Source organism: Jaculus jaculus, chromosome 3 (assembly GCF_020740685.1).
Source record: "Jaculus jaculus isolate mJacJac1 chromosome 3, mJacJac1.mat.Y.cur, whole genome shotgun sequence".
NCBI lineage: Eukaryota > Metazoa > Chordata > Mammalia > Rodentia > Dipodidae > Jaculus > Jaculus jaculus.
The window spans coordinates 61731620-61803708 of record NC_059104.1 but is presented as its reverse complement, the minus strand read 5'-3'; the positions used below and the strand labels follow the sequence as shown (position 1 = coordinate 61803708).

The window sequence follows — 72089 nt, the reverse complement described above, 5'->3', positions numbered from 1 at the left end:
CTCATGCTATTGGCTGATATGTATTGCCAAATTGTGGTGAAGAATATGGCACAAAAACGTAGTAAAAAGGAATTATTTTGTTCATGGCTGATGCCAATAACTACCAACCATCTCCATTTACAAAAATAGCAAGTAGATGGTGGAGTGTATTCTATTAATCAATGCAATATACATCTAGTCTCATAGTTCAAACAACATTGTTTACAAAAATCTATCTCTCGAACGCACAGGGAAAAACTGGTGTTTGGAAAGATATTTCATATTAGGCATGTTACAACAGGGTTTCTATGGGCTGGCAGGTCTTCTTATCAATGGCATTGTGCAATCCCTGTTTGTAAAAGAAAAACAATATTCTCTAACAATTAGTGTAACAATGCCAGCACGTGCATAAAGGAGTTGTTTAAACCAGTGAAGTGGGTTCCAAGTCCAAATGCATGTTGTATCCAGCCATGCTAGTCTTCCGAGTGTGTCCAAACAGGTGCAGTGTCCAATGTCTCAAACCTTAGAGACCTAGGCCAGAGTGTCAGTCTGTAAAGCATGTGAAACCTGAGACCCATGAGCTGCCTGTGTATCATAGTTTTGGAAATATTGTTTAACAATATTGTCCATATTGGTGAACGGCCTCTGGTTATGCTGTAGGTCTGTTAGCCTTTGTATGGAGGCTTCTGCCTCCCTATAATACTTGGCATCACTGAGTTGACTAGCTTCATACATCGTGGAATCAAAGATGTGAGATTGTGATCCTGTTATTGTGGAGATATGAGTCATGGACTTAGTCGAGAAGTTGGCAGTCACTTTATAAGTGTTAGAAGCCAAATGGCATCCTTCTGGTAACTGCCATAAGGATGATGAGTATTCCCAAGATGTAACATTGAAAAACTAAGTGGTGAAGTTAAATGGCATAGTTCCACAAATGGAGAACACAAAGTTACCTAGATGGTTCACGATATCAATAAAAGATGACCAGCAAGACTCCTGAAATCTGAAAATCAGTAAGCAAAGGTTTGGTGGCTACAAAGGTATTAGCTCCAAGATGCAAAGTGTTGTCTAAGGGATAGCACTGGGGTTCATTAGAAATGTTTTCCCAGATGTATGATCATTTAGGTTGGACAAACGTGTTGTCTAGCTTCCATGGTAATGGCACAGTCAGGTATGCAGGTACTGCTCTGTCCACAAACACCATTGAACATGTGTATACCATTTTCATGATAGAAAGTCTTGCAGCCATCCACAACAGATTTAAATGCCGGAGTTTCCACACCCATGCCAGGAGGGGCACTGGTGTTCTGACTGTTAGGAATTGATCCTGGATATTGGGGCTAAATGTCCTTAATGCCTCATACAGGGTCCATGCCAATTTTTCAAATAAAGAATACTTATTCTCTGAAAATGGAAACCTTTTGCAATAGAATGCTGCTGGTTGTCTAATTCCATGTGGGTCTTTTTTTTTTTTGTAAAAATGTTCCAGTTACCATAATTGTTCAGAAACAGTATACCTCTATCTCTCTATCTCTCTAGATCTAGATAGATAGATACAGAGATAAGAGATCAAGATATATATATATATATTCCTCTCAGGTTGTATAATATATAGTTGACAAAACTCGGTTATATATCCACATACTTGATCAAAAGTTTGTTGTTGCTGTTCTCCCCATTGGAAGTCAACAGCTTTTTCTGGTGACACCATATAGTAGCTTCAATATTAATTGTAAATATGGCATATAGAAGCACCAATATCCAAATAATACAATCAAATGCTGCATTTGTGTTTTATTTTCAGGTTTTTTTTGGTTTGTTTTTTTTTTGGATTTTTGAGGGAGGGTCTCACTCTAGCTCAGGCTGACCTAGAATTCATATCTCTGCCTCCCAAGTGCTAGGATTAAAGGCATGCACCAACACACTCAGCTAAAAGTGCAGGTGGTTTTAAATTATCAATTTTATTGATTAAATTAGCAATTTTATTGATAACACCAGAGGGAATCTTGGGACCCTCACTGGTCCAAATTATTCCTAAGAATTTAACACTAGTGTCTGGGAGGAGGGTGGACCTTTTCATTAGTAATTGTCCATCCATCCCCATTCAAAGTTTTTACTACTGCATCTAATACTTCCCACACATTCTCCTTGGTATGCCCACAGACAATTATGTCATCCACATAAGAAAATATCAGGGTATTAGGTGGATCTTTCATCTTATCTTGGCTCTAATGCAGACTGGCATGCACAATGATTGGGCTGTTGCAATATCCCTGTGGGACTCTAGTAAACTGGTACTGTTTATTTTGCCATGTGAATGTAGTATATTCTCTACTATTAGGATGCAGAAGAATGCAAAAGAACATGTCTGACAAATCCATCATTGCAAAACAGCATGCACTAAAATGTCTGATTTTGTTAAAAAAATAAATTCTTCCACTTCAAGTAAATTCCTGGGCATGGCTGGGAATTTTGTGTTTAAATTTCTATAGTCCACTGTGAACCACTAAGGGAAGATTATATTTAAGCATATCCATCCCTAATATGTTTGTTGGAGCTGTCTTAAAAGCTGCATTACAAGGCATATTGGTATCAAACACTTTAAAGTTTATTTTCTCTATAGAGCTCTCTGGCTAGTTTGGTGGACACCTTCTATTTCCACTTCCCTTCCAGCTTTCTGGGCTGGCAGGCTAGTTGTTATCATAATCTGGCTCCCTGTGTCCACTAGAAATTTGAAGTAGTGAAGATTATTCTTACCTCTCAGCATAGCTGGACATAGGGGCGGAGGTCCCCTGTGGCCCCTTGGATTTCCCATGACAGGTCACAGGAGTGTCCATGGTCCTTGTCTGCTGGGCCTGTCTAATAACCAGGGCCCTTCCTCCTGTCAGGGGTGGCAGACCCCAAATGGCCTGATGTTCTTGAAAAGAAAATCCCCTGGGGAACATTGCATCCACAGGGGCCCTGCCTGGTTTTATCTCTCCTGCACTTATAGAATCCTTGATTACATCAGGGACATTTATGCGGTTGGGGTGCTGTTCACACCATTAGATTGTGCTCTTGGACCATAAAGGTGGCTCTTGCCTGCGTAGGCTTAGCAGTTAAGGTCACCACCTTATTAGTTTCTAACTCTCTCGTTTATTTAAAGAACTGTAGCTGTGGCTATAGTCTGGCATATAGCCAGGGCTGTAGACAGGGTTATTCTCATACGCTGAGGTGCCCCTTTATCACTATTTTCTGCATTCCTGGCATGAATGGTACTGCTTGTGGGGTAATTATCCCCATATTATAAATTTTGTATAAAATCCCTAACTTGCAACATAGCTCCATGGCATCTTGCATAGTCCTCCTCTATCCCTCAGCCTCAAACGCTGTGACATCTAAATTGGTGAAGGCATGGGCCCATGCAAATGCTACCCAAGCAAACAAGGAATGCTGATCCCCAGCACGCTCCTCAAGGATCATGCTAAGACTTTCATAAATATGTGGGTTTCCCAATATGCTGGCCAAGCTGCACATTTCATTGCTGTCAGAATCAACGTGTTACCACCCTTTTCCCAAAGTCTAAGTGACTTCTTTTTCGGCTCTTTGAGCAAATTCTTGCCTGTATTTTTGTAATCCTGCTCTAGTTAAAGTTCTGGTTTCCACTATTTGTTCTCCTTCCATTCCTAGCCCTCTGGCAGCTCTGTAGGGAGTATTCACCACTTTCTGAGTTGAAATTGGTGGGCTAGCCGCTATGGTTTTGTCCCCTTCCCATTCTTCAATGGCATCCTTCAAGAATGGGTTATTTGGTACATCTCTCTATCACTGTCTGGCCAGCCTTTTTCCTTTCATTCTGTCTTTTTCAACATCATTGGTAATTTAACATAAATGGCGGGTATTTCCTTTTTCTCAGCTTGAGCTATGATTGGTTCTACAACTTCTGGCTTGTGGAGCAGAATTTCTGTCTTAGTCCCTTTCTCATACGTAGGTAATTTTTCTTGAACTATTTTTCTGTTTTTCTACATTCTGACTGTGGTTTAAACTCCTTCCTTTCTGTACGCCTTCATCTCCACCATTTCTTAAGGTGGTATATTTTGTGGAAAGGCTAAATAAGAATTTCACATACTTCTTCCTGAAATATCAGCTAGAGAAATTTGTATGGCATATTTCTGAGGTTAGAGTTTCCAATTTTCTTTCAACCAATCTGAATATTCTTTTTGCAAACCAGTTTCCCATGTGGCAGTTGCTTGTGCCTGAGTGCCATGATCCCACTCCAGCTAACCAGTTTTAGGACATTTTACAAGCCCATACCCCATAAGAGTTCAGCCATTCATACAGAGTGGCATCCTGCATCCACATCTTCATGGTATCTGTGCACTTTCCTGGGTGGCACCCATGCACTTTGCTTTCATCTGGTTGACTCGAACCCTTCTCTGCACAAGTTCCAGTGCCCAATATTAGGACTACAGAGCCACCATGTGGCTAACTGATGCCCATGTCATTGGAGGATGGTGATGGAGGGGAAACAAGGAACCCCTGCAGGAAACTGCCTATCCCTGGGGTATTGCTTCACCTTATACCAATTGCACTGCGCAAAGCATGTAATTTAGTTCCATCTTAACTCATCCTGCTGACTATACAACCTGTTGTGAGCTCTAAACTCATTAGTCAAGAGGTGGATTATGGTAATTCAGTTGTCACACTTTATTCACTCTTCACACATGTTAATCAAGGAAGGTCCCTTTTTTCCCTTATCCTCTGAACCAGCCTACTATCCTGGGTCTAATCCCCTGGGATATTCACATGTGGCCTCTGGGTGGTGTCTGGGGTCCAGGCCTTGCTCCACTCCACTCCACAGCTGAGGGGTCCCACTGGCTGCTTATTTTCACAGTAAGTATCAATACAGAGAGAGACATGCCCTCTCTGAGTTGAGTGACAGTTTTCTGAGCTTTTGCTGGGGTTTTTATACCCATTTTTTTCCTCAGTCATCCTGGATGCTGATAGCCAACTCACTTACATATCAGCTCACAGTGGATCTCTGGTCAGTCTCTGGGCTTGGCCCCTGGTTGCCATGGTGACCTTGTCACAGCTGAGTGAGTGCTGCATATCAGAGCAGCCAGTCTCTGGTCAGTTTCTGGTTGTGGCCTTTAGTTGCCATGGTGATATTGTCACTGCTGAGTGAGTGCCCCATTTTCACTTCTAACTGTTGATCCTAACACATTGTAAGTTGTATTCAGTCCAATTTCAAAGGCCCCATAAACTATCTCTTCACTGAGGGTCCTGTAAACTCAGCAAGTTACATCCTCCTGACACATAATGGCTCAGAATAAGCATTTTCATTGCTATAAGGCATAACAAGGGGAGACTGGACCAATGTAAATAAATAACCATTAGGCAAACATGAAACATCTGCAGTTCAAATTTGACATCCATAACCAGTGATGACTGTCTCTAGATTTTCTAATTCTACCCCTATAGCTGGGCTGAGTAGCCTGGGAAATCTTCCATCACAAGCCACAAGGGTTCCCTGATAGTCTCTAGACAGTCCTGAAATATCCAAAACATCTTCAGGTCTCCATTGCAAAACACAGTCCTTCTTCAAGTTTGTACATTGGCATTTGCATCTTTAAATCAGGAATATCCCACTTCCCATGCCTCATCTCAGCAGAGGCTTCTATTTAACATCTGACAATGGCATCATCAGCCTCCAATAGAGGGATATCATGCTGTGTCTCAGCAGCAGCTCCTAGAAGCATGTGCACTTTATGACCCACTTTCATGCATTTTTCATGCTTCCAAAATCAATACTAGTTGTGCAGGACACAGACATATTGATAATTTAAGGAGGAACTAAATCTTGACCTTGAAGAACAGGTTTCTTCCTTTTAAAAGAATTCACATTTGTATCATTCAGTCTTTCCTGGGTGGAATCACCTTAGGCATCCTTTCCCTAGATGAAATGTAAAGTAGTTGAGCCAACCTTAATGATGATAATCTCTTTAACAATAGTGGCTTTAGCAAACAGTCTCTGTGCTAGTAACCTTAAACTTCCTTAGATTATTCCACCTTTAACTCCTATACCACTCAGTTCTATATCTTCTGCTAGTCCATTACTTTCATATTCAATCTTAATTAAATACTCTAGGTACAGGCAGTGGAATGCAGCCAGCCTGTATATGCCAATAGCCAAGTTCCAACATAGTTCTCTGCAGTCTTTCCCTCCCCTCTAAAAGTTATTATACCTACAAAATTCTCTCTGTGATTAGAATTTTTTAAACTCTCACTAGAATAGTCAATAAACCTTGGTTTACTGTTCTGTAGGGCTTCCACAGTCACAAGTTCTAAGTTCCAAAAGACCAAAATCCAAATGGTCAGATTCATCTCAGCAAGACCCTACTCTTTGGTAGCAATTTTCCATTATTGTAAGGTCTACATTGCTGAGATGAACATCTAAATCAGATGCAGTTTTTGGAAGGAAGGTGTTTATTTCAAGCTTACAGATCCAGAGAAGCTCCATCAAATGACAGAAGAAACTGGCTTCCATTCATAAGTCTAAGCAGAGAGACATCACCAAACAGCCAACATCAGAAGCAAGCACAACCAGAGATAAAAACCTCTCTAAATACCTTGAGGCTGGAATTCAGATCTGCCCCCAGAGACATGCCCCCCTATATCAGAAATCTGCCTGCTAGGGACTAAAGCTGAAAACTCAATTTTAATAAAAACACCTGAGTCTATGGAGTTCATACACTCAAACTACCACAATGATGTACGCCTATGATCCCAATATTGAGGAAGTAAGAGACACCAAGGATCTTTAGTAAGGCTTACTGTCCAGCTAATTTAGTCAGTGAGCTCTAAATTTAATGTGAGACATTATCTCAAAACCTAAGATAAAGAGTGATTTAGGAACATATCCTGCATTGAACCTCTGGCCTCTCCATATACATGCTCACATACTTGCACAGGAGTCCATACTAAATACACACACATGAACATACACACACAAACACTTATGCAACACGCATCTATATATACACAAAGTAATTTATAATTCATTTATATAGTATGCTATTTTTGTCAAGCTTCTATGCCATTGTTCATTCTGACATTTATTTATGCAACCAACATTTACTAAGCACCAACTATAAATTTGGTCCTGTTTATTCAAAGAAGTTCAAAGGAAAAATTCAAAGTAAGAAGCAGAAGAAAGGTAATTTAAAATTACAGTAGAATATGATATAAGAAATGTTTAGAAAAGCATTAAAGAATCTAACATTTGTATAATTGGAGTTCCAGAAGAAACATCTAAGGAGATTTGCAATGAGAATTTTCCAAGCTGACTTAAGGCTTTAACTCATGGATTCAAAGGTCAGAAAATCCCAAGCAAGAATTTCACATTTAGGCAAACCATAATCAAACTGAAAATTCCAAAGATGAGGAAAAGGACTTTTAAACTACTAAATTAGGGTTGAGGACATAGCTCAGCAGGTAAGAATGCTTGCTGCCCAAGCATGAGGAGCTGAGTTCAATCCCTGATCACCCACATGCAGAGCCTGGAAGAGCTGTGCATTCCAATAACCCCAATGCTGAGAGAGATAGAGATGGAGATTGCTGGGCCTTTCTGGCCAGCCAATTTAATCCAAAAACAACAGCTCTAGATTCATATAAGGAAATAAGAAATAAAAGTTATGAAGGAGGATATCCAACATTATCCTCAGGCAAGTTTTTGTATGAGCCACATGCATCTGTATACACACATGCATACATCACATACACACCAAACATACTCCATATATACACCAAGCAAAGGAAAGAATGAGGCATGTACTGAGGCTTCCAACCAACATGGTGACTGCCTAGCTGTGCTGCAAATCCCAGGGAAAGAAAGGCAAGACATTAAAGGTTTTCTGGGTCTTCTTATCAGTGGGAGGGCACAGAGGGGGGGAAAAAGGGAATCTTGGATCCCCTCATGGGCGGGTAGACCACCCCTAACACCAAATAGCTGGCAAGGCCCACCGTGGCCCCTCCCTGCTGCTGAGGCCCTGCGCCCCGCTGCTGCTGCACCCGCCTCCACGCTCCAATCGTGCACTGATCCCTGCGTGCGGAAGCTTAAACTGCTCTGCACACTTGCTCACATTACTGTTCAGCCAGCCCAGTCCCACAGCAACTGCCACACAAGCCTAGACTGTGTCTCTAGCTTGCGCCAGCTCAGGTGCCCTCCCCTACCTCTCTGCCGTGCCTGCCATCCTACATTCTCCTGTGGTGGGGGAGCAGAGACTGTTTCCAGGGCCCAGTGTTCCCAGCCAGATTTTGGGCTGCTTCAGGGCTTGGTACCTCAGTCCCCCTCCAAGCTCGAACACAGGCAGCTTTGGCGCATTACCGCTTCAGAATACAGGCCACTTTGGTGCCTCTGTCAGGCAGTAGATAGGTGGCTTTGGCAAGTGGCAGCCAAAGCCCAGGCTGCTTGACAACTGCCCCAGGCTGCCTCAGATTCCCATTGCACTACAGCGCAGGCTGCTCCACCCACCTACCTGCCCATACACTGTCATGGGCAGACCGCAGTGCAAAAGAAATAACATGAAAAATCAAATGCAAGAAAATCTAGTTAGATCACCCAGTCCTACAATGAATGCATTGAACCAAAACATAGAAGAGTTATTAGGATCAGAACATCAAATTGAAGCTATGAGCAATGCAACCTTGACCAATCTACTGGTAGAACTTGCAGGAAAGCAACAAAGAACTGATAATTGTGTGGATGCTAAGACCACTAAGGTAGAATAATGTGATAAGAGATTGGAATGAGTTCAAAGAGAGTTAATAGTTTGGAGGGAGAGTGAAAAAAAAAGAGGACCTTAAAAATCAGCTGGCCATACTAAATGAAGACATAAAGAAAGGCAAGGATGAATTCCAAGAATCATCAAGAAAATCAGAAAATGATGTGAAAAGGGAATTGGACAGAGCGATGGAAATGATACAAAGAAAAGTAGTAGAAATTGCAAACTTAATCAAAAAAGTCCAAAACTCTCTAGAGGATCTCAAGAATAGAGTCAGTGAAGTGGAGGACAGAAACTCTGATCTGAAAGACAAGATAGAAGAAATTGTTCGAGAGTTCAAAAACCTCAGTAAGTTCAAAAGTTCCTGTGAACAGAACATGAGAGAATTGTGGGATACACTTAAACGTCCTAATTTCAGAATCATTGGAATACCAGAAGGAGAAGAATTTCAGACCACAGGCATGGAGAACTTATTTAACACAATAATTGAAGAAAACTTCCCCCATCTCCTAAAAGAAAGGCCCATCAAGATACAAGAAGTGAACAGAACTCCTAACCAACTAGACCAAAGGAGAAACTCCCCAAGACATATTATCATTAAGACTCTGAACCTTGACACCAAAGAGAAAATCCTAAAAGCAGCTAGGGGAAAAACAGCACACCACTTTCAAAGGAAACCCCATCAGAATTACTTCAGACTTCTCAATGGAAACCCTGAAAGCTAAAAGGGCCTGGAATGAAACTCTCCTAACTCTAAGAAACTATGGTTTCCAACCCAAACTACTCTACCTGGCAAAAGTCTCCCTTATAATAGATGGTGAAAGGAAAACTTTCCATGACAAAACTCAGCTTTACAATTATATGAACACAAAATCAAAACTATAGAAAGTATTACAGGAAGTTCTCCACAGAGAAGAAAGAAATAACCAAACACAAATGCCTACAAGAAGCAAATCACAACACCCAAACCCAGAGTAGACACAAAAAATTTCAAATTTCATGAAAACACCAACACAACTCTACAACCACAACATGGCAGGGATCAAATCAAATCTCACAGTCATCACCCTAAATATCAATGGCCTTAATTTACCCATCAAGAGACACAAGCTAGCTGGAGAGATGGCTTAGTGGTTAAGCACTTGCCTGTGAAGCCTAAGGACCCCGGTTCAAGGCTCGGTTTCCCAGGTCCCACGTTAGCCAGATGCACAAGGGGGCGCACATGTCTGGAGTTCGTTTGCAGTGGCTGGAAGCCCTGGCGCGCCCATTCTATCTCTCTCCCTCCATCTGTCTTTCTCCCTGGGTCTGTTGCTCTCAAATAAATAAATAAAAAATGAACAAACAAAATATTTAAAAAAAAAAGAGAGACACAAGCTAACAGGGTGGATCAAAAAATTAGACCCCACAATCTGCTGCCTTCAAGAAACCCACTTTACCACTAAAGACAGAAACCTCCTTAGGGTGAAAGGGTGGAAAACAATATTCCAAGCAAATGGGAATAAGAAACAAGCAGGTGTATCTATATTAATATCGGATAAAATTGACTTCAAACCAAAAACAATCAAAAAAGACAAAGAAGGCTGTTTCCTACTTATAAAGGGAACAATCCATCAAGAGGATATTACAATCATAAATATGTATGCACCAAACACAGGGGCACCACAGTTCTACTTGACAATAAAACAGAAATAACTACCAAGACCATCATAGCTGGGGACTTCAACACACCATTATCAGTAATAGACAGATCATCCAAACAGAAGCTCAACAGGGAAGTAAGAGAGCTCAACAAAACCATAGAACACCTTGACCTAACGGACATCTACAGAACTTTCCATCCCAAATCCACAGACTACACATTCTTCTCAGCAGCCCATGGAACATTCTCTAAAATAGACCATATACTGGGCCACAAAGACTGCCTCCACATACTTAGGAAAATCAACATAATTCCCTGCATGATATCAGATCATAATGCTATATTCCTAGAAATCAACAATAAAAAAAACCACCAAGAATCCCAACGGCAACTGGAAAATGAACAGCACACTCTTAAACAATAAATGGATAGTGGATGAAATAAAAAATGAAATTGCAAAATTCCTGGAATTGAATGACAATGAGAACACATCATACCACAACTTATGGGACACAATGAAGGCAGTCCTCAGGGGAAAATTCATAGCACTCAATGCCTTCATAAAAAAGACAGAAAGATCCCAAATCAATAGCCTAACCATCCACCTAAAGGCATTGGAAAAACAAGAAAAATCCAACCCAAAGAGTTCCAGAAGGAAAGAAATAATTAAAATCACAGAAGAAATTAATGAATTGGAAACCAAGGAAACAATTAAGGCAATTGACAAAACAAAGAATTGGTACTTTGAAAAAACAAACAAGATTGACAAGCCTCTGGCCAATTTGATCAAACAAAAAAAGGAGAGACTCCAAATTAACAAAATTCAAAATGAAAAAGGAGATATCACAACAGACATAAGTGAAATTGGCAGAATCATCAGGACTTATTTCAAAAACCTCTACTCCACAAAACTGGAAAATGTGGAGGAGATGGATAAATTCCTGGACGCATATCATCTACCAAAGCTAAACTCAGAGCAGATTAATCACCTCAATGAACCCATCACACTCATGGAGAATGAAAAAGTAAAAAAAAAATCCCAAAAAAGAAGAGTCCAGGACCAGATGGATTCCCAGCTGAATTTTATCAAACCTTCATGGAAGAACTCAAACCAATCTTTCTAAAACTGTGCCACACAATTGAAGAACAGGGAAAGCTACCCAACTCCTTCTACAAAGCTAGTATCACCCTAATCCCAAAACCAGGAAGAGATGCCACAAGAAAAGAAAACTACCAGCCTGTTTCCCTAATGAACATAGATGCAACGATCCTGAACAAAATACTCACAAACCAAATCCAACAACACATCAAAAGCATTATCCATCTTGACCAAGTGGGATTTATCCCAGGAACACAAGGGTGGTTCAACATATGGAAATTTGTCAATGTAATACACCACATAAATAAGATTAAACAGAAAAACCATATGATCATTTTGATAGATGCAGAAAAGGCCTTTGACAAGATACATCACTTCATGATCAAAACATTGCAGAGAATTGGCATGGTTGGTTCATATCTTAACATAATAAAGGCAATATACAAAACTCCGAAGACCCAAATAATACTTAATGGAGAGAGACTGGAGGAATTCCCATTGAGATCAGGAACAAGACAGGGTTGTTCTCTCTCACCTCTGCTTTTCAATATAGTACTGGAAGTTCTAGCTCAAGCAATAATACAGGAGAAGGAAATAAAAGGGATACAATTTGGAAAGGAAGAAGTGAAGTTAGCTCTATTCGCTGATGACATGATTGCATATGTAAGAGACCCGAGAGACTCCATCCCAAAACTCCTGAAGGTGATTAACTCCTATAGCAAAGTAGCAGGATACAAAATCAATGCACAAAAATCGGTAGCATTTCTGTATGCAAATGACAAAGATACAGAAAAAGAAATACAGGACATAGTCCCATTTTCAATAGCAACAACAACAACAAAAAACCTTGGAATAACGTTAACCAAGGAAGTAAAAGATCTATAGAATGAAAATATAAAAACTCTCAAAAAAGAAACTGAGGAGGACTTGAGAAGATGGAAAGACCTCCCATGCTCCTGGATAGGCAGAATTAACATTGTGAAGATGACAATCCTACCAAAGGCAATATATAGATTTAACACAATTCCAATTAAAATCCCTACAGTGTTCTTCACAGAGAAAGAAAAAATGATCTCAAATTTCATATGGAAAAACAGAAGGCCTCGCATATCCAAACATATCCTCAGCAAAAGAAATACCTCTGGTGGCATCACCATACCTGATCTAAAGCTATACTATAAAGCCATAGTAATAAAAACAGCATGGTATTGGCATAAAATCAGGAGTATAGACCAATGGAATAGACTTGAGGACCTGGATTTTGGGTCAAGCAACTATAGCTAATTGACATTCGACAAAGGCCCAAACAATATAGGCTGGAAAAAAGATAGCATCTTCAACAAATGGTGCTGGACAAACTGAATAACCACATGCAGGAAACTAAGACTTGATCCACACATTTCACAATGCACTACACTCAAATCCAAATGGATCAAAGACCTCAACATAAGACCAGAAACTCGAGTACTACTGGAAGAAAATTTAGGAAGTACTTTCCATGATATAGGAATGGAAGAAGACTTCCTGAACAAAACCCCAGTGGCTCAAGTACTTAAAACAGTCACTGAACCAGTGGGATTATATGAAGCTGAAGAGTTTCTTTACAGACAAGCATAGAATATGCAAAGCCAATAGAATACCCACAGAATGGGAGAAAATATTTGCAGTTATCCAACTGATAGAGGCTTAATCTCTAGAATCTACAAAGAACTCAAAAGTCTAAACAATAGGAAAACAAATACCCCACTCACAAATTGGGGCGCAGAGTTGAACAGGCAGTTCACAGAGGAAGAAACACAAAGAGAAAACACACTTAAGAAAATGTTCATCATCCCTAATCATCAGAGAAAGGCAAATTAAAACCACTATGAGATTCTACCTTACCCCAATAAGGATAGCCAACATCAAAAAGTCAAATGAAAATAAATTCTGGCGAGGATGTGGAGAAGCAGGAACACTCATTCACTGTTAGTGGGAATGCAGGATGGTACAACCACTTTGGAAAGCAATATGGAGACTCCTGAAAAAGCTGACTGTAGAAATACTAACAGACCCAGTTATACCCTTACTGGGCATCTACCCTAAAACCTTCAAACCACAGGCCAGAGAGATTTGCTCAACCATGTTTGTAGCAGCTCAATTCGTAATAGCTAAGAGCTGGAATCAGCCCAGATGTCCATCATTAGAACAATGGTTAACAAATAGGTGGTATATCTACACAATGGAATTCTATACAGCAGTAAGAAAAAAATGACACAAAGAAATTTGAGGAAAAATGGTTGAACCTGGAACAGATCATTCTGAGTGAACTCACCCAATCACAGAAAAAAATTGCCACATAGTCTCACTCATCTACAACACCTAATCTGAATCTACCCAAGATACCTTACATACCCAGCAAGCACCTCATGGACTAGACAGTAGGATGTGTGGGGAGGGTGGGGAGGGCATCGAAGGGTGGAAACAGTAATCTGGACACAAACGGCAATGGTACCATAAAATTCTCCCTCCTAAAAGACAGACCAAATGGCTGAACCTTCCCTAGACCCTTACTGGAAACACCTGAACCACAAGACACTGGAGAGGGTAGGATCAAGACTAACCTAAATCAGATGGCTTCTGATTAAAAAAATCAGATCAGACGGCTTCTCAGCTTAATTCTATCAAACCTTCATGGAAGAACTCAAACAAATCTTCCTTAAACTGTGTCACACAATTGAAAACCAGCAAAAGCTGCCCAACTCCTTTTATGAAGCTAATATCACTCTATTTCCAAAACCAGGCAGAGATGCCACAAGAAAAGAAAACTACCAGCCTGTTTCCCTAATGAACATAGATGCAAAGATCCTGAACAAAATACTCACAAACCAAATCCAACAACACATCAAAAGCATTATCCATCTTGACCAAGTGGGATTTATCCCAGGAACACAAGGGTGGTTCAACATATGGAAATTTGTCAATGTAATACGCCACATAAATAAGATTAAACAGAAAAACCATATGATCATTTTGATAGATGCAGAAAAGGCCTTTGACAAGATACATCACTTCATGATCAAAACATTGCAGAGAACTGGCATGGTTGGTTCATATCTTAACATAATAAAGGCAATATACAAAACTCCAAATAATACTTAATGGAGAGAGACTGGAGGAATTCCCATTGAGATCAGGAACAAGACAGGGTTGTCCTCTCTCACCTCTGCTTTTCAATATAGTACTGGAAGTTCTAGCTCAAGCAATAAGACAGGAGAAGGAAATAAAAGGGATACAATTTGGAAAGGAAGAAGTGAAGTTAGTTCTATTTGCTGATGACATGATTGTATATGTAAGAGACCCGAGACACTCCATCCCAAAACTCCTGAAGGTGATTAACTCTTATAGCAAAGTAGCAGGATACATAATCAATGCACAAAATCAGTAGCATTTGTATATGCAAATGACAAAGATATAGAGAAAGAAATAAGGGGCATAGTTCCATTTTCAATAGCAACAAAAAAAATAATACCTTGGAATTACATTAACCAGGGAAGTGATTGATCTATACAATGAAAACATAAAAACACACAGGAAAGAAAATGAGGAGGACATGAGAAAATGGAAAGTCTTCCAATGCTCCTGGATAGGCAGAATTAACATTGTGAAGATGACAATCCTACCAAAGGCAATATATACATTTAATGCAATTCCAATTAAAATCCCTACAGTGTTCTTCACACAGATAGAAACAATGATCTCAAAGTTCATATGGAAAGGCAGAAGGCCTCGCATATCCAAACATATCCTCAGCAAAAAAATACCTCTGGTGGCATCACCATACCTGATCTAAAGCTATATTACAAAGCCATAGTAATAAAAACAGCATGGTATTGGCATAAAATCAGGAGTATAGACCAATGGAATAGACTTGAGGACCTGGGCTTTGGGTCAAGCAACTATAGCTACTTGATATTCGACAAAGGCCTGAACAATATAGGCTGGAAAAAAGACAGCATCTTCAACAAATGGTGCTGGACAAACTGGATAACCACATGCAGGAAACTAAAACTTGATCTGCACATTTCACCATGCACTACACTCAAATCCAAATGGATCAAACACTCAATATAAGACCAGAAACTCGAGTACTACTGGAAGAAAATTTAGGAAGTACTTTCCATGATATAGGAATGGAAAAAGACTTCCTGAACAAAACCCCAGTAGCTCATGATCTTAAACAGTCACTCAACCAATGGGATCACATGAAGCTGAAGAGTTTCTTTACAGACAAGCATACAATAAGCAAAGCCAATAGATTACCCACAGAATGGGAGAAAATATTTGTGGGCTATTCATCTGGTAGAGGCCCAATCTCTAGAATCTACAAAGAACTCAAAAATCTAAACAGTAAGAAGTCAAAACCCCACTCACAAAATGAGGCAAAGTGCTGAACAGGCAGTTCACAGAGGAAGAAACACAAAGAGAAAACACACTTAAGAAAATGTTCATCATCCCTAATCATCAGAGAAAGGCAAATTAAAAAAAACAACCATGAGATTCCACCATACCCCAATAAGGATAGCAAACTTCAAAAATTCAAATGCACATAAATGCTGGTGAGGATGTGGAGAAGTAGGAACACATGCAATGTCAGTGGGAATCTAGGATGGTGCAACCACTTTGGAAAGCAATATGGAGACTCCTGAAAAAGTTTACTATAGAGATAACAACAGACCCAGTTATTCCTGTACTGGGCATCTACCCTAAAACCTTCAAACCACAGGCCAGATACATTTGCTCAACCATTTGTAGCAGCTCAATTCGTAATAGCTAAGAGCTGGAATCAATCCAGATGTCCATCACTAGGAGAATGGATAACTAAGATGTGGTATATCTACACAATGGAAATCTACACAGCTGGAAGAAAAAACGACACAAAGAAATTTGAAGGAAAATGGGTGAACCTGGAACAGATCATTCTCAGTGAACTTACCCAATGACAGAAAAAAAAAAAAATCACCAAATAGTCTCACTCATCTACAGCACCTAACCTGAATCTACCCAAGATACCTTACATACCCAGCAAGCATCTCATGGACTAGACACTAGGATGGATTGGGAGGTAGGAAAGGGCATTGAAGGGGTAGGAAACAGTAATCTAGACCCAAACGGCAATTGTACCATAAAAATCTACTTCCTAAAAGGCAGACCAAATGGTTGAACCTTCACCAGGCCCTTACAGGGAACACCTGAACCACAAGACACTGGAGAGGGTAGGATCAAGTCTAACCTAAACCTTCTACATCTTCCCTCCCTCCCTCCCCTCTCCTCTCTAACACTTGTATATTAGTTATATTTTTCCACATTTTCTTAGTGGGCACTGACCTGTAACTCCCAGTACCAGCATGGGGCTATCATCCACAATGAGCTTTTTATTATTATTATTATTTTAAATTTTTTGTTTGTTTATTTTTATTTGGGAGTGACACAGAGAGAGAGAGAGAGAGAGAGAGAGGCAGAGAGTGAGAGAGAGAATGGGTGCACCAGAGCTTCCTGCCACTGCAAACAAACCCCAGACATGTGAGCCCCCTTGTGCATCTGGCTAACGTGGGTCCTAGGGAACAGAGCCTCGAACCAGGATCCTTAGGCTTCACAGGCAAGCGCTTAACCTCTAAGCCATCTCTCCAGCCCCACAATGAGCTTTTGATCAGAGAAACCTACAAGATTTCCTAAAAGAATGACAGATTTCTGTGAGTACTTGATGACCCACCAAAGGCCAGTGGTAAGACCCTATTGCTGATGACACCATATGCAGCTGACACGTAAAATGGAACGACATGGCTAGAAGCCAGGAGAGAGTCAGTCCCTAGACAGTCAGCATATCTAGTGCCAGAAGGTGCTACATGGGTGACTGGGGGAAATGACCAGTACTTATCCTAGCAACTCATGGTCTAACCTACTTAGCAATAAATAACCAGTTGTGATTCCCACACAAGTGCAATAGAGGCACACAGCCATGGTGGGGAACCAATCATGGTTGGTTGATTGGGCTAACTAATACCCTCAGTGGTACGGGACCCATAGCTGAAGCTGGGAAACAAGTCAGAATCATATCCAAACATAAACCCTCTCTCCAATATCAAGCTACCATCAATCATGGGCTACAAGAAGGCCTACACCTATTAAACTCTCTATTAAAAAAAAAGTAATGGTTATTTCATTTGTCCTGGAACTAATTTACTCTCCGTTGGAGAATCTGCTTCTCTTTTTCAGATAGATGCAGATCCTAAGGAGAGAACCACCCCATCATACCTCAAAAGTATGATGGCTGAAACTAAGGAAAATTGGTGAAACAAGCATGGGTGTTGTTTTCCTGATGAACCAGATACCAGCACAAGGGGGAAGGAAACCAACACAGAGAAAAATCAACTCCTACCAAATCAGAGAGCCAGAGCCTCAGAGGCCCCCAACACCTCATTACTGAAGCAGACCAAAAATGAACCCAACATGGCTCAGGGAAATTTTCGGAAGAAGGGGCAGAAAGAATGTCAGAGCCACATGTTGGGTCAAGATATTGCAGAGACATTTATCATACCAATAACTGTGGGCTAACTTCACAATGCATGACCCATATACCTCAACAAGGAGGGGCCAATGGGGAGGGGTTAGGTCATGGATGAGCCTAATAATGGTACCAAACTGCCTGTATTTGCTGAATAGAAAACGAATTTTTAAAAATGAAAAGAAAAGGAAAGAATGAAGGAGGGACGGCTAGAAGGATAAAAGGAAGTAAGGAAAAAAGGAATTAAAAGGAAATACTAAGGTATTGGGGTGGTTTGATTCATGCATCCCATAAAATTAGGTGTTCTGAATTCTAGGTTCCCAATTGATGGAGATTTGGGAATTAACACCTTCTAGAGACAGCGTTATTCTTGGGGGCAGGTTTATGGGTATTAGGGCCAGTTTCCCCATGCCAGTGTTTGGCACACTCTCCTGTTTCTATTGTCCACCTTATGTTGGCCATTGGGTAATATCCACCCTCTGCTTATGCCATCGTTTTCCCCTGCCTTCATGGAACTCCCCTTTGAGTCTGTAAGCCAAAATAAGCCCTTCTCTTTTGCTCCCCAAAAGAAAGCCTGGATACCTGTTGTTGCAGTCAGTTTCATATTGCTGGCAGAAATCACCCAACCAATTCCAGCTTTTGGGAAGATGTGGTAGAGGTGGCATGTCGTATGGTGAGAAGTTGGATATCTTCTTGTCTTATTTATGGCTCTTGGTTCTCCTTCATTTTCTCTGCCTTCTCTATAATAAAACAAATTCTCCAACTAAGAGTGAGAGCAGTTTGGTTTTAAGGGTGTATGCAAAGTTATTTGAGTTTTTGCAGGCAAACCCATTCTTCTCCAGAGAATAGTAGGTGCTTCTCTATGAAGTTTATAAGTTTCCTGACAATGGGATTCTGACTTGGTTTCCAGTACCAGATATGAGTTCTCTCCCATTGAACAGTCCTCATGTACAATCAGAGAACAGCTGTTTCCCTGCAGAGGCTATATGCCACTGTTGTCCAAGTGTGTACTTCTTGTCTGGCTACTTGGTTTCTTAGTCTGCGCTATCCTCTGCTTTCATGCTATTGGTGACCATTGCTGTTCAGTGGCTGCTCTAGGGCTTTTCAGAACTATGAGGACTAGTCAGGAGGAAGCTGGTTTCTCTCTAAGTTGCAGCATGATATTCCAATGTCCTGTGACTGTAGCCTATGGTGTCTTCAGCAATAGAGTCTTACTTTTTAGCTCTGTTGGGTAAGTAAGTGCTTGGTAATGCCGATACTATTTTCAGGATCTTATGGCTTTCCCTGGCCAACAGCTCATTATGGGGGGCAACCCAATTCTGGGCTTGAGATTTACTGACCAGAGTCCACGGTTTTAAAGTAAAGCTTTTTCCACCTTCTGTCTAGACTATCCCCCTCTCCCTTAATGTCTTTGTTTATATTTAAATAACATCACATCAGCTGTGAGAACATTCAATCCAACCATTGAAAACACCATCACTGCAGTTGAACTCACCATTCAGGAGAAAGAGATACTAGAATCATGAGTTTGAGCCTTGCCTGGGCTACACACTGTGACTCTGTTTCAAAAAAAACCCAACACACAAATAAATAATAAATGCACCGATTCCATTTAAAGTTAAATGTCCTTCTCTTCTGCAGTCCAAAACTATCAATCTGGAAATTTTGTACGGTGATGAGGGTGTAGGGTAAGGAGTGACAAAAAAACAGGAAGGTCTTATTGGTCGATAAACTAACAACTGCATGGATGCTCTTTGGGCTTAGTGGATTGTTCAGAAATAATTCTTTCATGGGACACTATGATGATTCCTTGAAATTGTCCCTCTAGAGACTTCTGACCTCATTCCCTAGGTGAAGGCTTACATTCCCTTCCCACCCCCATCTGTTTCTGCAACTCATGCTGCTTTCAAATCCCTTCCTTCTGGCCAGCTTGTCTCGCCAGGAACCTTCTCGGACAAAGACTCTGTGACATCTGTCCTCAGGCTGTCTTTTCCCTAGTTTCCCACATCATGTCCCTTCTATACACTTGTCCTGTTGTCAGTGAAAACATAGCTTGTTTTCACTGTGTGCAGCTCCGTCTCAGTTCTGCCACCAGACAGGCAAATGTAGCCACAAGCATTTACTTTTAGACTTCTTAGAAAAAGGACAAATCCCAGTCTCTGTTACCTCAAGATTCACAACAAATCTCAGCTTCCCCCAGCTCTTCTTTAAAAACCCTTCTTAAACTATTTCTAATTACTTCAAGTTCAATCAGATACTGTGAACGTGGCTGCCAGAGTCCTTCTCTGCTAGCATCTGTCTTTCAAACATGAACTTTTTTTTTTTTAGTTCCTACTTTAACATACTGTCTGACAGCAAACAGCTACTTACTATATAGTGTAATTAGTAAAATGTGTTTTGGGAGCACATAAGAGAAGTTCTTAACCTAGAATCAGGAGTCCATAAAAGACTTGCTGGAGGAGGCCATATTTAAACAAGACTTGTGGGATGAGTAATAGCTATCCAAGCAAAGTGGGAAAACACGTAAATGCCAAAAAAAAAAAAAAAAACAGGATATATTCAAGGAACGGGAAGAAGTTTAGTATAGCTGAATCTGTGTGTACGGAGGGAATGGGGAGAGAGGAGACTAGAAAAATAAGCTTTTGTCTCATGATAAAAATTAAATTTTAACAATGGAGAGTTGAATTTGAATTTTTTTTTCCTCCTCAAGGAAACGGCACGTTATGTTGTGCAGTTTAGAATGTGCTTTGGGTACAGTGTGGAAAAAGCTTTGCAGAGGAGGGTGGCAGGCTATGGGCAGAGTTAGCCTAGAACAGAAGTCAGATAGAAGGCTACTGCCAAATGCAGGCACCCAGGCAATGAAGGGTGACAGTAGGCAGAAGCAGTGGGATGCTGTGATGGCTCTAGAGCCAAGGAGCCCATGGGGTTTGGTAACTGCTCGGGGCCTGCCTTCACTGAGATGACCACATGCGGGAGCAGGCTATACAGACCTCACCTCCCACCTGCAGGTGCGACCTGTGACAAGTCCCCTGATTCTATTACCAGGGTGACTTGTTTTCAGCCTTCATGTCTCAGCCAGTCTCATAACTCCTTTTGACTTTCCCCAAATCTCTAGATTTCACTAAAGAGCCCTTTCACTCAGGCCCCTCCCTCACCTTTCCCCTAGTACTTCCTTCATTATAGTGACTTTGATCACTTATGCATTAGAACACAAGAGCTTGAGCCTTTTGTGTGTGTGTGTGGGGGGGGTATGTGTACTTTCACTATGTAGCAAAATCCCTGACAAGGTGTAGATTGTATTGTTGGATAAAGTGAAGCTTCTTGAATCTCAAAAAATTATTGAAATGGAAATGGAGAGATGGCTCAAAAGCTAAAGGTACTTACCTGCAAAGCCTGATTGCCCAGGTTTGATTCCCAAGTACCCACATAAAGCCAGATGGACAAAGTGGTGCATGCATCTAGAGTTCGTTTGCAGTGGCAAAAGACCCTGATACATCCAGTCTTTCTCTGTGTCTTTCTCTCCTTGCAAATAAATAAAAAATATCAAAGCAGCAATACAGATGCAAACATTTTTGATATTTCTGAGGAGTATACAGATGGCTTAGTGGTTAAGGCACTTGCCTGTGAAGGCTAAGGATGCAGGTTTGATTCCCAGAACCCACATAAACCAGATGCACAAGGTGGCGTATACATCTAGAAATCCTTTTCAGTGTTTACAGAGCCTAGTGTGCCCATTCTTTCTTCTCTCTCTCTCTCTCTCTCTCACAAATAAATAAACAAATAAAAATACTTTTTTGAAAAGATATGCCTGAGCAACAGAAGTAATAGGGGTGGCAGCCTTCATTATCACAGGGACAGGTCAAAGCTCAGAAGTAAATAAGTTCTATTAGCCTTCTAAGAAAGAAAACAGAGATATCCAAATAGAACTTTGTTCAAAGTGGAAGGTGCCAAATGTCTAAAGAAATGTCTCATCATTGTTGCTTGGCTACAGAACTTCTGTTCTTTCTTCAATTATAGCTGTTTCTCATAAAATAATACTTAGGTTTATATCAAAGATTCCCATGCAAAATACAGAGCAGAAATGAGAGACCGTTTCAACCATGAGTAAATACATGTTCACCAACAGGGTGATACCTTTAGAAATCTGACCAAAAAGAGTGGTTAAATACAGGTACTATAGGGCTGGAGAGAGAGCTTAGTAGTTAAGGCAGTTGCCTGGAAAGCCAGAGGACCCAGATTCAGTTCCCAAGTTCCCACTACCTATGTAAGCCAGATGCACATGGTGGAGCATGTGTCTGGAGTTCGTTTGCAGCAGCAAAGGCCCTGGCATGGCCATTCTCTCTCTCTCTCTCTCTCTCTCTCTCTCTCTCTCTCTCTCTCTCTCCCTCTCTCTCTCTCTCTCTCTCAAATAAAAATAAATAAAAATTTAAAAATAGGTACTACAAACATCAAGCACAGTATGTTGGCTCTTGTGCTTGGTAGTCAGTCTTTTGAACTTGGTGTTTCTCAAACATCTGTTGCCAGCATGGATTATTTTTCAAGAAGTGAGGAGATTCCATATAAATGCTAAACCATATGAGTAAAATTTGATGAGAGCAAATTAGTCTATTCTTTCTCCTTTTATCTCCTCTTCTGTCTCCAAAGAACTACTGATATGTTTTGGACAGTCTGTCAATTTTTATTTTTTCTAAAGTTAAAAAAAATCAGTTGTACTTAACTATTTGTTTCTACTTAGTATATTTGAGGTATATCTACATTGTTGCATGTTCCATTATATGAATATACCATTTGTTTATACATTCATAGTTGGACATGTGAGATGCTGCATTTTTTTCTGTTACAAATAAAACTGCTATGAACATCTACAAATAAATCTCTAAAAAGGGATATTCTGAGGCCAAATGTCCTGTGATAAAATCCAGGCTGTGAAACCTGCAGGTAATTTCTGGGTCTGCACTCAGCATTTGAAAGATAAAGAAAATACCACACAGCCAGTGCACCTCAAGTGGAGAGGTGTCCAGTTTAGCACTCATGGGGTTTTTACAATTTTGATATAGGTCAACAAATGCACAGTCTCTCTTCTTGCCATTCTTGATGTTTTTATTTTTGCTACTATTAGTACTACATAGCATTATTATTCATCTAATCAGTTATTATTTTTGAAATAGAGTCATATTACACAGGATGTCCTTGAATTCCTGGGCTCAAGGGATCATCCCGAGTCAGCCTCCTAAATGACATGTCACCATGTTCATGTTCAACCAGTATGATTTCTGATATCGTCAGTACTAGACGTAAGAGGCAGAACACTGAGGAAAAGAGCTGTGACGAAGTCTATAGACTTTATTAGCCAGGTATGTATTGCACACTGTAAGCCTAGCATTTAGGAGACTGAGGCAAAATGATTGCAAGTTCAAGGCCAAAGAGTTCCTACATCAGTAAAACAAAGAAGAAAGTTATAAAGGATGACACTCAATGCCAACATATGGTTTACACACACACATGCATACCCACACATATATGTAAAGGCACACACACTCACACACACCCCCACATATACATGCAGAAAAAAATCTGTAAGATTGTCATTAGTTAAAAAGTTGTGTTTGGCTGTATTAACATATCTAAAGTTATTTTCATTATTATTAGCATACACAAGGAAAATGCAGCCCAGGTAGATATCAGTGGTATCACCTCATTTTATTTTTTACATTTGCAATTCATATTTGACATTTACTATTTTGATATATGATTTTGGTGGAAATTGTGTAACTAATATATAAAGGTGTTTGTCTGAATGTGGCATTCTTTCATATTTTCAAAGGAAAATAATCATTTTGAGAGCTGTATACTGAATTATTCCAGTCATTTTAGATTACAGAAAGCTGCTTAATAAAAGTTCCTGTCTCAGAAGGTAATGTTCATTGTTGGATTTAGGAAACCCACCAGGATAGAGGCCAAAAGCTGGCACACTGGAGTAGATTAACCATCAGATGGATACTTAGTCTGGGAAACCTGTGACATTTCTTCTGGTGCTGGGAGATAAAGTAGCAATCTTCACTAACCCCTCAGATGTCATAGACACCAGTTTGCAAAATCTTTTGAAGTGGAAAATATTCTAAAAATGCCCATGCTGATTTCTTTATTATCTATAGCCAATAGAACAGGCTCTATGTCTGTAGCACCTATATGACAGTATTAGACACATCTGACCAAGGAACACTGCACACCTGGCTGTTAAAACTGAAGAACTGAACTCTTTCAGTTCTTCACCAGCCACTGCAGCTGTGGCTACCACTCTGGAGAGCACAGATCTACATTCATTTTCTTAAACTTCTGATTTACATCTGTTCACTGCTAGTTTTCACTTAAAACATTATATTTAAAATGCACTGAGGCTGGGAATGACCTGATGACTGGGAGTTCTTGACAGAGCTCCAAGGAAGACAGGCTTAATTTGATCATAGAGCCCAGCCCAGTGCCTGGCACAGAATAGCCCTCAATGAATATTACATACATTTTTAATTCCTTGCATCTCTTCATTCAAAGCAACCCCATGTGTGTCGTTTACAGACAACCAGCTTCTTATTTCACTTTCACTGTGCCAGAAGTCCAAGGATAATAAAGGTTCAAGAACTTCATGAACCAGCTCAGCACATGAACTCAGAGATTAGTCAACATCTTAAACAAACAAGGCTGGCCAGCCGGTGGCTGCTCTATTTTACCACAGTCTGGGGCACAGACATAAGACACTTAGGAAATGAGTTAAGAGAGTTTTCCTCTTCTTCCCATCCACCCCTGTCTTCCAGTGCATCAACTCAACCTGTAAAACTTTTGACTAATGATAAAAGAGATGCCAACTGATCCTGGGGACCACTCCATTCACCCCACAACTGGGCTCAGGAAGTTCACTTTCTGTGGGACCTGAGTGAGCCCACATCTTTCAGGGCCTCTTCCAAGTGAGACACAGTATGCCTCCTTGGATCTTCTTATTTGTCTAGCTAAGTCTCCTCACCATAGGCCTGTAGCCACAGAGGATAGCAAGATGAATATAGCTGCACAATCTCTCATATTTTGGTGTTTAATGTCCAAAAGGGGTGATTTAGCAGCACCAAGAAGAGTCTAGACAAATAAACATGGTCAGGGCACACTGTAATTAATGGCTCCAGCATACAGTCAAACAACCCTGCTTTATAGCTTCAGACTGTCTAGATTCACCCCAGGATGTTGTTTTCTCTTCCACTGCTCCGATTCTGAGAGCAGGTCCCACATGCTCGGGATTGAGTGACTCACTCAGGATCTGCTCTCACTGTCTCATTGCAGGTCAATGTTTGCTGGTTGATTTTCTCCAGTTATCTCCCACTGGTGAATAGAGTTGAGGGCCCCAGGTGCATCCACAAGTACCTGATTACCTTTGACACTTAGGATCCCCATATCATTGCCCCTATATCAGAGGAATGGGCATATGTTGAAAACTGCAAAGGCTACGCTTAAAGCAGAGCACTCTTCTGCCCTATGCTGATGGCTGCCCTCATCTGGATCTATATCTCTAAGAACACTTGGCCTTGGGGATTGAGAATAAGGATCAGAGCCAAGCACAGGGCAAGAATAGACTTGCTTCTGGCTTGGTTATCTAACATTATAATTCACACAGCATGACTGAGGCACCTAGTGCCTTTCAGTTCATGCACAGGGTCTCTATGGGAGTTGGAAGTATACTGGAAGGAGATTTTGCAGGGAAAGCTGGTGAGCACAGGGAACTTATGAAGAGAAGGCATTATTACAAATATTCTGGAGCAGGGAGCTGGGCTACCTCAATGGCAAACCAGTGCAATGAGCCATCTCTCACTGCAGCCCCAGACTGCCCTCACTCACAGAGGGAGTCAACAGCCAGGGCTTCCCATCCCCCATGCTCACTAATGGTTCTGGAATCAGTTTCCCCATGGCTTGTCTCCCACATAGATCTTGGAAGGAAATCAACATTTGTTTCACTAGAACGCCTTATTTCATGCATTTAAAAATGTTCTGGGCTGGGGGGATGGCTTAATGGGCAAAATGCTTGCATGAGTATAAATATTCAGACCTCCAACAACCATGGAAAACTGGATACTGTGGCAATTACTTGTAATCACAGCCATAACTATTGTCAAGAAGGGAGGAAGAGGCAGGAGAATCCTCTAGAAACTCAGAGGCTAGCTAGTCTGACAAAAAGCAACAGGGAACAATGTGAGCTCCTGTCTCAAGGAAAGTGGAAGGCAAGGACTCATTCCCCAGAAGTTGTCTTCTCAGCTCCACATGCATGCTGCGGCATAAGCGCCCCCCCCCCCACTTATGCACACACTCACACACACATGCATGCACCCTAGCATAAACACTCACTCACACACTCATACACACTAATACACACAAATTAAAGTTTTAAAAACATTTTCTACCAATGTATTTGTAATTAACCTAGCTCCATCATACTGATTGTAATTACCTTTTGTAATTTTATTATAGAATTATACTAAATATAAATTTACTTTAATATAAAATCAATATGTATCTAGAAGAAAGTAAATCTACATAATCACTCATGGTGAAAACCAATGTGAATAATGAAGCATAGATTAACCAGTAACTATGTTTTATGGGTAAGGCCTTCATAAATAAAGGTTTGGTTCTTCTTACTATCATGCCCACTTTAACATCCACAGCTAAAAATTCATCACTAAGCTTTGAATGTAAATTGTGAATTATCTACATACAAATAGCTTCATCCTCTGAAACACATCTACTCACTCAAATTTCTGGAACTGAGTCAAAGAAAGGAAGAATTAGGGTTTGAGAGAAGGGGCAATTATCAAACACATGGCTTTTATTTTTTCAACTTGGAAATCCAGTGGTTTGTTCTTTAGGGATAGAAACTATACTTGGTCTCAAAATAGCCACAACTAAATGTCCTGCTTTTTACCTTAATAGCAGTACTCCATAATTATTTAGCCATTGCCTATTGCTGGGCATTAAAGTTGTTTCCTACATCTGGTTCTTATATATAGTGCTGTGATACACATCACTGGGCAGAGAGCATTTGCTGATTTTTACATTGGATCCTTCTGCTGTATTCCTGGAAGAATTACTAGATGAAATGGTAAGATTGTAAGGCTCTTGGTTTACATGAAGGTATAGTTTATATTTTGCAGCTAATCCTGTCTTCAAAAGAGCACATATCCTTTCATAATGTAAAGAATACCATCCAGACTTCTAAGTGGAACCAGTGACTTCAGTTTTTCTTTTTCTTTCAGAAAGAGAGAGAGAGAGAGGACAAAAAGAGAATTGGCACACCAGGGCCTCAGCCACTGCAATACAACTCCAGATGCTTGCACTAGCTAGTGGGCATGTGCAGCCTTGCACTTGCTTCACCTTTGTGCATCTGGCTAACGTTGGGATCTGGAGAGTAAAACATGGGTTCTTAGGCTTCACAGGTAAACATGTTAACCACTAAGCCATCTCTTCAGCCTGACTTCAGTTTCTTTAAATTAAGCTTCTTTCCAAAGAGAGAAAAACTTGAAGGAATTATTATAATGACTCTTGGATAGATAATCCTGCATGTACAAGACTATTCACATAGGATGGAAGGATGTTTTGAGCCCCCTTCCCCCAGAAGTCCTATGCACCTTATCTCTGCTTCAACAGTAAAAAAAAAAAAAGAAAGCAAGGCTGGGATATGGCTCAGTGGGTAATGCTAGCCACATAAGCATGAGGGCCTGAGAAGGTTGATAGGAGTTTGATCCCCAGTCCCTGTTTAAACACCTCAGTGTGCCTAAATGTGGTTATAACTTTAGTCCCATGGTGAGTGTAGACTAGAGAATTGCAGAACTTCTGGGGATGGCTGGCCAGCCAGTTTGACCTAAGCAGGGCAGCTCTAGATTCAGTGAGAGACTCTGTCTCAAAGAAAAAAAAAACAGCATAACAAAAGAAGTCACCCAAAGTCCTCCTCTGGCTTCTGTGCATGGGCATCTGCACACACACACATACATATATACACTACCCCCACACACACACCACATAATACACACATGCAAAACAAACAGGGCAGCAGACGCAGTAGCTGTACTGACTAAGACTAAAAGCAGCACAATTATCACGGCAAACACAGACGCAGGTACACAGACAATGGAACTTGTTTTAAAACAAAACCATCTCAATTGACATCCATTACGTTATTTATGTATTCAACATAGTGGCACTATGACTCTAATATGTGCCTGGTGCCTGAATAGGCTCAGCAGCCACCCCCGTGGAGTTTATGTGGGTGAGTGTGTGTAAATTGTGCCGCGATGAAGTCAGATGGGGAAGCCTTCCTGCCCATCTGGGAAAGCCTGTGAACCGCACAGTGCAATCTGACCTTTACATCATCAGCCCAACTAGCCCAGCTCCTAAGCCTCCCACATCTTCGCAAGATGAGTCTTTGTGAACTGATCTTGCTTCTCTAAACATTACATTGAGAAGGGGGTGACGCAGTGAGCAACCCTAGGCATAGCAATGGATCTAAGTGAAACGGAGAGGGGAAGGTCCTATCCAGTCACTCTCATTCCCCCCATCAGATGAGTCCATGAAGCTAGCAGGTAAAGAGGAAAACACCACACCAGCATGGCTGTGACCTCCTGTCTTCAAGGCCAGGCTGGCAGGCTTCCTATGCAAATAAAGCCTCCTCGGTGTGTGTCTAGGGCAAGTTTTCTCTCCAGAACAACGAACCAAATTCTGGGACTCTGGTGACAATGCCCAGACCTGCAGCAGAGCTCAGTGTGACCTGTCCAGCCAGAGCACATCTGTTCAGAGTGCAAGTTTATCCAGAGGCATTTTCCATCAATTTATTTGCTTGTCTGTCTTCCTTCTTGTGACTCTTCTCGTAATCTTCAGAAATTCAACAGTAAACACTAGAAACGGAACTCTACACAAAACATTCACTAAACACACTGCAACCATGCTCAATGGCACTGATGCCAAGGAAGTGGGGCTGGGGGAGTTGGGTGTTGCTGGGTGTTCCCAGTTCCTATGGTCACAGCCTTAGCCACAGCCTTAAAACACATGGTATCGGATTCTCAGCTAGCCCCCTTGGTGGGGAGAGCTGGGAGTTTCTGACCTCCTTTGGGGTTAAGGCTGCTGGTCTCAGTCTGCGTAAGCGAGTGGTCACAGTCCTTAATTGCAAAAGGGAAGTGGTCAGAAAATACACTCTTGCTGTGGCAAGACTGATAACTTGTAAGATCTCCTGGAAGAATGCCAGGAAGTAACAATGAGGTTGTGTCTAAAACTAAATATGCATACAGCCCTTGCATGTTTGCTCTTAACTTCCAACATGTTCTAAAAAGAAGGAGAGAAAGAAAAGCTGCGGGAAAGGAGCTTGAGACAGAGTTCATAATGAAACGAGCAATGTTCTCTGCTACGTCCTTTCTTCAGTGAATACTGAAACGTTAGCAGCTGATATTAAATCCAACAATTATGATGTCACGGGTACTAGTTAGCGTAAGTTCTATGTATTTATTCAAGAATCCACCATGGCAGTCCTGAAAATCTGCTGTGTCCCCATTTTACACATCACAAAGCTGGAATCCAGAGAGTTAAATCATATGTAGGCTCCCTAATCGTTAGTAACTACTATAGCCAAAACTTGTTCCCAGACGAATACTCTAGGTTTCATGTACTTGAAGAAATCATACTCCCTTACCATGAAAGGATCAATGCTTTGCATCAAGTTCAAAATGAATATGTCTTATGAGAGCAGAACCTAAGTTTGGATCATGCTGCTAATGGTTATTTCTTTCAAGACCAAGCTGCAAGGATCATGAGGGTTTAAATTAGATGGCCTGGCTCATTAGGCTCACAAGGTAGGAAGCATGCTTCTTTCATCTTGCCTTCACATTTATTAAAAAGAAAACAGGGGCTGGAGAGATGACCTAGCAGTTAAGACAACTGCCTAGGAAGCCTTAGGACCCATGATGTTCTACTCTTCAGATCCCACATAAGTCAGACACACAAGGTGATGCAAGTATGAAAGGTCACACATGTGCACAAGGTAGCACATGCATCTGGAGTTGGGTTGCAATGGCTGGAGGCTCTGCGGTGCCAATTCTCTCTCTCTCTCTTTCCTGTTCATTTGCTGGCTATCTCCCATTAAAAAAAAAAAAGCAGCCTATTGGGCTTGCCTCAAAAAAAAAGAAAGAAAGAAAGCAAAACAACTGGGGGCTGGGAAGATGGCTCAGCAGCAAAGAGCACTTGCCTCGCTCTCAAGTATAAGGACCTGATTCACCCTAAGTTTGATTTCTCAGCACCCACATAAACTACTGGGCATAACCACACATGCCTATAACCCAGTCTTGTGGGGAGTGGATTACAAAGAATCTCAGGCTCACTAATCAGCTAGTCTGACCAAAGAAGTGGCAGCTAGACACACACACACACACACACACACAGAGAGAGAGAGAGAGAGAGAGAGAGAGAGAGAGAGGGAGGGAGCAATCTAGAGAATTGCAGTAAACTTTGACCATGTGTGGCTTCCAATTCAAAACTGAATGTTGATTCTGTTTGAATCCACCATGCTATCTGAGCTATCATTTTGTTATCTGAAGAAAGTGAAGAAATTATTGACAGTTTCCTACAGTATCCCTCCTGGAATTAAAAGGAGTTAAATCTAGAACAAAATAAAACCCTGGAAACAGTAGACAATGAAATTGAGGTCACAAAGCTCACATGGTGATCATATGCCAAATTTGGTCTTCCAAGAAAAAAAAAAAAGAGAGAAAAAAAGGGTTATGCTGCTTTTTATGAATTGGCTCCACCTAAAATAAAAACTAAGGACTAGTCACTTAGTCTTTATATTTTGTCTCTACATAGTGGGACTTTGAAAAATTAAATTCAACTAAAATGAATGGTGAATTTTCTAGAGTCTATTTGGAAACCTTCGCTGAGTGACCTAGAGAGAGCACATCAAGTCAACAAACTGAACTGAAGACTATGACAAATGTGACATAAGACAAGAACTGAAAGACAAGAATCCTGACTTTCAAAAGCTCATACAGATGGCAGAGTCAGTTGTCTCCATTAGGAGGCAAGCTAGGAAACAGACTTTGGTTAGTTAGAGGGGAAATGGAAAAGATGGGAGCTACACAGTGACTCCTGATTTGTGGTGGTCAGTATGATGATATGCTCAAGATTGGTCTCAGTGTGTACTCAGGTTTGTATGAGAGGAGAAGAGCTACACTATTCTAGGGAGGACTGGAAATATAAGCCAGAGAAATTCTCTGTAAGGTCTACAATGCTACATAGGGGATTATGGACTTTATTACTCATGTGCAGGGAATGGATGGTCATCCAAGTTTCTGAACATTGAATGACATGATGAGGGATATGATTTAAGAACCTTTGAAATAGTATTAGAAAGTACATACAAACAAAAGCACATACAGACTTGCGGTCAAGATGGCAACTGCCTGACTGAGCTGCACCTCCCTGGGAAAGAAAGGCGCAGATCCTAAGGACAGAACCACCCCATCATGCCTCAAAAGGGCCCCAGCTGAAACTAAGAATAATTGGCAAAATAAGCAAGGGTGCTGTTTCCTTGATGAACCTGGTGCCAGCACAAGGGAGAAGGAGATCAACACAGAGAACAGTCAAATTCTACCAAATCTGATATCCAGAGACACAGAGGCTCCCAACACCTCATCACTGAAGCAGACCAAAAATGAACCCAACCTAGCTCAGGGAAAGTTGTGGAAGAGGGGGCGGAAAGAATGTCAGAGCCACATGTTGGGTCATGATACACAGAGACATTTCCTCCTACCCATAACTGTGGGCTAATCCCACAATGCATGACCCATATACCTCAACAAAGAGAGGCCAGGGGGAGGGAGTAGGGCATGGAGGAGGCTAACATTGGTACCAACTTGACTGTATACACTGAGTACAAAACTAATTATTAAAACAAAAGTAAATGGAAACAGTATGTTGGCTATAGTTTTAGAGAACTAGGCTTTAATTGACTAGCTTAAATTTTAGTTCACTTTAAAATTTTATTTTTTAAAGTTATAGTAAAATTCTCCATCCTTTTAGGAATTTTACAAGGATAAATTTACTAAATCTGAAATGATGTGTCTTTACTAGTTATGTTTGATAACTGGGCTTTCTTAGTAGTACTTAGAATTATTCAGAATTCTTTCTTTAAATTAATAGCTTCATTTGAAATGCATTCATATCTTTATTTTGAAAAAAAAAAAAGTACATACAAGTCATAGGTCCCAGTGACCCTATTTGTTAGACCCAGTGAATGACTTGGGTAACAGCATCTCTGATGTTTATTGTTTGATGCTGACTATGGCTCTGGGGAGACTATAGGAGAAATAGATTTGCTTCTCCCTGGAGGAAAAATGTGGCATAAGTAGTATTTCACCAACACTATGATGTGAGACAAGCAATCATCATGTGGTAGTGAAGTCATATGGAAATCACCAGCCCAGAGTTGAGGGGCTCACCCATTTTCACAGAGCCCAAAGCCATGGAAGAGAGACCATTCTGAAACAGTAGGAATTGTGGAGAGCATGTGTGTACCTTTTCAATCACTGTGACAAAATACCTGACAGAAGCAGTATAAAGAAAAGCTTTATTTTGGCTCAAGATTTCAGAAGGTATATTGCATCATGATAGAGGAAGCATGACAGAATGGCTCCATGGTGGTATAAACATGTGGCAGAGCTCCTCATACCACAGATGAACCAGGAAGCAGAGCAGAGTAAGTTGGAACCAGGGAAAGTGTAACTTCTACAGGCCAGACTCCAGTGACTCACCCCCACCAACTAGGCTCCACCATACAAAGGTTTCATAATCTTCCAAAATTGCATCTCTAGCAAGGGACCAAACATTGAACACATGAGCCTGTGGGGACTCTTCAGGACTCAATAGTAACAGTGTGTTAAATGGAACCCAAGCTCCAGACTTGACGCATGTATGAGTTGCATGCCCATTGCATAGGTGATCAGTGATGCCTGGAAGATGGCAGAACCTTGTAGATAGCTTTACTCAGGTGACTAGAACAAGCTGGCACAAACTAGGTACCTTAAAGAAAACAAATTTATTTTCTCTTAGTTCTCTTAGTTCTTAGTTTGAGGTCAAGGTACTTGCAATATTGACTCCTTCTGAAAGCGATGAAGAAAGGATTTATTCTAGGCCTTTCTTCTTGGATAGTTACCTGATGTGTCTCCATGGAGGTCCCCCTGGATGTCTTTCTGTGTTTCCAATTTCCATTGTTTTGCAGGTGTGTGCATGTCATGAGTTTACATGCATGTGTATATGTGTATTTGTATGTGAGCACATGTATATGGGAGAGGTGCGTGTGTGTGTGTGTGTGTGTGTGTGTGTGTGTGTGTGTGTGTGTGCTTAAAGAAGACAGGACAATTTCTCATGTCATTCTCAGGGACACCATCCACTCCCTTTGAGACAGGGTGTCTCACTAGCCTGGAGCTCACCAATTAGGCTAGACTGGCTGGCCAGTGAGTCGCAGGATCTTCCTGACTCCAACTCCCTGGCATTGAAATTACAAGCCCATGCCACCATGCCCAGCATTTATGAGAGTTCTAGAGTATCAAACTTATGCTTACAGGCAAGCACTTTACCTACTGAGCTGTTCCGCCAGCCCTAATCTCCTCTTCCTATAAGAACCTCAGCTTGTTGACTTACTGTCTACTCTCATGACCTCATTTTTTAAAAATTGTGACTTTAAGATATGAATGTGCTATAATTTGGTCATATTCCTATCCTGTTGCTTTGTCCCCTCTCCTCTGCCCCAATTCACTGAGGACCGACAATCTTTTTAGGTAGTCCTTCCTGCATTTTGTTGTCTCACTGCTTTTGCCCTTCTCTGTCCTGCATGTCAAATGTTGACGGGCTCAGAAAAGTGCAGCTCTTTCATTCAAAACAGTCACATTCCGAGGTACTAGAGGTTAAGACTTCAACGTGTGTGGTAAGCAAGGTAAAACTTAACATCTAACACTGTCTTTCCTTAATACATAACTTGAGCTTATGAATTCTTAGTCCAGTACATTGACATAGTGAGCATGCAGTAAATAATAGCCAATGTTATGTAAATTTATAGAGGAACTTAAAACTTCTCTGCCTGTCCTTCCATCCTGACAGTGGAACATCAACATCCTAAGTTCTGCTCAGTACTATAGAATGAAAAAAGAAACAGGCAAAATATAAACCTCAGGACACCTTTAAATGCAGACTGATGACTGAGGCCATGTAGGGTTATAACCATCCTTGTAGCCTTAGTGTCAGATGGGAGGAGGTGGGGCAGCCCTGGGAAAAGGCAGTTTAACTGTCGGTGCTTACTCAGCAGCAAGCCTTAAGGATGGTTATTTGTGGGAGGCACCAAAAAGTGGCTATTATTTTAAAAGAAATTCTCATAGAAAGAATGTTGGATTTTAGATAAATAAATGGACTCATGGACGCTGAATAAACCCAAACTGTAAATGAAATGCTGAGCTATATCCACTCAGCACTCACAAAGACAGCTGTCACAAGTCCTGAACTTTCAGTTCTTTCGGGATTTATGTGGTAATACTGATAATAAGTAAAAAAAAAAAAAAAAAAAAAAAAAAAAAAAAAAAAGCTTCTAATATAACAGTAGTATAACACTGATACTACCAACCTTATAAACTTGAAATGCAGCTTGTGGTAGGCATGCCCACACAACAACGAACTCTAGCAACAGATAAAATGGGCATTTTATGTTTTGTTCATTTTTTTATGTTCTAACATCTCTGAATAGGTGTACTGACATAATATGGACTTTTCCCTCTTTTTATTTATTTATTTATTTGCAAGCAACAGAGAAAGAGGCAGATAGAGAGAAAGAATGGGCGCGCCAGGGCTTCCAGCCACTGCAAACGAACTCCAGACGCGTGCGCCCCCTTGTGCATCTGGCTAACGTGGGACCTGGGGAACCGAGCCTCGAACCGGGGTCCTTAGGCTTCACAGGCAAGTGCTTAACCGCTAAGCCATCTCTCCAGCCCGACTTTTCCCTCTTTTTGAGGCTGATGGAAATATTGTTGCAGCCATTGAACAACAGTGACAACTTCAGTGCAGCATGGTCACACCTCTGAACTTGCTTAAGTGACCTCTGGGAGCAGACACATGATTTGCCTTAGTCTCCTTATATTTCCCTGTCTTTCTGCATCTAGATCCCTAAACATTTTCAAGTTTCAAGCAGGGAAAAAAAAAATGAACACTAAAGAAGTTACTGTCATAAAAGATATCACAGTACAAATAAGCAGTGAAATATTAACACTTTAAAAGAGTAGGCTGGGTCTGGGGAGATGACTCAGCAGTTAAGGTGCTTGCCTGTAAAGCCTAGGACTTCTAGTTTGATTCCTCTGTACCCTCGTAATGCCAGATGCACACAGTGGAGCATGCATCCAGAGTTCATTTGCAGTGACTAGAGGTCCTGGTGTGCCCATTCTCTTTCTATCCTCCTCTCCCTTCTCTCTCTCAAATAAATAATAAATTTTTTAAAATGTTAAACAGAGTAGGCTGAACCAAGTCAGAGACCCGTGGCTTCTAGAGAGAATCACCCATTGTCCTTTGGCTTTTAGGAGATGTCTTGCTTTTCAAAAAGTCTTGTAATTGTACATGTTTATCTCCTTTTATCTATGCTGCCATCACTCTTGGCTAGAGAATCTGCTTTTTACAGATGGTAGCAAATACCTAGGAGACTCAAGACCTATCAGCACAAGAGAAGAAAGCAGAGGAGATGAATCATCTCTATCATACCTTCCAGAGCCCAGGAGATACTACACAGGAAGTGGTAAATTACATAGGAATGCTGCTCTCAGTGCTTGCCTGAAGACTCCCTCCAGGAAGGTAGTGGTGCATAATGAGGACACTCAAAATTCATCAAGGCAGAAAGTCAGAGGCTGCTGTGAGCTCATCACGAAAAGAAGCTACTAACACACCCTCCAGAGCTCACGACGCATTGAGGAACAGGGAGAAAGAAGAATGTAAGAGCCCATCCACAGGGTAGGAAAGTGTATTCTGAGGCATTGTCCCCCACACAAAGACTAACTGGTGCATCCATGACCCTGCAGTGACTACCAATAATCCCTCTGAGGAGGGACCTCTATGGAATGGGCACAGAGGAAAGGGAATATAAGAGTATAACTTGATGGGACCATGACCAATATGCAATATGTTCATACAATAATGTTCTCAATAATAGAGAGTAGGCTTGTTCTGTTAAATGATAAAGAATAAACAGTAAAATGTAAGAGAATATATAGAAGTGTGTGTGTGTGTGCATGTGTTGGCTGCTATTACAGCTCACACAGCATGGCATAGCTTGGAAATTAGAAAGAAGATAGAAGGCAAAGCAAGAGAAGCAGGAAGTGGACATAGCTAGAGTGGCAAAGACCATTGTTGAAGCTCTCTAAGCTTCTGAAGGGAGTCAGAACTCAGCCTTTTTATTGTGCAAGATACTGTCCTTGAAAGGGACCCTGAGTATTCAGTTCCTTATAACCCCCAAAAAAGCTGAGTATCCAATTAATGCTTAAAGGATGCTTAAGAGAGAGATTACACTATAAACTTGATATGATAGTTCTCATATGCCAGTGAAGAAGAAAAACAAAGATGGAAAGCATGAAACTTCCTTCCCTGAGCTCCAGGAAAATTCTTCCATAACTAAGGTCTCTAGTTGTCCAGGGTCACGAGAAGCCAGAAGAAATGGTTTGTTTGTTTGGTTATTTATTTGATGATGTGGGCAGGTTCTCACTGTGTAGTTGTGTAACCCAGGATAACCTCAAACTCATGAGCCTCCACCTCTGAATTCAAAGTGCCAGGATGACAGTCATGTACCACAACACTTAGCTCCAAAAGAAAGTTTTCAACTTTTTCCTACAAATTGAGAATTTTTCACTCCTATAAATTCAGTTGTTTTCATTAAGCAACTAGCCCTTCCTTTGACTTCAGGTGTCTGTCTCTCCAGAAAAACCTCTTGTTACATTAAACTACCCTATAAAATGTCTTCAGTAGAATGAGTTTTGCTTTGATCAACAACCTGCTCACCGGTGTCAGATAGACAGGATCTTCCTTAATGCCAAAGAGGAAGCAGCCCAAGCTTTATCCTCTTCCTTCCCAGACATGCAAAATGATAGTAAGAGCAATCTTTGAGAAAGGTGTCTAAAAGACTGTCAAAGACAGACAATGAAATAGAAGAAGAAATACTTTTATAGAAAATAATGTGAGCTTATCTGTTATCACTTTTCTTCATTTATTACAATTCTCCTCTCTACTCCCATCTACATGGGAACTTTCCATCCATCTGTGCTGTGTGTGCTTGCTCTGCACACAAAAGATCAAAAGATATTTGTTGGGAACATTAAATACCAAAGTCTTTGGTAGGCTCCAGGAAGACAGTGTTGCACAAAGCAGATACAGTCCCTGTGAGTCTGAAGCAAGTTTCCAGGGCAACAACCAAATCCTTAATTAGCTCTTCTGCATGTTTTCTCAGTGAGCATTTGTCCTTGGCTTTGCAGAGCAACAGGAATGTGGCACCAGGCATCTGTGCTAGTGACATGGAATCCCCAGAGAAGAACATCTCTAGCATCCCTCCCTACCTGTGGTTTTGAACTTTCTCCCTGTGTCCCCCAATTGTCACTGGAGTGCAATAATGATGGTGAAAGTGCCATTGATACCAGATCTCCTTTGCAGTTCTTGCATTATGATCATGAGCTCTGCATCCCAGCTCTGCCAAACAAGAAGAATTCATGGTTTCTTTATTCCTTGGTGTATAACACTTTCTAAAGCTTTCATCTGGAACTAAATAATGAATTTTAACAGCCTGTAGAGACTGAGATGGAATAAAGAAAAAAGGAAAACAGGAGGAGTACGTCTAAAGTAAAATTGAGAGGAGGAAGTGGACTAATGGACTTAAGTTTCACATGAGGTGTGAAGTGTTGGAGCCTTCACCATCTATCAAGTGATGCATGTTTTTACTGACCTATTCAAATCCTGTAAACTCCAAGGATTGTCTTGAGAAATGTGATTTGAAATGAAAAGGAAGGATCAGAAGAAATGGTCTATTATTTTATGTCATTACAGACTTGGGATGGAACCACAAACCAGAAACAGAGGAGCCAGACAGGGTCATGACCCACCAGCAATACCACTATCAGTCATTATCATTAAGGATACTTTATTTTGCTTGCCACAGAAAACGCCTCTAAAGTAGAGTTTGTCTGGAAAAATCATACTCTGTAATGAGCTAGATTTTCCTCTGTGAGCCATGGTCTGATGTTTTACATGATCACTATGCAGGCTGGAGTCATGACCAGCACTTGTGACATCTGACATGTGACAGGAAGACTCAGAAATCCCTTTGCTTCAACAAAATATTGGGGCTTTTCTCTCACATGGAGGAGGCCCACCAAGAGAGCCTTGATCAGTATCTACCCAGCAGTTCACATTCCTTGGAAAGACTTCTTGGCCCATAGAAATGAGATGTTGGCAGCTAATGGTGGGTTTCTGGAAAGGGTGGTTGCTTGGAAGATAAATAACTGAAAAAACAAACATGGCATTTTAGAGAACCATAGGGCCACACAGGCTCAGCAGCCTCCTGTGGATTTGTGTCCAAAGCAAGTGGAGAAAGACAGAAGGAAGCAGATAAGCACTAATGAAATACTTACTAGTATAAAATCACAACCCATTTGGGAGATATAAAGGGGTCTTCAGCAGCCATGGTAGTGCACTTGGCAGGTACAGCCTCATATCTTTTGGGTCAACAGAAAAGACTCTTTTGGTGGCCAGAAAGATGATGGGTAAGTACTTGCTATGCCCCCATGAAGACCTAGGTCCATGTCTCTAGCACTCACATAAAAATCCAGGAATGGGTCCACCTCTCTGGCCCAGATTTCCTGTGCAGACAGTGTGAGGACAGGCACAGGAGGTCTGGAGTGAGTAGGCCAGTCCTGTATTTCCTGGCTCCTCCCACCTCTCTGGTTTGGGTTCCCTGTGCAGACAGTGTGCTGGCAGGCACTGTGTTGTGGAGTGAGTAGACCAGACCCCTCCTTCCTGGCTCCTCTCAGTTCCCTGGTCCAAGTTCCCTGGCCCAGTCTGTGTGCTGGAGGGCACAGCATGGAGTAGGCCAGATCCCTGTTCCCTGTTTCCTCCCAGTCTCCTGGTCCTGGTAGGTCCCATTGTGCCTTGTTTGGAGAGGCCTTATCCCTATGTGGGCTGTGGAATCAGGCCTTTTGCTCTGGTATCCTGACTGGCCACTATCAACATCCCTGTTCACCTGAGTTAGAAGGTACATGGGCCAAAGAATAAAAACTTGCTTCCTCCTCAATACAATAAAGAGCCTTCCTAAAATGTGTAGACAAAAATGCAAAAGAGCCAATGAAAGTCAGAAAATTGAGAGATCTCCATTAAGAATGCCTAGTCCTACAATGAAAACCTCTAATGAAATTGTAGAGAAATCAACAGAAATTCATTCCCAAAATGAAAGCACAACAACCAATGAGACCCTGACCCCCCCCCCCAAAAAAAAAATCACTGAATTGGAAGCAAACTATCAAAGAACCAACAATCGTATCAATGAAATTGAACAGAATAATCTCCTAGAGCATTCAGCTTTTGACAATAGGCTTAACTTGATTGAAGAAAATGTTAGATCCCTCCACAGGGATATGAATAAATTGAAGGTGAGTCAAGAAATAGAAGATCTCAACAACTGGTTCATTAAATTTAATGAAGACTTGAACAAGTGCAAGAATGAATTCCAGGAAACATCAAGAAAATCAGAACTTGAAATTGTACCACAAAAAAAGAGATGGACATGATGCAAAGTAACACAACAGAAAAAAAAAATCAACTAGAAATTATAAGAACCTCTCTAGAACCCCTAACCAACAGAGTTACTCATGTGCAAGACAGAACCTCTGACCTGGAAGACAAGACAAAAGAAACTGATCAGAAGGCCAAAAGCTTTGCTAAGTTCAAAAAATTAAGGGAACAGAATACAAGGGAACTGTGGGGAAACCAGAAATGACCAAACATCTGGATCATGTGTATATCAGGAGGAGAGGAAATGCAGGCCAGAGGCATAGAGACTATATTCAACAAAATTATTGAAGAAAATTTTCCAAATCTCTCAAAAGAGAGGCCAATCCAGGTATAAGACGCACACAGAACACAAGCAGGTAGGACCAAACAAGACACTATTCAAGACACATCATAGTTAAAACTCTTAACAATGAAAACAAAGAGTGTTAAAAGAAGCAAGAGAGAGAATTCACAACATACCAAGGTAATCTCATCAGAATGACATTAGATTTCTCAATGGAAACCCTGAAAGACAGAAGGGCCTGGAATGGAAAACTTCAAAGTCTGAAAAACTATGGCTTCCAACCCAAGCTACTCTACCCAGCAAAGTGTCCCTCATAATAGATGGTGAAAGAAAAATGTTCCATGATAAAAGTCAACTCTATGATTATATGAACACATAGCCAAACCTATAGAAAATACTTGAGGGAATACTCCACACAGAACAGTCAAACCACCAATCTCAAGAGCCAACAAGAAGATTACAATAGCCAAAATAGATCAGGCTCTATATAGTACAAAACACAAGAAAGCAGCAAACCCCATAGAATACCTCATCATGGCAGGGATTAATTCAAACCTCACAGAAATAACCTTAAATATTAATGTTCTTAACTCACCCATAAAAAGACACAGGTTATCATTATCAGGATGGATCAAAAACCTGGACCCTTCTATCTGCTGTTTTCAAAAAATCCACCTTACCACTAAAGATACACACCTCCACAGGGTGAAAGATTGGAAAATGATATCCCAAGCAGATGGAAATGAAAAACAAGTGGCTGTTGCTGCATTAATATCTTATAAAATAAACTACAAGCCAAAGGTAATCAAAAAGGACAAAGAAGGCCATTTCTTACTCATCAAGGGATGAGTAATAAAAGGGATGAGTTTATAAAACAAAATCTACTTGACAATAAAACAGAAATAAACACCATCACCATCATAGTCAGAGAACTGAATGATAATGAAAACACAATCTACCAAAACCTATGGGACACAATGAAGGCAATCCTAAGGGGAAAATTCATAGCCCTAAATGCCTTCATTACAAAGACATAGAGATCCCATATTAATAACTTGACTGTCCATCTAAAGACACTGGAAAAACAAAAAGAATCCAACCCAAAGAGCTCCATATGGAAAGAAATAATCAATATTAGAGCAGAAATTAATGAATTAGAAACTAAGAAAACAGTTTTTAAAAATCACTGAAACAAAGAGCTGGTTCTTTGAAAAAAATAAAGGAGATTGACAAACTCCTGGCCAAACCAATCAAGCAAAAATAAAAAGTCTCAAATTAACAAAATCAGAAAAAAAAGCAGAGATCATAACAGACATCAATGAAACTGGAAGAATCATCAGGGAATACTTCGAAAACCTCTACTCCACAAAATTGAATAATCAGGAAGAAATGGATGAATTCCTAGATACATACCACCTACCAAAATTAAACTCAAAGCATATTAATCTCTTAAACAAACCTATCACAACCATGGAGATTTAAAAGGTGATCAAAAACCTCCCCCAAAAGAAAAGTCCAGGACTGGGTGACTTCTCAGCTGAATTCTATCAAACTTTCATTGAAGAACTGAAACTAACTTTTCTCAAAGTGTTCTGCATAATTAGAGACCAGGGAATCCTCCTTCACTCCTTTTATGAAGCTAGCATCACCCCAATGCCAAAACAAGACAAAGATGTAACAAGGAAAGAAAACTACAGGTCTATATCCCTAATTAACTTGTATGCAAAGATCCTGAACAAAATCCTTGAAAACCAAGTTCAACAACACATCAAAAGCATTATCCACCTTGATCAAGTAAGCTTTATCCCAGGGATGCAGGGATGGTTTAACATACATAAATCAGTCAACATAATACACCACATAAATTTACTTAACCACATGATCAATAAGATCCAGATGATCATCTGAATTGATGTAGAGAAGGCCTTTGACAAAATACAACACTACTTCATGATCAAAACCCTGCAAAGAATAAGCATAGAGAATTTATATCTCAACACAATAAAGGCTATATATAAAACTTCTAAAGGTCAAGTAACACTTAATGGGGAAAAACTCAAGGAGTTCCCACTGAGATTAGGAATAAGACAGGGGTGCCCACTCTCACCACTATTCTTCAACATAGTACTAGGAGTATTAGCCCAAGCAATAAGACAGGAGAAAGAAATAAAAGGGGTTCAAATTGGAAAGGAAGAAGTCACGTAAGCCCTATTTTCAGAAGACATGATCCTATATATAAATGACCTGAAAGTCTCCATCTCAAAACTTCTAAAAATGATAAATTACTTCAGCAGTGGCAGGATACAAAATCAATGCACAAAAAAATCAGTAACTTTTGTATATGCAAAGGACAAATATACAAAGAAATCAGGCTGTCCCATTTTCAATAGCAACAATAACAAAAAAATATTTTAGAATAACATTAACCAAAGATGTGAAAGACTTATATAATGAAACCTAAACCCCTCAAGAAAGATATAGAGAAGAAATAGAGGAGTAATTGAGAAGATGGAAAGATCTCCTATGGTTCTGGATTGGTAGAAGTAATATTATGAAAATGGCAATTCTACCAAAAGCAATATACAGATTTAACACAATACCAATTAAAATGCAAACATCATTCTTCACAGAGATTGAAAAAATGATCTCAAAATTCATATGGAATGGCAAAAGGCCTCATATATTCAAACATGTCCTTGGGGGGGAACTGCCTCTGGCAGTATCACCATAACTGATCTAAAGCTATATTACGAAGCCATAGTGACAAAAACATCATGGTACTGGAATAAAACAGAAACATAGACCAATGGAACAGAATTGAAAACCAAGAACTTAGGGCAAATAACTACAGCTGCTTGATCTTTGACAAAGGTGCCAATAATGTAGACTGGAGAAAAGACAGCATCTTCAACAAATGGTGTTGGACAAATTGGATGATCATTTGTAGATAAATGAAATTTGACCTACTCATTTCGCCATATACAAAAATCAAGTCCAAATGGATTAAATAACTCAATATAATACTTGAAACTTTTCTCTTGCTGGAAGAAAAAATAAGAGACACTCTCCATGATATAGAACTTGGAAAGGCTTCCTGAACAAAACTGCAGTAGCCCAGGAAATTAAACAACCACTCAACCAAAGGGATCTCATGAAGCTAAAAAGGTTTTGCACAGACAAACATACCATAAGCAAAGCCAACAGATTACCCACTGAATGGGAGAAAATCTTTGCCAGCTATACCACTGACAGAAGCCTAATATCTAGAATGTACAAAGAACTCAAAAAACTTAACAATAAAAATATCAAACAATCCACTCCAAAAGTGGGGCAGAGACCTAAATAGGGAGTTTTCAGGGGAAGAATTACAAATGGCTAACACCCACTTAAGAAAATGTTCAATATCCCTAACCATTAGGGAAATGCAAATTAAAACAATTATGAGATTCCACCTTAACCCAGAAAGGACAGCAAACATTAACAAATCAAATGAAAACAAATGTTAGTGAGGATGTGGAAAAATAGGAACCCTTATTTGCTGTTGGTGGGAATGTGAGCCAGTACAACCACTATGGAAATCAATATAGAGACTCTTGAAAAGGATGAATATAGACTTACCAACAGACCTTGTTATTCCCTAAAAGCTCCACATGTCAGTTCAGAGATATTTGCTCAACCGTGTTTATAGCTGCTCAATTTATAATAGCTAAAAACTGAAATCAACCCAGGTGCCCAACATTGGATGAATGGTTAACCAAGATGTGGTATATCTACACAATGGAATTCTACTCATCAGTAAGAAAAAAAATGACACAAATGGTTGAACTTAGAACAGAGCATTCTAAGTGGACCACAAAATCAAAGAAAGATAATATTCACATGGTCTCATCTGTGGTTCCTAACCTGGTTCAGCCCAAGTTGCTGACATACATGAGTGGCATCTCGAGGCTTGGACAATAGGGAGAGTACGGCTTAGGGGAAGGAGAAGGGGAAGGGTGGGGGAGAACACAAAACTGAACACAAATTGAACTGGTACCATAGAATCCTATACCCTGGAAGTTACACTAAAAGGTGGAACCCTCAAGAGGACCTTAGAGGGATCACCTGAATTGAAGGGCCCTGGAGAGGGTGAGATGAAGCCTAATCTCAAATTTTTCCTATTTCTCCTTCTTCTCTGTCTTTTTCTTTTTTCCTTTCCCTTGGTGCTGGCCTGTAATTCCCTGTGCCAGGATGTGGTTTATGTCCACAATGAGCTATTGATCAGAGAGACCTCCTAGATCTCCCAAAACAAACAAGACAAACTTCTGCCAGAGCACTTGATTACCCACCAGAGGTTAATGGTAAGACCCTACTGCTGAAGACACCATATGCTGTTGGCATAGACCATAGAGAGACCTGGTTGGAATCAAGAAGACATCCAGTCCCCAGACAATTAGCCCACCTAGTGCTGTAAGCCACTACATGAGCCACTGGGAGAAAGTGCCAGCATCTGTCCTAGCAACTCAAAGTCTAAGTGACTCGGAAGCAAACAACCTGATGTGATGCTCACACAATTGCAATAGTGGCACACATCCATGGTAGGTAACCAACTGCTATTGGATTGTCTAACAGATCTGATAAGTGGAAAGGAAACCATATCTGGAACTGGGAAACAAGCCAGAATCATATCCAGATAATGTTTCTGCTTTCCATTGTCAAGAACCCACTAATCTTGGGCTATAAGAGGGTCTACACCCTTTAAATTCTTTCTAAATTGGCAATGGTTATCCCATATAACCTGTGCTGACTTCATTCTCTGCTGGAGATTCTGCTTCTCTTTTTTAGACAGGAGCTGGACCTGAGGAGATAAATGGCCCAGCACACTCTACTCTGGCCCCAGTTGAAATCACAGAGGAAATGGGGAAATGAGCAAGAGTGCTGCTTTTTTAGTGAATCTGAAATGAGCACGAGGGTAAAAGAGATAGACACTGAGGACACTCAATACCTACCACACCAGAGATCCAGAGGTTCCTAAGTGTCCTTCACTGAAGTAGATTTAAAATGCTCCCAGCATGGCTCAGGGAATTTTGTGGAATAGGGGATGGAAAGATTGTTAGAGCCACAAGTTGGGACATGCTGCACAGAAACATTGCTTTTTCCCCCACAACAGACTGCCTCCCCCATAGTGCATGACCTATAATCCCCTTGGGGTTTACCTGCATCCCTAACGAGGAAGGGGGAAAGATGGTACCAACATGTGTTGTTTACATACTAAATATGTCCTTATCTAATAAAAATAACAAATAAATAAAAACTAGAAATGGCAGCACTTCCCTGCAACCTCAGTGCTGTGGATGTGGAGACAGGAGGATTCCCAGGGATTACTGGCCACTTTAGCTGAGTCAGTGAGATCTAGGTTTAAGGACAAGACCTGTCTCAAAAAATAAGGTGGAGAATGACTCAAGAAGGCACCTAAAGTCAACCTTTGGCTTCAATGTACACACATGCCTACACACACCAGTTCCCACACATATATGAACATGAATACATAACTATATCACATACACATATAAAAAGGAAAAGAAAGAATCCTCCACGAAATGATCCTTAAATGAACAGGTAGACACCTACTGTCTACCCAGGACACTGTTCTGGAGTGGGGTAGGGCAGCATAAACCACCTGAGGATGAAAGTGGAGATGCATTGCTATTCCCAAAGGACAGGAATTGAATGGGGTCAGGGAAGATGTAGACAGATTGATTATACAGAGCCTCATCTAGCAGAAAGAGATGTTGTCCTTGTTGTAAGAAGAGGGGAAGACCCCATGGACTTAGGCACAAGGTGGATAGACTTTTTTTAAAGATCACTGTGGCTACAGTGTGGAGGACAGATTGGAAGGTGGCATAAGAAGGGTCAGATGCCAGTTAGAAGGCCACTTTGGGTTGTTCAGGCTAAGGATGGCAACTGTCACTTAGGCAAACTTGTTAGAGATAGACAGCAGGACAGATTTCTCTGTCTAGATTTTATGTCTTTGTGCTTATCCATCTAGAGCAGTTACCTTTTCATTGCTAGGACCAAACATCAACCAGAAGCAGCTTATGCAAAGAAGGTGTTTATTCCAGGTTACAGTTTTGAAGCAACTTAGCATCACATCATCTGGGAGGAAGCAGCAGGAGGGCGCTCCACTAGCACTGGCAAGGGCACTGAACTACAAAGCCTCCCCCAAGGTCTGTCCCGGTGTCACACTTCCTCCAAGGCTTCACCTCCCAAAGGCTCCACAACTTTTTCAAATCGCCACCATCTGGGGACCAAGTATTTTTAAAAAATGAGCTTCATGGGGACATTTCATTCAAGCCACTACACCATCCATCCACAAAGGATTACTGTAGTATACTAGTGTCCCCCACGAAAATCCTGGCTCAGTAGAAGATATCCATTAGTTTAAAGTAGACAAGGCCACTTTTGTCTCCCAGAGAACATTTATCAATGTCTGGAGACATTTTGGATTACTGAGACTGGGTGATGGCACACTGGACTCTAGTTAGATGTAGTTAAACAATGCACAGAACAGCCCTGTAAAAGCAATTACCCAACCAAACACACTAAGAATTCCAAGGTCCAGAAACACTAGTATAGGTTCCTTTAATCCCTGAACAGCTCTCTGAAGGTAGACATCATCTATATGGGTAACAGAGACATGGAATGGGATCTACCCACAGACAGCAAGCAGGAGGATTAGTCGTGCCCACTAAATATCTTGCTAAGCTCCCAGCTCTGGCAAAGCTCCGTGCTACAAGTAGAGCATACTGGAACATCTTGCCTCCCCTCCTCATCTCTTTAGTCCATGTATTGGTCATGAAATCCAAGGGCTCTTTGCATCTAGACTTTAGACTCTTACCGATTAGGTCTTGTCCATTTGGGTAGTTAGTGGGTGGCTCTGTCGTCTGGCTTAGGGGGATAAAAACATGCAGGTTGTGAGTACAGGGATTTTTGGAGTACTGAAATAGAAGGAAAAGTTGCTAATGAGTACTTTGCAAAATTATCCCAACATATCATTTCTATTAAAACAACAGCTCACCTTCCTTTGCTGGCTCTATGATTCTTGGCATATGTTACAGGTTGTGGAATCTTAGGAACAAGGGCCCAGCCAGAAGAAACTGATCACTTATAGCCCAGGCCAACTTCCAGGCCAAATGCTGGCAAAAATCTCAAAAAGCACTCTTACAATCCTGCAGCCATAGCTGAAAGCTACTCCTAGCACCATGCCTTCCCAGTCATAATGGAGCAGGCCCTCAAACAGTAAGACAAGATAAATCCTTCTCCCATTAGCTCCTTCTTGTCAGATATTGGTGATAGCAACCAGAAGAGTAACTAATACAGCATGTCTTACATCATCACCTTCCTCAAATCAGGTTAAAGACTACACCCCAAGTCCCTAGTACGTTCACACCTTTCTCTCTGGGCTCCTCCTTTTATCTCCCCATCAGCTGATGCTCCTCTTCACTAGACTGTTATCAGGAAGGTGTACTTTCAGCCAGCAATTCCAAAGGGTTAGTTCACTGCCAATTGTTCTTCTCATGCAGGTTTTCTTTCTCATCTGCATGGCAGCAATGCCTATCTCACCCACTTCTATTGCAAGATATGGAATCATAACCTCTGTTTCTTTTAAATTTTATTTACTTATTTCCTTATTTATTTATTTATGAGAGCTAGAGAGGAAGATAGAGAGAGAATGAGTATACCAGGACTACCAGCTATTGTAAATGAACAAACTCCAGATGCACACACCACCTTGTGCATCTGGCTTACATGGGTACTGGGGAATCAAACCTGGGTCCTTTGACCTTGAAGATAAGCACCTTAGCCATTAAGAAATATCTCCAACCCCATAACCTCTGTTTCTTGTATCCCATGATATTCATAATCGTATAAGGCATACCAAAGATTGAAGGAAAGAGTGGGTGAGCAAGCAATAATGGATGGAGATAAGTGATGGTCAAACACCAACAATAAAAGAGAAATAAGTTAACTATGGTTTTTCAACAAACACCTTTTCTTCAATTTCACTAGAGAAAACACTAACCCCATAATAATGGCATGAATTGTAGAAACTAAAAAATTGGGTATTTTAACATATTTTCTATGGAGTTCATTTATTTTCCAAGGACTACTTTGCCTCTACATTCTCATTGCTATACAATAGCTGAAAGAAATGCAGTATTACCTTCACAAGAACAATGATAGCTCTGGAGGAGTTATTGATGACCTTTCTTTACATGAAAAGCTAGAAATGAAAAAGACTTTGATTTAGGACTGATTGATTTTCTTGCCCTAATGTAATGGTAGATGATTGGCTTTCCTTCAGGACATTGCAGAGAAAAATTTGATTTTTCCTTTCTTGCTCTTAGAGAAACTATGATTCAAGTTTATTTGCTGTTGTAATGATTATGATGAATAGCTGCATTACCTAAAACTCAAGGTAGATACACAGAGCCACACAAGGCTATTTATTTATATGATTTCCAAGCATTAACCCAGACTAAAAGAAATATATGTGGTAATTGCCAATAACCAGTCATTTCTATATGTTCTATGAGTAGCTTCAGAGAAGAAGGAAATAAGTTCAACTATGGGCCAGCCCAGGGCCCAGCTCATAAATAGAATGCTGCTTATATGAAGTGCTTGCAAGGTTACTAGGAAGTGCCTCTCCATCTTTAACTGATTACCGACAGTGTTTAGAACTGTTCATGTTACACATGGTTGAAAGTTGAGCCCTGGGCTGGAGTGTAGAACAGTGGTAGAGCTTTTCCTAGTATGTGTGAGGTCATGGTTTTGAGTCCCAGTGCATCAAATAAAATAATAAGGTAAAATAAAAATTTGAAATGGATATGCTAGTAAATACCTCTAATTCCAGGACCACAGAGGCTGAGGCAAGGGATAAAGAATTTGAGACCAGCCTGCACTACATAGTGAGCTCCAGGTCAGCCTGTGCTAGGCTCTAGGAAACAAAGAAGAAAGGAAGGAAGTAGGGAAGGGAAGGAAGAAGAGAGAGGGAGAGAGGAAGGGAGGAATGAGAAGAGTAAGGAAGAGAAGGAAGGAAAGAAAGGGGGAGGAATGAAAGGAGAAAAGAAAAATGAAAATTCTGAGCCTTTATTAAAATGCAAATACTAACCAAGAAATGATGCCATTTAGCCATAAGGAATGTTCACACTGATTTAATCAGGAATCTCCAGAAAAATAAATAGGATAGAATTGTTTTTATGTATGTATGTAGACACACAAATGCACATATATATATTCATAGATATATTCACACACATATATATGTATATATATGTATGTACATATATATATACATATATACATATACATATATATATACATATATATATACATATATATATATATATATATGCATATTTACTTCTCAGTTCTTTGTGGGTTCAGAACTTGGGAAAGTCTAGTTTTAACAAAGCATAAAAGAAGAGATCTTTTCCAGTTGGAACCAAGGAGGGTGTGCCAAAGAGAAGCAAATAGGTCCCTGCTATGTCAGAAACTCTTGAGAAGGAGCACAAGGATGTGAGAGTTGAAGGGAAAGCGCCCGTGGAAGAAGTTTGCTCAGGAGACACTGGGGAAGGCAAGGAGGAGGCTTATTGATGGGAACTCCCCGCAGCATCACAAGGAACACAGGAAGATGCACAGAACTGAGCTGCGGACCCCAAGCTAGCATTTGTCATCAGATTCAGAGGATTCAGTGGCGTGAGCCCCAACGTCTGCAAGTTCTTAAAGCTTCTTCACCATCCTCGGCTCTTCAATGGTACCTTTGTTAAGATCAACAAGGCTTCAGTTCACATGCAGAGGATTGTGGAGCCATGCATTGCATGGGGCTATCCATACCTGAAGTAAATAAATGAATTAATCTACAAGTGTAGCTATGGCAAAATCTATTGGAAACAAGTAAACTTGACAGATCACTCTTTGCTCATTCTCTTGGCAAATATGGCATCATCTGCATGGAGGATCTAAGATCTACATTGTGGAAGAATACTTCAAGGAAGCAAATAACTTCTTATGGCCCTTCAAGCTGCCTTCTCCATGAGATGGAATAAAAAAAAAAAGAGCCCATTTTGTGGAAGGTGGAGATACTGACAACAGGAAAGACCACTTCAGAAGGCTGACTAGAGAATGAACTAAGGTGTTTCCCATGGTATTTTTGTAATCTGGTCAGTTAATAAACATTGACTGCTGGCAAATTAAAACAAAAAGAGGAGGGCTGGAAAGACTGCTTAGTGCTTAAGGCCTGTGAAGCCTAAGGACCCAGGCTCAATTCCCTAGGACCCTCGTAAGCCAGATGTATAAAGTGGTGCATGAGCCTGGAATTTGTTTTTAGTGGCTAGAGGCCCTGGTGTGCCCACTCTCTCTATCTGCCTCTTTCTCTCTATCTCTCTCTCATATAAATAAATACATAAGTAAAATACTTTAAAAAGTAAATAAAAATGAAAAGAGGAGAAAGGAAGAAAGAACAAGACAAGAGCCTCTGATATCACAAAGCAAAAATCAATCTTGTGTTTGGATTCTTACGTATAATTCAAGGCTGCATAAATGGCAATATATACTCTTGAACCACTATTAAACTAATACTTTATTGAACCTTTATCTGTATTTAGAATTCATAAAAGAAACCGTAAGAAAAGACAGGGACATTCATTGATTGGCATTCAGCATGTCCTAGAGACTATTCTAATTTCTTTAAAGTTTTTTTTTGTTGTTTGTTTATTTTTATTTATTTATTTGAGAGCGACAGAGAGAGAAAGAGGGGGAGAGAGAATGGGCACTCCAGGGCCTCCAGCCACTGAAAACGAACTCAAGATGTGTGCGCCCCCTTGTGCATCTGGCTAACGTAGGTCCTGGGGAATCAAGCCTCAAACCAGGGTCCTTAGGCTTCACAGGCAAGTGCCTAACTGCTAAGCCATCTCTCCAGGCCTAATTTCTTTATATTAATTCATTTAGTCTTCTCCAAATGAAATAAAAATGATTCTAATTTGTCTTCTTTTTACAGATAAAAAAAATGGAATTATAGAAAGATTAAATAACATGCCCAGAAACATACAGCTATAAGTGGGCAGAGATGGAATTTGAACCTCTGAATTTTGCCATTAGAGCTCATACAAACATGATCTTATTGTCTCTGAAGCTGCCACTTAGATGTTATCTGTTAAGTCCTCCCTGTTCTTTGTGTTAGAACACACACATACAATATGTTCCTCTTAGTACCAGGAAAAAGATTGCATCTCCAAGGACCTGGTTCATTTGGATATATCAGATAATTTTACCCATTTGGTTTTCTCCTTCTGCATAGTTTGTCAAGTTCTTTTGCCATGCTTTCCATTTGCGAATGTTTACTTTTTAAGTTACTCAAGACATACCTGTAAGTAGGCAGATAGAACAGTTTATACATTATGTTCTTAGCTTAAAAGAGTCAAATAGTTGTGGATATTGAAATTTTTCACTATCTTGAAGAAGTTCTATTATTCAACAAAAGCATAAAAATGAGTTCTCTGAGAACAATTGTTGATGTTCAAGCAATCTGTAAAATGTCCATAACTCACCTTGCAAGATGAAGTGGGCATCGAGAAAGAATCCACTAAGAGCCAGCTCCCAGAGAAGTCAAACTTCCCAGACTAGTTCTCCAAGGATTTACCTACAAGATATTGTAAAGCCTGTGAAGTTTTGGAAGTAAAGATCCAGAAAAAAGAGAGCATTCGATCTCTAAGTTTAGACCAATGCCAGGAGAAGCTGAAGGAAAACCAGTCTGAGGAGATTTGCCTAGTGTGCACTAGGAATACACGTCTACTCCTTGAGGCTGCCCCCTGGTTCCTTTTCTAGTCATGTTCCTCTTCCTGTTCCCATTGTCCAACTCTGGCTTCCATTGATTTCTCAGCTTTGATTTGCCAACAGAGTCTCTTCTTCATTGTCATACATACAAGCCAGTCTCCATAGCCTGTCAACACCCTATCTGACATCATTTCACTACTCTATTTCCACCAGCAAATTTGTCTACTCTGCTTCCCTGAATCTTGTTGCCACCATCCTATGTAATCTTGATTCTAGTACACAGTGATTCCATCCCACACTCCCAATGCCACCTCAAAACATGTCCCTATACCAGCTCCTCATAGTGCAATAGGACTTCCCACTGTCCATAATAAAGGACAGACAATCACAGGCACAAATTAGAGCCATTATCCTATGCCCCATGATAAAAGCTATCAGTACCATCACAGTGAGGCTAGTGGGCCATGTCTCTGCTCCTTTCTGCAAAGGTTGAGTCAAGTGTGATAGGCCCATCAATGTCTGATCAATGTTGTAGCCCAGAATGTAGTATACATGGAGCTGTGGACAGGGATCTCTTTGTTTAACATGGGTAAGCTTTCAAATGAGCCAGCTAGCTGGTCAGGAAAGCCAGTGGGCCACATTCCTTACATACTTAGAACCAGCAGTATCAGGAAAAATCAGGTCAGAAAATACTAAAGCCAAGGTTATGAGACAATTTGGAAAATCCAGAGAGTTCCACTGAGGTGTACCTCACAAACCACACACATATCATATGCAACAAAACCATCCATGTGGTGGTTCTCGCAACGGACTGAAGAGCGTTGGACACAGGAATCTCAAATCATTCAGTGATTCTGCTAGAAACAGTGTTCTCATTGCTTTGTAACCAGTCTCAATGGATATGCATCTGATAAGTGCCAATAAACACAAAAACTAATGAAGAGTGGAGGGAGACTCACTACTAGAAGAGTAAAAATGGAGAATGGAGAATGGAACATATTTTCAGAGAAATTCTGTACTTGAACACAAGAAGTATGACGATTTCATTTGGGAAAGCCTATTCATAGAGGAAAATGCCTGAGCATGCTCAGTTAAGCAGCATATTCTTGTTCACTGTAAGGTGATAGTTCAAGAAGGAAGGATGGAAAATAGTGACAAAAAAAATTGTTTTTAGCAAAAGTGGTATACCTTTGAGATTATTTCCTATTTTTAGCTTATAGAAGCAGAGTGTGTACTATGTAGCCATAAATCCAATAGAGTACTGGAAAATAATACTTTCTCAGACTTCTCTGAGGCACAGTTTGCATAGCTGTATGTTTTTCTTGGTTTTATTTTCATGAGGAAAAAAATTAAAAATAAACCTATCATGTAGAACTGCATGAGTTTGAGTTCCAAATAGCTGTCAAGACTATTTCTCAGTTCAAAGGATGGGCCTTTCATTTTCATGTGCTTATCTTGTGCAACATGGTAGCCTCATAATTTTCTTCTAAATTTAGATAAATTTCTAAACTTTTACTCTCTTTCATTTAATCATCCAAATATTTTTGTATGGCATGAGCCAAGGAGTAAAATGACCACAGGGTTTTTCATGTCTTAGAGAATTCAAGTCCACGAGTGGTGGCGTACTGCAGCACATGGGAGACGGAGGCAGGAGAATCATCCCTTTGAGTCAGCCTGAGAAACACAGGACTCTGTCACACACACACACTTAATTTATCACTTGGAACACAATTCTTCAGACAGACTGACTGTAGGTAAAGAAGGCTAAGAAGTAACTGCTACCTAATACTTTTTACATGTTTATGTTCTATTTCCAATAAATGGTTTAAGTCATTTTCTTCTTCCTCATCCACAATCAGTTGTTCTTTATTTTTATTTTTATTTATTTATTTATTTTTGGGTTTTCGTTTGTTTGTTGTTTTGCCATAGCAATGCGGCAGAACATTCTAATCAGCTCAATGGCAGAGCAGGATTGCATGCTGCTGAATGGGACGCCGGGCTGGGAAAGAAGTGGCTTGACCTCTCGCATGTCTAACCTGGGGACAGTGAGTGTCCTCTGAAGTGGAAGAGTGCTCACCCAAGGGGAAGTGAAAGTTGGTGTTTCATTTGCAGATGCCTCTGCTGATAAGGTGCTTGCCAAGTGCACAACATTGGCTAGAAAGAAAAACTAGTTGCAACATAGTATTTGGAAAAAACTTGAACACTAATAAATTTCCCCATAGTAATCAAAATAATTTACAGAAAAAAACTATGGTTTGTGAAATATCTATTTGAAAAAGTTGAACATTAAAAATAACTCACCACTCCCTGCCAAGACTCATGAGCTCATGTTTAGACCCATAAAATTTGTACTACATACTAAAGATTCGATACTCACCTTTGCAATTTAATGAGACCATAGACATCAAAGAGAAGCCTTAGCCCAGTTACTTCTTGTGTAGCAATTGATTTCATGTCCATTTGATTTTACATGTCTGGAAAAGAAAATAATCAAGCATGTATACCAGACCAAGAAAAAACAACCCTTCATATACGTATGTTGAATACCTAGGTACTTTGATCCTGTAAAACTGTCTAATAGAATTGCCAGGCCTAGTGGTGTGTGTCCTCAATTCCAGAACTTAGTTGGCTGAGGCAGGAGAATCATGAGTTCAGAGCCACCCTAAGTTCAAGGTGAGCCTGGGCTAAATAGTGAGACCCTGACTCAAAAGTAGATGAATGTAAATAAATAAAATTAGATAAAACCCAAGAAGTGAGCAGTATTATTCAAGGATCTTAGTTAGCACTTGGGAGCCTTTTCAGGGAACCACTGTCAGTCACAGCAGATTTTGTATCTGATAATGCTAATTCAATGCGGCATGGCTGCAGCTTAATTATTTTATTGGTTACAAAATAAAGAAAGCTCTTTGAAGTACACCTTTAGTAACTTAACACATAAATAGGGAGCATTTATCTCCCCCTACATCTTATGGAATAGCGGGAAACTCATGGGAAGAAAATGTGAATGGGTTGGAATGTGATGAGCTATGAAAACACAGACTGGTTATGAAACCCATGTCCTTAGCCCTAGATGTTTCTCCTCTGCACAGTGACAACAGTGGTTTGATGTAGACTGCTGAAAGCTGAAAGGAGGTTAGGCATCTAAAATATCATAATTCTTGGCATATAATGGGTGCTGGAGAAGAATTATTCCTCTTTTCACTTACATTTTGGTCTCAGTGAGGCCTAGACTCACTAAATAGATTCACACTTGTGCTTTATTGGTGAGTGTCTGCTTGTGCTCAACTGCCTCTTTCCAGGCCCGATGGCTACACATGGAGACATCTCCAGTGTCTCTCCTCTTAGCACTCATACTAGCCAGCCTTCCACTGAGTACCCACTGAGCATCTTCCTCATGCAGGTAACATGCTCGGGAATGAGGCTGCAAGGAAGCGCCGAGCCAGCACTCAGCTCACTTTATGAGGAAGATGAGCAAGGAAACCATCGAACAGCAGCATTCTAAGTTTGATCTACAGAGCGAATCTGTAATTTTTCTAGATGTTGGGCACAAGGTTTGAAAGAATACAGACTTCCTAATGACAGTAGAGGGAAGACCTGGGAGGCTTCCGCTAAGTTAAGATCTCCCATAAATGCTATCTAAGAGAAAGGACCAGGCAGGTATGCAGTGCACCCCGTGGAAGAAGGAATTGCTGTGTTTTGTGAACACAATGCCCCTACTCTGGCATATGTCATACATGTGGGAAGTATTTGAACATTCTGGGCCACAGTGGAGTGCCTAAACGATGCAAAGTCTCAACTAAGACTTTTGTGGCTTCAGGAAGCTTGTGATATAGCTAGAAGACTAAGATATACACAGGCCAGAAGCCATGCAAAGCCAGGACTGTCCAGGTTTCCCTGGGCCAATGGGTGCTGCACAGTGATCTGTTATCTTCCACTACATAATGAATGGAACAGGTTCTCCACAATGAAGCATGGTCAAGTGTTAAAGCCCAAGATTTTCAACTCCAATCTCTTGGACAAAGTTGAAATAGATACACAAGCACCATTTCTGTTCAAATGAGATGTTTCCAAGTTGAGATTCATTGAAAATTATCTCTTATTTTGAAGCAGTAAAAAATTGTCAAGAATTAAAGTAGAAATATGCAGTGGAAAGGAGAGCATGTGACTTAAGGATATTTGAAAAATGGGTGTGAATCTGTTCCACACATCTGTTCACTGGAACAGTAGTCAGTTTCTCTTCCTTCTACCCACCCACATGTGTGTCACCACTTCTCAGATGACTTAATGGACATGAGCCTCCTGAAGTCCCAGAATGATCAGTTTGGTTATGAATTAGAGGTTGACAGACTATCACATTTTGTAGATAATAAGTACCAGTTACCAGTGGTTAGTTTAGGAGCTGTGGTACAATGAGTTGCACATCATTCAGGAAGAGACAACTGTGGGTCCTGGCTGCCCTGGGGTCACTGTGCATTTGTTTCCCAGAGGCATCCAGGCAAATGCTGAGCAGGGTCTTGAGTGGATGTGAGTGCGACATGGAGAAACACCCAGGAGACTATGTCAGAGGACAGCAAGTTTATTTGTTGGGAAAATGGGCTTATAAGTATTCATGTAGTGGCGGGAAAAGGTCCAAGGTATGGGTCACAGAGGCATTGGATGTTTGAAAGCTGCTGGCTGACACCTCATTAACATATAGGGACTTTCCAGGTGAGTGGTAAAAGGTCACATTGACATGGGGAAACCAAAACCTAAGCCTTATCAGGATGTCGAAGTGCCCCAAGCAGAAGGAGGGAGCAGACCCACTCCAACTGGTCTCAAGGTGAGATTATTGTAATTTAGGCCTGCTGCAACCTCTGGAAGCCTGGGGCCCTTAGAGGTGCCTGACAGCTCAGGCCTATTTTAGCCTCCAGTGACCTGGGGCCTATAAAGGTGCTGGACAGACAATGAGCTCCAAAGGCAGTCCAACTAAAGTGGAAATTCTAAAAGCACCTATACAAGCAAACACTTTACCTAAAGCACTTTGAAATTACCTCTCCTTTGGTCTTCAGGTTCAAGAATGATTCAGGACTGGGCATAATAGACAGATTTAGTAGTTGTGGAATAAGATGCAGAGGAAGACAGTAAAGAGGAAGTGGAGTTAAAAATATATCAGGAAAGTTATCTCTCCCTAGAAGTGGTAGCAACACCTAGAGAAAAAAGTAAAACATCACTAATGAAGATGAAGACAATGGTGATGATATTTTTGAGGTAGAGGAAACTGAAGAAAAGGTTTCAGTGAAGAAGAAATCTATAAGAGATACTCCTGCCCAAAACACAAAAATCAAGTCAGACCAGAGAAGACTCAAAACCATCAATACTAAAATCAAAAGGTCAAGAATTCTTCAAAAATAGAGGAAAAGCCCTAAGAATCCCAAAGGGCCTAGTTTTGTAAAAGACATTAAAGCCAAAATGAGATCAGGTATCGAAATGCACATTAAATAGTCCAGGGCTCCACTGGCAAATTAATCCCCCAAATAAGGAAAATGAGAAACGAGTATTTGCAGTAATCCGGCATGGAGCCTTCTATTTTCATCTCATCCCCCTTCCAAATTTGCCACCCACAACCCCTTCCAGGCTGGAAGCAATCTTTTATGATTTATTATTGTACCTTTTTTATCCTGCTGTGATTCAGTGAACCTTCTCTGTTGCCTTCTACTATTTTGAATATGCTCATCTATGACAATATTTTAATCACCTCTGTAATTCCATAGCTGGTCAATAAATATTTAAATGACCCCCAAAGAGGAAAAAATATACTGAATGGAATTGTATAAGGCTAAAACAAAAATAGCTACATATCCAAACACTATAGATTGCACATGTGTTCCTCACAGGAACATGGGGCCACAATTCTGAAACTATTAAATATGTATAATAGAATTAAGCTAATCAGAAAGTGTATTATAATGACAGCCAACTGGAAATCCAAGGTCTAAGTAAAACAAGGGGAAAGGTTATAATGAAGCTTATAGTGCTGCATCCAAACTGGAGAAAGCTGTGGGATTTTCAAATATGTATGGTATGTATACAAAACTGCACAAATACATGTGTATTTATAATGTACATGCAAATACATATTTGTGCAGTGTGTGTGAGAATGAGTTAGTATACCTTTTTCTCTCTACTTTGTCTTCTGGGGGTACTGGAAGCAGCAACACACCAGTAGCAATAAGAAAACCTGGTTTCTTGATCTTGGTCTCTAAACGTTGTATTTCAGCAGAAGAACCAGGGGACTCCTGTAAGAAGTGGTTGAATTTAAATTGAGGAGGGAGAGGAGAAAAACTTGCTGGAAGTGCACGGAGAAATACTTGAGAGAGCTCCCAGCTGACCAAATCCAAACTGAGCAAAAAATAACAAGGATGACAATAGCATTTGACCCAAACCCAAGAGATAAAGCAAATGTTCTTCATTCCACCTGATACAGATAAATACTTGAATAATTAAATACAAGGCAGAACAAGTAAACAGAAAGAGTAGCTTGTCCTTGCCAGTATCTGTTGATAAGCAGAAAGAATATAGAACTAGAAAGTTCCATGAAGACCACAGTTGTTATTATAAGGTAAGGTTTCTTGATGCATGGTAAAATCAGTAGACAAATGCTTACTGGAAAAAAAAAAAACAGAATATGTATATAAGCTCAAAGTATATTTTCTAAAATATTCATATATATTAATTTTAAAGGGAAAGATTCAACTAACTGAAGAGAAAATATTTTTAAGCTGGTCCTGGTAGTGCTGGCTTGTAATCTTAGCTATTCATATGGCTGAGGCATGAGAGCTATAAATTCAGGGATTTCTTGGTTATAGACTGAACGTAGGCAATTTAGTGAAACACTGTCTCACAATGAAAAGAAAATCATGACTAAGAAGGAAGATTAATGATAGAGTGGTTGCCTCATTACCTAGTCTAAACAAGGTCCTGGGTTCAATTCCCAGGACAAAAAGTAAACAAGGTAAAGCAAAATAAAACTGTTTTAAGCATAGTCACACTTCTGTTTCTAATCTCTAAATAAAGCACAATAGCGACTCCTGACATAGAATTATATTGAATCTGGCATTATAAGCAATGTATAAATAATATAAAAATATACAAGAGAATTTGAAAAGGTTATATTCAAATACTATGCCATTTTATAGAATTGATTTCAGTACCCATGGATTTTGGTAGCTAAGAGGGTTCTGAAACAAATGTGGTAGATCCTGAGGGCCGACTTTGGCTCTGCTCTCTCTATCTTGTGTATTTTTGCTTTGGATGTGCTTTATCCTGATAAGAACGATAAACCTGTTTTTACCATGCTTGCAGAAGAAGCCTGTGAGAGGAGAGAGGGAAGTGGCTCTTCCCATATTTTTGGTGTGGCAGAGAAGATAATGTTTTTATTATTATGGTCTTTGATGCAAACAAGGAGAGTCGTGCTGAAAAATACAATTTCATGCATTATTTCAATGCTCAAATCTCAGCAGTTTGAAGCACCCTATACAATGTCCACACCCCCAAATCATTCTCAGGTATTTATGTAGGTGAATATACATTTCATGGGTCCTTCACATACTCTGTTAATTGTTTTGGGTGCCATCAGCTAAAGCAGGTAAACCTGAACTGTAATTAGCATCTCCTAAGGTGCTTTTGAAAAGTACTGATATCCAGGCTGGTGAGATGCTCAGTGGGTAAAGTGCTTGCTGACCTGAGTTCAGATCCTTAGTACCCAGGTAAAATGTACCATGTTCCTATAATCCCAGTGCTAGAGAGGCAGAGACAGGAAGATTTCTAGGGCTTGCTAGCTAGCTGGTATGGTATAATAAGTAAACCCTAGGTTCAGTTAGATATCTTGTCTCAAAAGACAATGTGGAGAGCAACTGAGGAAGACACCTCACATTGGCCTCTGGCCTCTACACCCATGTTCACATAAGCATGCCCACACTCATACACATACATATGCATATATGCTCTCACACACAAATGCAAATACACCTACACTCTGCATATCACACACATGCACATGCAAAAAAACCCCCAAAAAATAAAATGAAATTTTAAAAAGATACTGATATTGGCACTTGGCCCCCAAATTTCTCATTTAAGTTTTTGTCAGAGTCCCAGATATAGCATGCTTCAGATCTACAAGTGATTCTGACATGACTACAGGAAAGAAAATCATTATGCTAAAGAAGTAAAGTATAGCCGGGAATGGTGGCACATGCCTTTAATATCAGCAATTTGGAGACAGAAGTAGGAGGATCACTGTGAGTTTGAGGCCAACCTGAAACTATATAGTGAATTCCAGGTCAGCCTGAGCCACTGAGCTAGAGTGAAACCCTACCTTGAAAAAAACAAAAAAAAAAAAAAAAAAAAAGAAAGAAAGAAGGAAATACAGTGTGTGTGTGTTTAATATTAAGTTCATGTGTGCCATTGCTCGAGTAATGGGGGTGAGTTATCACCTCAGGTTGGCCTATATCAGCATTTCTCATGAGAAAACGATCTCCACACTTAGTCTAGTTCTCTGTCAGGCTGTCATCAACACAACACAAAGAAACAACAATTCCTTTCCCACCCCATCCAGGTTCACTCCTCTCCCAGTCTCCTTCCTGACCCTAGCCTGCATCTTTTTCCTGCAATGACTTGGTGAACCAGAACTAACGCTCTATTTAATCTTCCTTTTTTCCTGAAGCAAGCTTTACATATATCCATTTGTCACATTGTTAACTCTGTAGCTTTCTTTCTTCTTGTCATCCATTCTCATCCCTCACAATCCGTTGGTACTTCTAAACACTGATAATAGGTAGACTCAGAGAGGGAAAGGCATTCAGGTTACCTACCAAAGTGCTTCTCTTCTGGCCAATGGTAGTATCCCAGACTGACAGCCCCGGTCCCAGCCTAAGTTCTATGGTTACTTAAAACTGCCCTGCAATTTGACACCCTTCACCCATCTCTTCCTTCCCTCTTTCCCTCCCAAACATCAGACCAACTGTCTAGCCCTGAGATCTCTCCCACCACCCCTCCAAATTCCTCCTCCCTGGTCCCTCACTGGTAAATTTCTTTTACATCTAATCCCATCTGCTTCTCTGCAGATTCACACTAGCACATATATTACTAGAGAAAATCATGAGAATAACTATATTTTATGTTAACAGAAGGAAGGAAACTATTCTTAGCTACTTATTTAATCATTGAAAAGGTGATGACATCAAAATAAAAGAGAGACTGATTGGGAAGGGGTATGATAATGAGTGGAGTTTCAAAGGGGAAAGTAGGGGGAGGGTTGTAATTACTATGGGTTATTGTCTATAATTATGAAAGTTTTCAATAAAAAAGTAAATTTAAAAAAAAAGCAGGAGGAGGGCTGGAGGGATGGCTTACCAGTTAAGGCATTTGCCTGAAAAGCCAAAGGACCCAGGTTTGATTCCCCAGGACCCACGCTAGCCAGATGCACAAGGGGGTGCATGCTACTGGAGTTCATTTGCAGTGGCTGGAGGCCCTGGCACGCCCATTCTCTCTCTTTCTCCCCCCTCATTCTCCGTCAAATAAATAAATTTAAAACAATAAAATAATTTTTGGAAAATGCAGGGAGACTGGAATGATGGCCCAGCAGTTAAATGCATTTACATTCCAAAGTCTAACAGCCTGGGTTTAATTCCCACATAAAGCCAGATGTACAAAGTGGCACATACATCTGGAGTTCATTTGTAGTAGCTAGAGACCCTGCTGTGCCCATTCTCTCTTTCTCTGTCTCCTTGCAAATTAATTAATTAATTAATTTAAAAACTAGTATGTAGACATATATGTGTAAATATATATGTATATACATTTGCATAGCCACTCATTTGAATTTTCTTCAGTATTGAATCTGTTTAATTCTTTAAATACACATTCATTTCACACTGAATGGCTAATTGTCACAGCTCCTGTTACCCAATATACAATGTCCGGTTTGTAGACACACATGTAAGACATGCTGAGAAAGACAGAATATACAACTTGAAAAGACAGAACATCAAAATCAGTCTCAATTATAACACAAATTCTGGAATTTGAATAGGGAATTTAAGATAACTTATTCTCAATTTCTGAGGTCAAGGATTCTTTATATACCACAAGTGAATGAGAAAATAAACTATTTTTCTTTTGCTCCTGTTTTATTTTACTTATTCTAGGTAAAATAATATTGATTGACCAAACCCACCCCATCCTCCCCTCATTCCTACACTCCATGGTCCTTGCTAACCATTATTCAACTCTCGATAGGGAAGAAATGGACACAACCTATGTGTCCATCAACTGATGAATGGGTAAATAAAATGTGGTAGCAATACACAGTGGGATATTATTTCAGCTTTAAACATGAATGGAATATGAAATACTGTTTTTGAATATGCACAGGACTGTATTTCATTAAAATTTTTTTAACTAAACAAAAAACTTATAAAGAATGAACAATTGGACAGCTGGGTAAGAAAAGGAAGTTCCCACAAAACATGCAGTAAGGATCCATTACTGTGGTCACAGACCTGACTGCATGTGGATAACTTCCCCCAAAATGCTGATCGCTTTCCCAAGATTCTGACGTAATTTTTCTGGGGCACTCCTGGAAAGACGCATTCAAAGGGCACTCCAGATGATTTTAATGTACAGTAAGGTTTGAGAAGCCTACCTTCTAGACACACATAGAGATTTCCCACAATTTACAACACTAAACAGCAGAAGCTACCCAACTGTTTGGGAGAAATGTGGTTAATCAGAGTCCTGAGGGAAGAGAAAAAGTTTCAGCAGACCTTCTTAAAGGAAACACTGTGGGATGCTGGCAACCACATCCTTAACAACATCCCTGCTGTAAACACCAAGCTACGTTTCTCAGCCTTGCTTCCCCTGACATCGCTCGGTCCTGCCACGTTCTTTCCCTGTGTAACCATGTGCTGTGAGCAGCTTCTGCTCACACAGATCTGGAGAGGGATGTTCTACTTTGTTAGTATTCTTCTCCCTGAGGAGTTCCATGCTGTGTCTCTAGACAAAGCCCATGGCTGGACATGGGGGCTCCCAGAGAAAATGCACATTCACCTATTTTCTATTTTACAAGCGGGGTCCCCAGAAATATGTGTCTGGCTGAAAGATTCTGGCTAAGGAGTGCTTGAAAATCTCTCCCTAGTCTATAGGAAAAAAAGTAACACTCCTGTTCTTCAACAAGTCTAGGTTGGTTTCAATTGAATTCATGACAAGCCCTGATTTCAGAGTCTTAGGCATAACTGACTTCATGGTGCAATGATCAATACAGATGAACTTTGTACTGAAGTTTGATATACATGCAGACTGGCCAGGGTTGATATCTCCACAGACATTTCCCACCTGGCCAGAATTGAAATTCCTTCTGCATGTTCAGTGACATTTAACAGAAAGCTGACAGAGTCACCATCTTACATTTAACTTTCATTTCCTCATAGTCATGGAAAGAAATTCTCTAAATCTTTGAACCTGGGGAAATGAATGGGAAAATGAAAGTCTTGGGGCATGATACTCAAAACCCATCAGAAAGGCCAGACCATTGGGATTCTTGCCTCTAGGTGTTTATCTAGCTGCTGTCCATCTTCAGGAGGTACTGCCCACTGAGCCTTGCAACCTGGGCAGAGAAGGCTCCTTACAGGCAGTTTCCCATGCCTGGATCCCTCCACTGCTACATGCTGGGTTTCTGGCTGCTTCTTCCTGAACTTGTCTTCCCAGGACCCTTGTAACCAGCCTGAAACTTCAGAGTTTATATGTTTACTAAATGAGTCTACCTTTCAGTTATGATTTGTTTACCTCCTTTCTTAGTGAGCAATAGTTCAGTGCAACTCCAGGGAAACTGATTAGCAAAGAATGCAATGTACAGTTCTATTGCCTATGAGTTAATGTATGTTTCAAGAGCATTACTTTTAATCTGATGGAAAGTACAGGCTGTTAACATTACAGAACATCTCCAGTGGCGAATAACTCATATAGAAGCTGGATTGAATCAAAGAAACAAACAGCTGTAGTAGAATATAAACTCCAAAGTGAGTTACTATGCTAATCCAGATGAGCGAGCAACACTTTTCAAAGAATTAGAGTTCAAGCACACCCAGAAAAAAAGGTAGAAAGAGAAAACCTATAGCCTCTGATCAATTTGAATCATGGTTTTATATAGTCCTTGGCTTCTTGTAACTGTGGCTTCATATAGATGTATGCAGAAAACTCTATGTTACACAAGAGTAACTTGAAATGCCCTTTCATCTACTCTACTCCATTTCATTGTCTCCCACAAACCAGCATTCTCTGAAAAGGTCAGAAAATCAGAAATAGTCATTGGTACCTTTATCCTGAGAAAAGGAAGCCATATAAACTGGCAGAATTTGAGGATAATCCAGATATGCCACCGCAACCTACCCTTCCAGCTTATCAGTAGTCCCTGGTTTTTATTAAAGTGTGGGGGTAATAAACTGATCCATCTATTTCTAGAGAGAAATCAGAAAAGTTCTTAAAATCTCAGTAAGTGAGGGGTTAGAGGGATGGTTCACTTGGTCAAGTGCTTGCTGCCCAAGCATGAGACACTGAGTTTAGAGCCCCAGAACTCACGTAAAGCCTAGGTTTCACAGCCTGCACCAGTTTAGACATCCGCCCTATGAAGGCACACTTCAGCACAAGTGTGCCCACAAACATACAAATATGCACAGACACATGCACTCACCACCCCCCCACACACACACACACATATACTCAGCAAGGGAGTGAGAAAAGCAAACCTACCAAAGCAGGATGAGTCAGGATTCAGTATTTTTACCAACATCTCTGCTCTCTTGGTTTCCCGCCACATGGGCCCTTGTCTACCAAAGCAGGAGAAAAGTGAAGAATACCTGGAAGAGCCAGGATTCAAGGTTGCATCTTCAGGATTGGCCTGGTATCAACAGAACATTGATGGGACAGAGGACTTGCCATTTTTCTAGCCCAGTGCTGAGATTCTTTCAAAGTGTTAATGCATCACAATTTCTGGTGTGCCTTTCTTCTCTTTGCCTCCAGATTGCTGTTCCACCACAATCTCACTGGCCAGCTTACAAAGCAGTCACATGAGGCAGGTTCCCCCCATAGGGTTTGATCAAGGCTTATTGGTTACTAAAATGAAATATTTTCTTCATGGGCTGAAAGGATGACTCAGAAGTTAACAGCACTTGCTACTTAAGCATGAGGGTCTCTCTTTTTAAATTTATTATTATTATTTTTATTAGTTTTCTATTCTGCAAGTACAGGCAGTTTGGTACCATTATTAGGCTCATCCATGACCTACCCCTCCCCATTGGCCCCTCCTTGTTGAGGTATATGGGTCATGCATTGTGGAGTTAGCCCACAGTTATTGGTACGATAAATGTCTCTGCATATCATGACCCAACATGTGGCTCTGACATTCTTTCTGCCCCCTCTTCTGCAAAATTTCCCTGAGCCATGTTGGGTTCATTTTTGGTCTACTTCAGTGATGAGGCATTGGTGGCCTCCAAGGCTCTGGCTCTCTGATTTGGTAGGAGTTGATTTTTCTCTGTGTTGATCTCCTTCCCCCTTGTGCTGGTATCCGGTTCATCAGGAAAACAGCCCCCTTGCTTGTTTCACCAATTTTCCTTAGTTTCAGCCGGGGCCCTTTTGAGGTATGATGGGGTGTCTCTCTCCTTAGGATCTGCATCTATCTGAAAAAGAGAAGCAGATTCTCCAACGGAGAGTAAGTTAGCACCAGGACAAATGAGATAGCCCTTACATTTTTTATAGAGAGTTTAATAGGTGTAGGCCCTCTTGTAGCCCATGATTGATGATAGCTTGATATTGGAGAGTGGGCTTATGTTTGGATATGGTTCTGACTTGTTTCCCAGCTCCAGCTATGGGTCTCGTACAACTGAGGGGATCAGTTAGCCAAATCAAGAGCAGTTGTTTCCTCACCATGGCTGTGTGCCACTATTGCACTTGTGTGGGCATCACAACAGGATATTTGCTGCTAAGTAGGTTGGACCATAAGTTGCTTGGACAGATATTGGTTGTGTCCCCCAGTCGCCCATGTAGCACCTTCTGGCACTAGATGTGCTGACTGTCTGGGGACTGACTCTCTCCTGGCTTCCAGCCATGCCATTCCATTTTACGTGTCAGCTGCATATGGTGTCTTCAGCAATAGGGTCTTACCACTAACCTTTGGTGGGTCATCAAGTACAGCATGAGGGTCTCTTAAGTCAGAGACCCCAAGTTCAACTTCCAAAACATATGCAAATAGCTTGACATAGCCACACTTCTGTAACCCCAGCACAGCCAGTAGGAGACTGGAGAGTAACTGAGGCTCACTGATGGGTAGTAGCTCTGTGGAGAGAGAGAGGAAGGGGTGGGGGGAGAGAGAGACCACAAAGGAAAGAAATAAGGTGATAAAAGACTTTCTCCTCTGATCTCCCCACACATGTGCACAGGGCTCCTTATCTGCATACATCATGCACATGCACACACACACACACACACACACACACACACACACACACACACCCCTTTGTTCTTCTAGTTTATAGGTTGTCCAATGACATGGTGGAATTTAATAGCTGGCAATTTGGTGAACTCATCAAATCTCTTCAAAACTACTCAACCTTGGTTAAGACTATGCAAGGAAAATTTGGAGATGCTGTTTCCATCCTGTGTGAAGCCTAGGAACAGGAAGTTTAAAATGAGAGGCTCCATTGGAGCCAGGCTAAGGGCAAGTGAGCATAATGCCAGCCTGTAGGAGATCTCAGTCAATCAGCTCTGGAAATTGACTTTCTCCCTTCGTCCCCTAAGGCCAGAGAAAGAGAAGTAAGGAATGAAAGCTTTTATCAAATTGGACTTTGCTTCATTACTCTCACTGCATCACAAACACACCACTCTCCAGGGTAACTTCACCCTCTTCGGGTGACCTTACCTTGGATGATGCTTTCTCAAATGAAGTGTCTTTCTTAAGCTTGTCTAATCACAATTCACCAGTGACTGAGGGAAAGCTAAAAGAACCAGAGACTCTGCCATAAAAGCTTCCAACATGGGCCTAAGTTAATGGAAACTCCGGCCCTCTGTGTGTGTGTGTGTGTGTGTGTGTGTGTGTGTGAGAGAGAGAGAGAGAGAGAGAGAGAGAGAGAGCAGTTCTGAAAAGAAAGTCTTATAAATTTTAAATCTTAGATGTAATAGGAAATTGAAAGGAAGTGAAATATCAAGGGTGGAAGGGTTTAAGTAGAGATGGGGTAAAAAGAAGGGAGAGGGGAAGGGGTTAGGGAGAGGTCAACCAAAAGTAAGTATGTATAAAAATTCTATTTTTAAAAAAATGAAAAAGTAAAGGAAAACAAAAAATTAATTGTGATTACAATAGAAAATTTACCATGAGAAAATATCAAGAAAGGCACAGAGATTTACTAGTAGGTTCATCACTGCATTATTTTTAATTCCAAAGTTATAAGCAAAATAGAGTTAAATAGTTTTGATAAATGTATATGCTCTGAAGCTTTTAAACATCATTTAAGGATAAAATACAAGGTTGAGAAATACACATACGCTAATCACATTTCCTTTTTACTACTTATGCATTGATCTACATAGGTGGAAAGAAATTCTAAAATGTTAATATGCTATAATTCATGGATGACTCCATTCTAAGCACATTTTATCTTCTGGATATTTTTCTGTATTATACAAAATATTTTCAATGACTAAGTATTTCATTGACAACCAGAGAGAACAGAATGTAACTTTGTTACTTTCAAATTCAGAAGAGCCAAGTACCCCACTGCCCAAAGAACTATTCTGGTCTGTAACCTTGAGTGGGCTGATGGTTGTACTGGTCACATCAGTCCTTTGGGGTCTCTTGTGTTTCAAAGAGAGAACTCGAGTGTTCCACCTTCCTTGTAGCTGAAGGGAGTGAACATCTACTCAGCCTCCTTACCTTCCAAGCTCCCTGGGTTTTCAAACTCCCGCAAACAGGGAACATTTGCCCCTCTCATTTTATCTCCAGGAGACAGAAAGAAGATATATACATACCCACACAACCACCTCATCCAAACTCTGTGCATCTCTGAAGTTTTCTTAAAGGGGGCATCACTAACCTGCCTGCCATCAACAATAAATAAATAAATAAATAAATAAATAAATAAATAAATAAATAAATAGAGACCACACCTAGGCATTCACTATGAGAACCTTAAGTCTACACTGGAGAAAATGGAGTAAAGTTCTCCTGCTCCATAACCAACACTATACACTTCCACCTTTATTTGCTTAAGGAAACTGGGCAGATTTGGGTGAGAAAATAGCATAGTGAACATTTCCAGTGATAGTGAATTCAGTTCTCCCTATCATCCATAACTCCTAAGGTAGCTAGTAACTATCTTAAGGATCCAGATCTTGAATTTCAGCACAGATAGATGTATTCATCACCCTTAAATCTTCATTGGATGCCTACTCCGAAATCAGTAAAGTCATAGGAATAATGAAACAACTGCTGTTTTCCTACTGGGAAGAATTAGAATGAGAGAAAACTTACCTAAAAGTATGACAATGAGCTTACTATTGATAGAAAGTTATTTCTTGGGAATTGCTGGTTTTAAGACACCGTGGAAAACAAATAAATAGAATGCTGAGAATAATCTTAATAAATTGATGTTGCAGAATAAACATTTGAGGGCTGGAGAGATGGCTTAGTGGTTAAGCGCTGGCCTGTGAAGCCTAAGAACCCCAGTTCAAGGCTTGATTCCCCAGAACCCACATTAGCCAGATGCACAAGGGGGCACATGAGTCTGGAGTTCATTTGCAGTGGCTGGAGGCCCTGGTGCACCCATTATCTCTCTCTCTCTCTTTCTATCTGCCTCTTTTTCTCTCTGTCACTGTTAAATAAATAAATAAAAATATTTTTAAAAATAAACATTTGAAAAAATTAATTTATTCTCTCCAAATCTCAATGTTGTAAGAGACTGGGGATAATTGGTATAGCTATTTAAAGACACAAAACAGCCATCACATTTTTTTCCCCACAAGGATAATAAGTGTAATAAACCATTAACTTCACTGGTTTAACACTAGGAACTCAAGATTGATTTGTTTTCCCTAAATATCTGGTGTAGTTTTATGCAAGTGGAAAACTTAATGCTAACAGAAACACATTTGACCACACTTTTAAAATTACAGGATAATTGCTAATTCTGTGGTTATTCATTCCCAAGCCATAAACTCCAACACAGGAAACTATGAGAAATATAACCACTGGTAAAATGTAACCTGTAATTATAGCACCATTTTTCTAGAATATGTTGATTTTTTTCTATTTTGCAACACACACACAAATATATAAAAAGTTCTCATTTATTTCTCACATGTTGGTCTTGTAAATTTAGTTTGTCATATCATAATAGTTTTAATAAATTTAAGATTTTTTATCCTATTTAAAATTACCATCTAATAAATGGTTGATAATATACTCAATCCAACCTACCCTTGAAATCACTAATCAGAAAAAAAAGAAGGAAGCTTATCTTTATAATCTTATCTTTATCTTAATCTACCAGCCATCTTTTTTTTTTTTTTTTTTGGTCTTTTTTGGTTTTTCAAGGTAAGGTCTCACTGTGGTCCAGGCTGACCTGGAATTCACTATGTAGTCTCAGGGTAGCCTCGAACTCTAGAGATCCTCCTACCTCTGCCTCCCAATTGCTGGGATTAAAGGCATGCGCCACCACGCCAGGCCCAACCATCTTTTTAGGCAACACTTATCTTTGTCATATATACTTCAGACCAATCTCTGTATTTGAAGTGAGTTCCCATCATACTCTGTATCTTTACTAATATACCATCTACTAAATCTAAGTTCTATTTATTTATCATATCCACTTCCCTCAAGCTTTTGCAGTTTGAGGAACAATATAGCTAGGGTTTCATTTTACCATAAGCCAAAACTATTCAAGCAGCTCCCAAATGCTCCTCACTGATTAAGCCTTGTCATTCCAGAAGCATACCATTACCTATGTAGCACTTTTGATTGGTTTTCTTTTCCACAGCCTTAAGAAACAACATACTTTATCCAGTGCTATCTTTGTGTCGTGTACTCCTCGGGATCAACATTGCTGGTCTTAAAGTATCACTTCTGTTGACAAGAACCCTGGCTAATTCACATGATATTATATCACACAACCATATCATGGATTAGAAGTGGGAACAAGGGCAATACTTTAACATTAAATCTTAAGCACTCAGTGTTTTGCATGCAACTCTCTTTATATGAACCCAGGTAGTCTAAATTTGAAACCATCGTTTCAAAGTTACACTGCTATTGTTAAGAAAAAGAAAAGAAGGAGGCAGGCAGAGGAGGAGGTGATGAGGAGGAAGAATGTAGAATAGCAATGGTTGAATCTCTGGTGCCAGAAAGTCCTGGAATGGAATCCCAACTTTGGCACCCCTTACCACATGGCCCAGCTGCACCATACATTGAGCAAATACCAGCTCTCAGATTCTTGGCAGTGTGCTGTATACTCTGCACTCCCTAGTGAGCAAAGCATCAGACGGCCTCTGCTTTCCCAGAGCTTGCAGTTTAGTAATAGAGAAAGGCAAGAAGACAGTCAGCAGGGTCTTCTGGGGTGAACTGATGTCTGAGTCACTCTATCTACACAATGGGTTAGTGTTAACACAGAGGGAAAGGGAAGACATTCCAAGCTAAGGATATAGCATGTGCTAAAGCCCTGCCTCATAGGAAAAGCAAGCTCATCAAACAGTTCAACGATAAGTAGAGCCCAACATAGTTCCTAGCACAGGGTCACAGATAATGATGTTGACAATGATGATGAGGATGACAGTGATAAGGGTAGTTGTGATGGGGCCTATAAAGGTGCAATTAGTTACCTGAGATTTATTTTTCCCTGCTTTCAGCTTGCCCTATAATGAATATGCTCTTGCAAAGTACATTTCTTTAAAAACATGAAAAAACATGACAAAGAATTTCAGTCTAGATCCCGGACACCTGACTCATCTTTCTATATTTGTAATTTTAATATAATATTTATAAGAGTAGTGCTTGAATATTTACAGATAACACAAAAATATATAGTCTACTGAGTTCCTTATGTTATCTTATTTCTCCATAGAAAAGTAGTAAAATTACATGAGGGCCTAAGGAAATGGCTCAGTGGCTAGGAGCTCTTGCCATACAATACAGGGGCCTATGAGGGCCTGATTCACTAAGTTCAACGTTGCGGTACCCATGTAAACAGCTTGGCATGGCCATGTACACCTACCATCTCAGTCCTGTGGGGAATGGAGAGTAGAGAATCCCTGGGGTTTGCTGGTCATCCAGTCGGACCAAAAATAGCAGGTCTGGATTCAGTGAAAGACTCCATCTCAAAGAAATGCATGGATGAGTAATAAAGAATGACACTTAACTTTCTCCTATGGCACCTGCACATATGAACATTGGCTGTGCATATTGGCACACACATACACAAACCCCCACACATACACATAGCACATCACACATACTACACAGACACACACGATGGATTTTTTAAAAAATAAAAATTACATGTGCCTTTAGTTTCTCAGTAGTAGCAGAACAAAGAAAACACTATTTTTTTTCCCAAGGTTAAAAGACCTCTCTGGATCATGTCCACTTCAGATCAGTTCTGAGCAGCAATTGTTAATTTGGTCTGAATATTCTAAGTTTTGCAGAGATTTTAAATTCATGCAGTTTCCTTGTTCCTTTTCACATTGGCCAGCCAACTAAAAGGGGTAAATATTTATTTGCAATGCAACTGAAATATTATGGTAAATTATGCAGAGAAATATGATTTGCGTGGGTAATTAAGTCCCTATCGTGGTCATCACATCCTTTTTATAGCTGTTATTTAAATAGGAAGGTTCAAAGGATAAGAGAATCTAACAGCTACAAACACTGAATTTCCACACTCAAAAGATTTCCATAACAGCCAAATAAGAACATAGAGAAAGGTGTGGTTGCTTACTTTCATTTCTTTAAAGTTTATGAAGTGTTTCTATTAAACTTAACATGATTTGCTTCTTTAATGATTGTTTTCAGTAGGCTGTAGCCTGAAGCA

At 40.4% G+C, this 72089-nt stretch overlaps 1 pseudogene; it reads left to right on the top strand.

The window, feature by feature from the left end:
• The first annotated feature begins 38782 nt into the window (after positions 1-38782).
• Positions 38783-50338, top strand: LOC123459419 (annotated as a pseudogene).
• Positions 50339-72089: the final 21751 nt, after the last annotated feature.